The 69,898-nt window shown below is 46.0% G+C and overlaps 3 protein-coding genes and 1 long non-coding RNA gene across 15 annotated transcripts in view; 2 read left to right on the forward strand and 2 right to left on the reverse strand.

Moving 5' to 3' along the window:
• Window positions 1–2,983, reverse strand: part of LOC142893253 (desumoylating isopeptidase 1-like) — a 3,955-nt gene extending 972 nt beyond the window's left edge. Inside the window, exons 1-6 of the mRNA XM_076033649.1 lie at window positions 2,755–2,983; window positions 2,610–2,631; window positions 1,973–2,042; window positions 1,754–1,863; window positions 881–1,003; window positions 1–342 (exon numbers count right to left, since the gene is read on the reverse strand). The exon at window positions 1–342 is cut by the window's left edge and continues 972 nt beyond it. Of these exons, the coding sequence (XP_075889764.1) occupies window positions 261–342; window positions 881–1,003; window positions 1,754–1,863; window positions 1,973–2,042; window positions 2,610–2,631; window positions 2,755–2,842 (495 nt within the window). The 5' untranslated portion in view covers window positions 2,843–2,983 and the 3' untranslated portion in view covers window positions 1–260. The remainder of the gene's footprint in view (window positions 343–880; window positions 1,004–1,753; window positions 1,864–1,972; window positions 2,043–2,609; window positions 2,632–2,754) is intronic.
• A 318-nt stretch (window positions 2,984–3,301) lies between these two features.
• On the forward strand, window positions 3,302–5,237 carry LOC142893254 (uncharacterized). Of its 2 annotated transcripts, none has more exons than XR_012927679.1 (2): window positions 3,302–4,727; window positions 4,805–5,237. It is a non-coding gene; the product is annotated as an uncharacterized LOC142893254 (long non-coding RNA). The 2 variants fall into 2 exon arrangements; XR_012927678.1 differs by having other exon boundaries at window positions 4,824–5,237.
• A 2,474-nt stretch (window positions 5,238–7,711) lies between these two features.
• On the forward strand, window positions 7,712–60,108 carry LOC142893251 (rho GTPase-activating protein 23-like). 9 transcript variants are annotated; one of them, XM_076033644.1, is made up of 25 exons: window positions 41,576–42,978; window positions 46,949–47,140; window positions 47,927–47,957; window positions 48,141–48,236; window positions 48,721–48,799; window positions 49,231–49,291; window positions 49,737–51,285; window positions 52,298–52,462; window positions 53,124–53,232; window positions 53,324–53,363; window positions 53,455–53,592; window positions 53,978–54,286; window positions 54,376–54,437; window positions 54,739–54,845; window positions 55,202–55,314; window positions 55,765–55,917; window positions 56,017–56,095; window positions 56,214–56,287; window positions 56,379–56,468; window positions 56,831–56,956; window positions 57,047–57,091; window positions 57,189–57,282; window positions 58,295–58,319; window positions 58,626–58,657; window positions 58,764–58,901. In XM_076033644.1, the coding sequence occupies exons 1-24, from the start codon at window positions 42,763–42,765 to the stop codon at window positions 58,648–58,650; spliced, it is 3,978 nt and encodes a 1,325-aa protein (XP_075889759.1). In that variant the 5' UTR covers window positions 41,576–42,762; the 3' UTR covers window positions 58,651–58,657; window positions 58,764–58,901. The 9 variants fall into 9 exon arrangements, with proteins under 9 accessions (XP_075889757.1, XP_075889754.1, XP_075889759.1 ...); XM_076033642.1 differs by lacking the exons at window positions 41,576–42,978; window positions 58,295–58,319 and adding an exon at window positions 7,712–8,179 and having other exon boundaries at window positions 58,764–60,108; XM_076033639.1 differs by lacking the exons at window positions 41,576–42,978; window positions 58,295–58,319 and adding an exon at window positions 27,101–27,373 and having other exon boundaries at window positions 58,764–60,108.
• A 2,785-nt stretch (window positions 60,109–62,893) lies between these two features.
• The window catches only part of acbd4 (acyl-CoA binding domain containing 4), a 7,348-nt gene continuing 343 nt past the window's right edge, over window positions 62,894–69,898 (reverse strand). The window contains exons 2-11 of one of the 3 annotated variants that reach the window (XM_076033647.1): window positions 68,918–69,044; window positions 67,878–67,998; window positions 67,667–67,751; window positions 67,405–67,525; window positions 66,708–66,842; window positions 66,491–66,588; window positions 66,196–66,397; window positions 65,176–65,387; window positions 64,509–64,565; window positions 62,894–63,671 (exon numbers count right to left, since the gene is read on the reverse strand). In XM_076033647.1, coding sequence (XP_075889762.1) covers window positions 63,543–63,671; window positions 64,509–64,565; window positions 65,176–65,387; window positions 66,196–66,397; window positions 66,491–66,588; window positions 66,708–66,842; window positions 67,405–67,525; window positions 67,667–67,751; window positions 67,878–67,998; window positions 68,918–69,008 — 1,251 coding nt within the window. In that variant the 5' untranslated portion in view covers window positions 69,009–69,044 and the 3' untranslated portion in view covers window positions 62,894–63,542. Of the gene's footprint in view, window positions 63,672–64,508; window positions 64,566–65,175; window positions 65,388–66,195; window positions 66,398–66,490; window positions 66,589–66,707; window positions 66,843–67,404; window positions 67,526–67,666; window positions 67,752–67,877; window positions 67,999–68,279; window positions 68,530–68,917; window positions 69,045–69,898 lie in introns of those variants that run through there. The other 2 variants (XM_076033646.1, XM_076033648.1) reach the window with 2 other exon arrangements.

The raw sequence follows: 69,898 nt of genomic DNA on the forward strand, positions 1-69,898 counted from the left end.
AGGAGTAGCTGAGAAAAGAAGGATGACTTTGTCATAAAAAGTGAGATTCTTAACTCAGAGTAGAGAGATATGTAACAGCTGAGTCAACACAAACACCCTCCATCCAAAAACAAATAAATCCATAGCTGCTGGTTATCTGGACATGTAACTTATGGCGAAGTTCAAGCCTCACGCACATCTTTTCTACTGCAATCGCTTGTCAGGGTTTGGCGGGCAGGTCTCCGGTGGCTGGCGGCGTCCTACTTTCCCCCGTAACCTTTCTAGCGACGCCCATTTATGTTGCTGCCACCAGGATTTATGGCCATGGATTCCAGTAAGGGGCGGAGAGCCTGGCCAAAAGGCCTAAAGAGGAAATAAACAGTAAACAGTCCAGTCACACAGTGAGGAAGGCCAAACAGCGCAAGAGAAGGGGAGAAGAGGGGGAGGGAAACAACAAAACGAGCTCTTGTTTGAGAAGTGGGGCACGAGTAGTTTCAAGGTCCTATATGGTACATTAAAAGTGTATGAAAATGTCTATCATTAATATATATATACATATAAATATGATGAACTAAGACTTGGCTTATTTCATGCATGAAGTCTCCCCCGAGTCAAAGTCAAATAACAACACCCCTCAAAAAAGGACATCAAGTGAAAACAACAGTCATACCATCCAAGTCTTGTCTACTTCATTCTATTCTTTTTCCACTTCTCATGTTCACCAATACAGACCATAACAATGAACGCCTGGCAACTTGATTTGGTTACTGTTAATTATTTTAACGACGCTCATCACTTCACGTTGTATACTTTGAATTGATTTTTGCAGCAGAGCGAGCGCAGCAGAGCACCGGGAGCCTAGAGAAGAGCCTGAGGACATTTCATAATTGAGCGGACTCACGTGGACAAAATATCAGATGGGAGGTCAGTGATGTACGACGGGATTTTTCTGCCCGTGAGAAACTGAGCCACCTCGTTGCTGAATACGTTGCAGTTGTGCTCGAAGAGGCTGTATTTGTCGCTGCTGTTCACCAAGAGAACAAAGACAGAAGATAAGAGGCAGGCAGAGACCGGGGGGGGGGGGTGGAGAAGAGAAGGTGGGTCGTGATAAAGACCTTCAAACTAGGGATGCAAATTATCGATTCATTCATTAATCGTTAGTCGATTGACCTCACAGATCGATTAACGATTAATTGGTTAGCTGCGATTTTTCCTGAGAACTTAAATTTCACAATGAAAAACTGTGTCAGGAAAACATTATTTAACCCTTAAATAATGTTAAGGGTCCAATGTGACCCACTTTTACATTAGAGGACAGTAGAAACACCCTCAACATTTATCCTCTGACTTTAAGTTGACTTCTAATGGGTCACATTTCAACTTTTAAAGTTGTTTAAAAGTAACTCGTTCTAGGTATACAGGTATACACCATGCCATTTAACAAAAACAAAAAAAACAGTGTAAAAAAAAAATTCAATTAATTGCAACTAATTTAATTTAATTTAATCGACTATATTCTTAATCGACAATTAATCGATAATCAATTAATTGTTAACATCCCTACTTCAAACACAGAGGAACTTGCAAAATGAAGGCTGGGAAAACTTAAATTATAATAATAAATGCATTATTTTTCCTATTTTTCATATGCAAACTCAAAAAATTATGCAAATTCTAAATTTTCCAAGATCTTTACTAACATACTGTTTTTTTGTTGTTTGTTTGTGTTTTTTTAACACATGCTTACACGCGGTGCTTGAGCCTGAGCCTTTACCTGTACGAGCTCTCCCCCAGTGAGCTCAGGTACTCGGTGAAGATCTCCTCTGGCACCTCCGTGAAGCCCAGATCCACGATGGAGTCAGGCTCGCCGATGACAGTGCCAGCCTCGGATAACAACACATACACGTCATTATTTAGGTGACAAATTAGAAGAAAATGTTACGCGTGATATATTCTATGTACTCGGGAAGGTAACGATGACGTGGATGCTTACAGGTGGACAGTTGTTGATGCCTTCACCTGAGAAGAAGAACTCCTTCCCATGGACAACAATACCAGTGTGCCTGTAAACAACAAGAAACATTATTATGCAAGTATTTTTTAGTTTATTAAGTATTTAGTAGTTAAGTAGTTAAGTATATTAAGTATACTTTGCATTTGAATTCCCCATATTGCAAGAATTTTTCTCATCTTTTTTTAATCGCACCATGCAAGAGTAATTATCCAAATTTTTAGAATTCACCCCCTGTTTACAGCCTCCCTTTCAGTTTTAAACTCCTCTTAAAACTGATGCTTTCCACACACTTGGAAGGGGACACAGACAGGATGACAATGACACCAGGCTGATGGTGCATTCACTAACCTGGGAGAGGTGTCAGTGAGGTATTAGTGCCCTTTGTGACATCATGATTTCCAGAACTGCGTGTTTTAGCAAACACTTTCTGAAAGGTGGGGGAAGCAAAGGATGGAATTTTCTCACTTCCGGGGAGTTCTTTGACGTGATAGAAAAACAGTTTGTTTGTTTTTTTCCCTTTACATGATAAGGGACTTTTAAGATTTCGGGGGTGTTTGTCTTTAATAAGAATGAAGACAGTCGGGTTAAAAGACTACAAAAAGTGAATTGGACCTACCATATGCCATCAAGCTGCATGCCTGAAAAGAAAACAAACAAACAAACAAACAAACAAACCATCAGTTAGATTATCAGTCCGGTCCAATTGTACTTAATTATTATTACCCGGAAGGCCGAGCAACAGGTAAACGGTGAAATCTTACCCAACAAGGCGGGACTCAGCTGTCGGGCCATGCCTCTGGACAGGTCGTAGATGTGAACTTTCACCGGGTAGGCATTAGTTTGCTCCATGATGACAGATCCGAGCCAAAAAAACAATAATAATAATAATTACGAGATCCACAACCTACTCACCAACTTTGCAAACTCACCCACTAAGCAGGTCTGGCTAGCACGACCGACAAGCTACGACCAAACTTTGACCAAACAAAAATGAAAATACTTTGGTGAGGAGATAAAAAAAAGTGGAAAGAAACTCGACAAGAGACTACAGGGGGAGTGCAGCCAGAGTAAGGAGAAGAGCCCCTTCGAACTCCCGGCCGGAGTTATCGGCTACGGACAGGCGGTGCTGGGTCACCGTCCCGCCGTACGCAACAGCAACAGTGACGCTGTCAAAAAAAAAAAGCCGTTGCACTGTTGTCACGTGAAAAGATAGGCGGCATTTCTTTTTCTTCGTTTTCTGGCAGGCAGGCTGGAAGCCAGTAGAGCAGTGTCGCCACCCACAGGTTCACGGTTAGCCCGTGAAATGACTTTCTTTTTCAGCAGTGAGTAATCCTCACTTGCTGGATTAAAGTGAAGAACGGGCACGAGCTTTCAGAATCCGAGTTATATTTTGCGTTTACTATCTATTCGAAGTTTATACTAAGCCAGAGAAATTGTATTAGTGCTTCTGGGCAAGATTGCGTATTTCTTTAAAGTGCAAATATCACGAAGACAGGCTCTTGGTGCAAGTTACTATACAGCCTGCTAGCGGTGAAGAATAAACAATTACTTTCTGAAGCGGTCGCGGATGTTTGTGCTGGAAAAACAGATTCCTCAAGTCCTTGGTGAGTGTCGTGGGCCAACATTGATATTTATCGGAAAGAATCTTGATCCCATTTGACCCAAACAAGTTGTACTTCAACCTGAATATGGAAGAAGCAAAGCGTAATGCTACCCAACAAACTTAAACGTAATATTGCACATATGCGAAATCAAACTTTAAACAAAATTAATAATTAAATAAATATAAAATGTCAATTATAATTATATGCCTCTTTTTTAAGTGCAGCCTTCTGATTTCTACAGAAGCGTACAGTCGTACATTCATTAAATATTTTCTACTCGTTAACTCGGCGTGAATAAGCAAAAAACAAAACAACAACAACAAAAAAAACGTATTAATGCTTGACGACTTAGGGCTTCCGTAGTAAGCGGTCGTTCCAGGCTGTCGCGCAACCCGATGTGAGTACCTGCCCGAAGTGAGTCGCGCAAGCGCAGTAGATGCGGAAGTGAAAAGCGTATGCGCGGATGTACGACCTTTTTACGACTGCTTTAAGCTGTTTTCAGACTGTCGCTACCCGATGAGAGTAAATGCGCGACTCGCTTCGGGCATGTACTCACATCGGGTTGCGACAACGTCGACACTCAGATCGGGTAGAGTCTGAAAACAGTCTAAAACAGTCATAAAAAGGTCGTACATCCGCGCATGCGCTTTTCACTTCCGCACCTACTGCCCTTGCGCGACTCACTTCGGGCAGGTACCCACATCGGGTTGCGATGTGCTTATGTATGTATGGCGGTGGTGGTAATGGTCATGATGCAGTGCACATGATGAACCTTAAAAACTATATATGTAGCCTAACAATTGGTTTTGATGATGAGACCATCTCCTTGGGCTCCAGAAGGAATGAGGTATCATGTCAAGCTTGTTGAAGTTCTTTTCAGTCTATAATATTGAGAATTAATGGAAGGACATTCCCATTATTCGAATTTTCCACTGTGCTAGTTCTCATGTGTTCACAGAACTCACAAGTTATCAGACAATTGTATGCCCAGCATCTACAGCGGCAAAAACGAGTCGATTTGGTCATACAATACAAGAAGAGAACGATTGAAGACCTTTTATTAGAGTCTGAAATAAAAAGGAAAACGATAAGAAAACTCGACCTTGAAATAAAAAAAACTTGAACGGGAGGTGAGTCAATTTCAATGCACACTGTATGCTGACTGTAACACAAATTTAATAATTATTGTTCTCCTTTTCTCTCCCAGGTCCAAGAACATGACACAGCTTTAAAAAAAAAAAAAAAAAAAAAAAAAAAAAAGTTCAACTGAATTATGATGGTGTCTGTTTGTTTCGTGTATGCACCTTTCAGCCTACAATGAGATGACTCTAGGAACTCAAATTGTGACAGTTTTTTTTAAAATCTGTAATCCTACCTTAGTGCTATTATTGGTTGTAAAATCAAACACCGGCATCATTCATAAGGTTAGAAGAAAGGCAATTGCTGTATCCTGAAATTCAATTTCTCAGAAATATTAAACACATTGAAACAGTTTAATTAGTTATTCTTTAAGGTAGTAGGTGTCACAATGACATTGAATTGAAAAAAAGGTACCACAATAATAAACCAACCATTTTGCAGTTTGTGAGGCATGATGGTGTAAATAAAAACCTCAATAAAAGAACCTCATGTTACTCTTTGATGTGTATTCATGCATATCCAGGTTTCGTGAAACGGGCCGTGTACCTCACTCTCTTTACCACGTTCTCACATACGGCGGCGTGTATGATGTTGTTATTATCATTATTATTATCATTATTATTATTATTATTATTATTATTATTATTATTATTATTATTATTATTTTTGCTGCCTCCCTTCTAGCTGACAGTGAATGCAAACGGCTAAAGAAGTCGCTAAAATGTTCATACTCCTGAAAACAAAGGGCGAAAATAACGTAAACAAAAATATTACCAATGAATTGTAAATATTTGAATTAAGTATGACATGCTAACTGGTTAAAAGTGTTGTGCAAAATACATTGGTGGCTTAAAGTTCAAATGGAATCTCATGCCTGAAAACGAGTTGTGTGTAAATTGAATATCTGACGCGAGAGACCGTAAAACCGGTTATGACCAACGGAGATCATTTCAAACAAAAACTTTATGTGAGCTGTTTGCTTGAATGTGGTGACTGACTGACGGAACAAGGCGAGGGACATATTTTAAACAGAGGACTGGACCAGAAAATCAGTTTTAATGAACATTGTGAGCTGTGTCTTTGGGTCGAGGGCTTGTCAGTAGTTGCATATACGTATTGTGTGCACCAGATGGCGCACTCTATCGCTTTTTCAATCAGAGACGCGACGAGTTGGAAAAAAAAAAATGAAGAAGAGAGAGGAACCCAGGTGGATTGCCTGGTTTGACAGCGCATCACAGGTTACCTGTAGACCCTCCGTAGCAACAAGACGAGTAAGAACCTTCTTCAAATTCAATATGTGGCAGCGGTGGCTTTCCATCTTTCCTTCCACAAGAATTGTGAGGTTTGGTCCTTGCATCTGGCCCTTCAGAATGAGTGTGTCTAATCCCCTCCTTGTTATTCGGTTCAAACACCGCAGACCAGGTTGGGCCCCACCAACGTAGTCTTCTGAGCCACAAACTGCCTCTAGCCTCTCTAGTGTGCTGCTTTACCTCTGTAGAGCAAACCCCCAACCACTAAAGATGATTATTGCTGCCGTTGATAGAGGAAGAAGTTGGACATTTCTTGCCCTGACAGAGGTGAGCGAGTCAATAAAGATCTTTGTCCGTTGAGTGGACAAAATTCAGCTAAACTGTTTTTGTTACTGTGATTGCGCTGTCGATATTTCCTCGACAAAGCAACAAATAAGCCGATATTGGTGAGTGTCCTGAGTAGATAAATAGAGCCCACGTGTGTGCGAGGAATAAACTACTGTGCAATCAGGGGCAGTGAGAGGGTCTTTGTGAGGCGGCTGTGGCAGCTGATTTGCCCGTTCCTGTTTTTGTGGGGTGGGAGTTTCCAGCTATACAGTCCAGGGGAAACACCACAGGATGTCCTTTTCCTCATTCCTCAAAGATAGAATGACTCTACGTGTGTGTGTGTGTGTGTGTGTGTGTGTGTGTGTGTGTGTGTGTGTGTGTGTGTGTGTGACCAAGGTTCTTGTCATTCTCAAGACTCGCAGAGAACACGTTTGAAGTCACTCGCCGCCTTTTTTTTTTTGATGTGACCTTGTCCTTAGCTTTTATTTCAGCTAAAAGAGAAATGCTTCTGTCACAGCCTGGTACCAGAATCAATCCAGGGTCACCTTCTGCTGCCTGGGACAAGCTCTCTGACTGCTTGGCCATTGAATATTTTACATATAGGTGTCTCCTCTTGAATTGATCAGTGTAAAAAAAAAAAAAAGAAAAATGCGCTGAAAGCAGGCAATGGTTTTGTCTGAATGCTTTTATTAAATATCACCTCGCAGCGATATTTAAAGTGCATACCAGTACTGGAGAAGCCGTTGGCCCCTTGAGTGAAACTTTTTAATTAGTTTTTATTTTTAGTGGGTGGCTGTAAACAGAGGGCTAAATATGCCGTTTTCTAATGTCTGTCAGTCTGAAGAAAAGGAAATATTTTGTGACATCTCATTGCATCAAAAGCCACTAAAAATCCAACGGTTTCTTTTCAACCTCTGTCAACCCTCTCTGCCGGTGCGGTGAAGATCGTGTGAGACGCGCGTGTGCAGAGTTGACACCCGTGGAATCCACACGCTAATGCTAACAATCCCGTGGACGCTCGTCCCCGCCCCATTGACAGCTTACCAACTCTGCCTCTCAATGGAGGCGCGTGGAAGTCACGGCGAGGCAACATAAAGAACTGAGTGGGACAGCTGCTGGGGGAATCCTACTACAGCGCGCTGGGTCACATGGTACACACACAGACACACACTCTATCCCTCTGATCCCCCTCCGCCCTCGCCTCCCCTTCCCTCCCTTCCCCTCTGTCTCTCCCTAATGCTGCGTACAGTGAGGGAAAAGGCAGGAGGGTTTAAGTGGAAAGAGAAGGAGGAGGGGGGGAGCAGCTGAGAGAGAGAGAGAGAGAGAGAGAGAGAGAGAGAGAGAGAGAGAGAGAGAGAGAGAGAGAGAGAGAGAGAGCACGGCAAAAAAGGAGCAGGAGGAGAAGGAGGAGGAGGAGGAGGGAAAAGGAGAGGTAGCAGGCGGCGTGAGCCCAGATTACAACCCCGGCTACGACAGGAGCAGGGGGAAGACAGCAGCGTGGAGGATAGGCAGGAGAAAACAGCCGAGGGAGTCGCGCACAGGTCGCGTCAGGAAGGAGGGGGAGGACAGTGTTGGGAGCAGAGGAAGAGGAGCGTTTGAAAAGCGAGCGCTTCAGAGGGGCCGTGCTGTCACAGGAGGAAGAAGAGGGGGAGGCGGAGGAGGAGGTGCGCTCGCCGTGTGTGGCTTGACAACACGGCGGTGACAGCAGAGCGACGGCGGCCGAGCTGCATGTGTGAAGTGAACTCCCACCGCGCCCCTGCACCGCCGCTAAAACCTCAACACCATCAAACCGAGAGGAGACCCCGCCGAGCCATGCTGAGGGCCTGGAGCCAGCCCAAGTCCTGCTGCTGAACACCATGTCTCAGGTGAGGGCGAGCGGACACACACACACACACACACACACACACACACACACACACACGCACACAACCCTGAAGTTTTTGCCACCATGAACATTCTTCTTGTCCTTTCACTGCTTCGCACCCCTGTTGCTTCCTGTCACACTTTCTACCAACACTTGGCTGCAGGACACAATTGGAGACACTCAAAAGTGCTCCAAGATTCCCCATCTTCAGCCCAAACACTTGTAGAAAACAGCCCTATGTGATGTCACAAAGGGCTTTAACGTTTCTCCGAGAGTTGGTGACCCGACCCAAGCCAGATGTTTATTCCACCGTCTGTGAACGCCTCACGGCTGCCTTGTTTTGTCTCTCTCCAAACATGTGGAAGCATCTGTTGAAGCGTAAAGTTAAAACTGCTTTTCCCCGCTAGAGGCTGTAAACAGAGGGCTAAATAAGCTGTTTTCTAGAGATCTACAGAAGTTTGGAGATAACTGATTTTTAGATTCCTTCTGGGGTCTAAAAGAAAAAATAGTGTTTATAATTCAAGGACCTTTGACTCCATCTCCTGTGTGTGTTCCACTTACAAGGGAGGCGAACTACCATCAAGTCGGTGCTCTGACCTGAAAGTCAAGGCTTTTACATTTCCAAGAGTTTGAGGGACGGCAGCGCTCAGAAAACAAACAAAAAAAAAACATTATGTAACACAGCACACGTGCATGATCTGCCAGCATGGTGTTGCAGAAAACATACATACATTTGCTCGCAGGTAATCACTCACTGAGGCTCTCGGTGAAGCCGAGCACCAAGTGCAGCCCAGGCCATTGAAATGTGAAGGGGAGTATTTTGGGCAGGGCTCTCCGAGGGAGAGGGCATCTCTCTCACAGAGAAGCGAGGTTGTGTATTTTTAGCCAGTACGGCTCAAGCGATGCTGTTTATTCTGTTTGTGTGTGTGTGTGTGTGTGTGTGTGTGTGTGTGTGTGTGTGTGTGTGTGTGTGTGACCGAGTGTACGGGCCGCTTTCAGCGGGTGACAAAAAGAAAGAGGAGAATTGGACGTCTGCGGGGTCTTTGTGGTGTTAAGGACATAAGGCACAGTCAGTCTTTTCAGGCAGAGCAGGCAGTCCTTAGCGCAGCAGAATAATGGCTAATGGAGAGAGCCAGGGTGTGAAAGGTGCATTGTTTTATTTTTTTTTGTTGTTGTCGCACATTTGTTGGTGAGGAAAAAGTCAGGATATCCTGCTCTTGCTCTCGTGGACACCGAGTGGTACATATGAGGCAGCTTGCTGACAAGAGGGTTAACTTTCCACAACTATTTAAAACTTTTATTATGGACTTCTTCCAGTCAGTGTGACTCATTAAGGGGCTGTTGGCAAATCAAATATTTATTACTGTGACGGCCTCCACCTTAGCCGCAATTAAAGCGTCTGCATGGGATTTCACAAGACTAGTTTGCCAGTTTACTTTCAGAAAATCCCACCATCATCTTGCCATGCTGAATATTTCTGCCGGAGTAAAACTGTGTTGTTGTTTTTTCATTGCTGCCTACAAGTTTATGCCCACGTTTTCCGTATACATTGTGCTCACAAAAAGGCTAAAAATAGGTTCCAACAATTTTAAATTCCAAGGTTAACATCGGAAACATAGCAGATGTGTCTTTGTTTCCAGCTGAGACTATTGTCAGTTGCAAGAGTGGTAAATGTGCTTCGCAGGAATCATCTAAATATATCAACAAAAGGCACCAATTAAAAAAAAAAAAAAAAATGGAATTCCCCCTTTTATCTCAATATAGATGTAAATATAACCTGACCATGGCAACGGCAACAAAAGGGCTCGGAGAGGTTCAGTTAACACACGTGGGATTCGACTGAAGCGACTCAGACTGAGCGGACTGAGACCGGCGTGCCCCCTCAGGCCCCTCCGATGACTTCCATGCACTCTCGATTACACTGCGCTGGCCACTCGCCCTCTTAATGGCCACTGCGTCGTCCTCACGTGCAGATTTCACTGGGTGCGCTAGTCTGACACGCTCATCCAGCCGATGTACAATCAGAGGGGAAGAGGAGAGAGGGACACTGAGGCGATGGAAAATATCGTTAGCCTGATAGCGTAGTTGCCAAAGTCATATTTGAATGTTTTTGGAAAACATGAAAAAACACAAAAATAAAGGACTTCGACAATTATGCTATTAGGCTAACGATATATATCATAAGCCAGTCATGGGCAAATGTTGATTATTTTACGAGGTTGTTTCTGTAAAAATTCCATGCAGAGTGTTTCCACTCTACCCGGCTGTATCTCTTAACAGAGAACTCGCATCTCTTAAACACGGTTCCATTAAATAACCACATAAAGAAACCAACCGGATCAGTGTTTTACATTAAGAAATACACAGTCAGCTTGAAGGTCTGTCATTAGTGGCTTTCAAATCGCTGGCAGCGCACGGCGTAATGAAGCCCAGCAGCGACTGCTCTCTCCGACTTCAGTGCTCTGGAGATTAGGACCGAAAACAACGCGTTAAGGTTGTTTAGGTAACAAGGTCATGGTTAAAATGTGTCACATGTTTGGTAATGCAACATGGTTTATATTGAGAGCGGGCTGTCGGCAGCTGCTTCTTGGGTGTCTGCAAGATGTGTGCAGACATAGCTCGGGCATACGCGGGCGTACGGCATGCGGCAACGCAATACACTGTGATTTCTCAGCCTCAAAGGAGGCTGAGCGAAATAGTAACGCTGCCGGCAACAGACTAGCTTTAGAACTGACGGGGAGGAGTTTCCATTTCCATCCTGCTTCCACTCATTCCTGTCATTTTACCTTTTTTTTTTTTTTTTTTTTTTTTTGGTCTGCCACTGTCGTCACCGCACAATTCTGCAAGGAGTAAATTCTTAAAATGTGAATTTTTTTTTTGCCGGTAGATTTTATTTCCTCTCTTTATTTCCTGTTTCAGTTGGTGTACAGACCTAAAATCTTCAGGGTTACATTCAAAGTTAATCCTCTGGAGTTAATACATGTCTGTGTTTTCAGTACATGGTAGCATTTCACACTTCACGCCGACACCACAGGACGTCATGTAATTAGACAGTGTACATGTGAAAAACAAAGCATGAAAGCAACCACTTCGGGGTTTCACAAAGAGGAGATTGCTCGCACGCAATTTTGATAAGTGCGCCGTAAACGGTCTGGCAGTTGTGTGTAGAACTTAACTCTTATTTTGGGTCGGCGCCGCCAAACAAAAACGGTCAAAGTTTTCTTCGAAGAAATGGAAATGCAAGTGCGCAGGTTCTGCAGCAAAACACACCTTCGTGAATGTCTTTTTTTTTTTTTTTTTTTTTAATCTCAGAAGGACTGTAAATAAGCAGCAATCACGCAACAACGCCCAACATTTATGGTTGTTTTGATTTTAAGGAACCTTGAATGTGCTCAGGTTTTTTTTTTTTTTTTTTAAAGCACACAAGCACTCTAGAGACTCAAAAAGCAAGCAATCGGCATCCCAGCGGCGGCGCTGACTGTTATCAGCGCTCACCAGAGGAGATGGGGAGGAGTGGAGGAAGGAGGGGAAGGGGCCCGGGCGGCACGAGCAGGCCCGTCACTAGTGAGAAAATTAAAATAACAATTGGCCATTATTGCATGCCTCTCAAACGCGCTCATGTCACTGTAAGATCCATTTGATCCCATTAAGTTCAGAACCCATTTGGCCGGAGAGGCTTCAGGCTCTTTGCGGAGCGGCGCGGCGCGATGACGAGGTGATGAAGATAAGATGGAAAAATGTGTGATTTGGTCCTGCATTTTCTTATCTTAAGCCAAAGCGTGTTGAACGGGCCTCCGCATCTCCACAGACCAAAAGCTCGTGAATCACAAACATCATTTCAACCGCTACACAGGTCGGACTTCCTCTCTAAAGTGGTGGTCCATTATTGCCACGTATTCAGGGGAATTGACTGCTAATTAGCGGCCATAGACTTTGATGCTCTCCCTAGATGACAATTTAGCTAAGGCCTATATCTGCCCTAAATCAGCAGGTTAGCATTGCCCCTTGATTTTCCCCAAGACCTTTCAGCAGGTCAATTATCGAGAAGCCAATTAGTCAACACGATGACACATTAATATGGATGTACCATATACATGAAAACAGATGAAAATATGTTTCATGTAGACTGTTAGGTCTCTTTTTTTTTTTTTTTTTGTTAAAGCAATACTACACGGTTTTTCCACATCTGACACTTCACATCAGGATCACCAGTAACAGGGAGAAAGACTCTCCGGACATTGACACAGTGAACCTGACAGTTCTGCACCAGGATAGTGCACTGTCACTCAGTGAATGATAAGATTGGAACATAATCGGAACCTTTGCTTTGACAAATCAAAAAAGTTCTGTGATATTTCAGTGTTTAGTTGTTTGAAAATGACTTGCGGCACTGAAAAATCTTGAGAGAGTAATTTTACTTCAACTTTCCCAACTTGAGTAAAGGTGGTGCAGGTGTTTTGATGACTTAACTGACTAACTGAAACATTTTACTATACTAGATTCATCCTAGAGTTGAAACACTATATAGCATCACCCATTAAAAACCAGCTGTTCTGATAAATTTTTTTTTTACCCCCTGTCCTTAAAAACCTCTGCTTCATAAAAAGCAAACATGCTGGACGGCTGTAATCCGATCCAAGACACTGGTCCACAGTAGTTACCACTGTTCACTTTCATTTTCCAAAATAGAATGCTTGGCACCATCTTATACGGCCCCAGCTGCTTTGTGTTTCATAGCCGCTTGACTGCAGATCGCTCCTTCTAATTAGAGGCGTGCGGTTTGAACTTCTCCAAACTTGAAATGCACCAAGAGGGACGATGTGGGCCCAAGTCTTTTTTCAATTAAACGCTGCGTACGCAGAAACACAAACACGGCGTCTCTCGAGTGAATGAGCTGGGAATGGACTTGGCCGCGTCAATGTTCTCTGTGGAAATACAAATGCTGGGAGCAAAGCTCAGAATAGACTCCGAGTCCTGACCAACGAACAAAGACTGCTGGGTGATGCTCATTAGCCTCTCATTAGCATCGGCTCAACATATGTTTAATCTAAAGAGCAGCTGTCAAAACATGGCTGTGTGTGTGTGTGTGTGTGTGTGTGTGTGTGTGTGTGTGTGTGTGTGTGTGTGTGTGTGTGTGTGTGTGTGCTCCTGCAAGTTTAGCATTGTGGGAGGACGTTTCTTCCAGACATTTTATTTTTATTTCATTTTATTTTATCTGAGTTTCGCTTTTCACCACCACTTTATCATTACATTTGGTCATGACAGGTTGGACTAAGGTTGTCAGTCCGTCTATGGAAAAGAATGAAAAACAAACGGAAGTCAACCCAAGCCCTCTCAAAGATAGGGAGAAAAGCGCGCGTGGGGGTGTGCGTACTTATTTGTGCTGGTTTCCTCCCTTTATGAATGGAAGCGGGATTATGTAATGTTCGGTATGTAGCTGCAGCTACGATCCTTCTGTGTCTGCTCTGCAACCACTAGTGTGGAGAACACACTCCCACTTCCACACACACACACACGCACACTCAAAGACGTACAGGTGAAAACTCTTTGTTTCTAAACTAATAACAACATCTGTAATAAACTACAGAGGCTGAAATAACATTTGCATAACCCCCTCCCAATGGAGACCTCAGTGTGTGTGTGTGTGTGTGTGTGTGTGTGTGTGTGTGTGTGTGTGTGTGTGTGTCCCACCGCACAGATGGTACTCTCAGTGGCTTTAGGTGCGAGCCGTGCAGAACGCTGCACACTGATGTTTTCTCATGTGTGCCCAGCAGTGCAAAGATGATGTCAGTGGTTCAGGGTTAGAACAGTGTGATTACTTCGAGTCCCTACACAACAGCGTGTTAAGTGAGAACAGAATCATGAGCACCACACATTGTCCCGTGACTTCCTCACTTTTGCGGAGTGATTTGAGCGAGGCCTGAGAAACAGTGGGTCACCGCATGGCACCACACCCGTGCAACAGCTATGTTTAGAGATGTGTTGCATGCATCAACATCGTCCCCCCCACATGTGAAAGTGCAGAGAACACCGCGCTGCAGCATTGTTTATTTGCTTCACTGAAACTTCACTAAAATCATATTCTCTCTCCCACTAAACTTCATGTCATTGATTAAATGCTAATTTCTCCGTCCATCCATCTTGTAGCAACGCTCACCGAGTTCCCATCGGGATGTGCTGCAGTCTATCCCGGCCATGCAGGCAGGAAACACCCTGGACAGGTTTCAAGTTCACGACAGGGCTGACAATAGGACTGAGTGTTGCACCGTCAGACTCACCGGCTCCCTTAATTTTCATGTCTTTGGACTCTATGTTGGAGGAAGCAGCAGAACCTGGGAAGAACCCCTTCAGGCATACAGGGAGAACATGCGGAAAATCAAACTCCACTATAGTCTAGTTGAATGATAATTCACTAGACTAATGTCACTTACGCTAGCTGCGTTTCCATTACCCCTAGAATCGCGCCAAACCTAAATATCGCAAAAAAAAAAAAAAAAAAAAAAAAAACGGTGATGGAAACGCCTAAAATTTGAAAAACCTCTCAAATATGGCTAAAAGGTTTTTATGCTCTCATGAAGTGGTTTTTCAGACATATCCATATTGCAAAAGTGTCACGGAAACACTTTTTCCGCATTTCCACCCCATCAGGCGTGACGTACGGGGTCACGTGACCAGTTCACTTCGAGTGAAAACGGCGCATTATGTTTGGACGGAGGAGGAAACGGAATATTTTTGTCTCCTGATGATAACAGCGGCAACAGCAGGAGTGACAACTGAAATAGCTGCTCCAAAAACCCAAATGTTGTGTACCTCCACCTTCCCCAAAGTCGGCTCTGGCCGGACGACATTTTCTGAGAATTACGGCTTCGCACCATTCAATGGAAACACCTGCAAATTGCAATTGTACTTTGTCGAAATTTTTTGAAATATGGCTTTTATTTTGCGAAAAACTGTAATGGAAACGCAGCTACTTTGTGACTTACACATGGACTATATGGGACAGTTACACACATGTGGGCAGTCATCGTAGATCAGAGGCTGTTTCTGCTTCATGTTACCTCTTACTGCAATATTCTTGATGGCAGCTGATTATGAGGCAGGACATAAACCACTTATTGTGGTCGGTGAAGGCTCGCAGTGTACTGTGGGTTTCACGATGTGTCCGAATAGACAAGTCACTGGTGGACAATGAGGAGCAGCTTCCAAATAACAAGCTCCCTCTCTGTATGAGCGAGTGTGTGTGTGTGAGTGTGTGAGTGTGTGTGTGTGTGTGTGTGTGTGTGTGTGTGTGTGTGTCTGTGTGTGTTTGTTTTTCTGTGTGTGAATTTGCGCTCTGCTCTATTTCATTCAGCTGCGTCAGGGCTGGAAATAGAACGATGAAAGCCTTTTTTTCTGCGAGGTGTGTGTGTGTGTGTGTGTGTGTGTGTGTGTGTGTGTGTGTGTGTGTGTGTGTGTGTGTGTGTGTGTGTGTGTGTATCTCCAGCATTCCCCCCCGGAGGGTCCTTTACAGAGAAATTACTTGGCATGTGTGAGTGTGTGTCCTCAACCTCTAGTTGTTCTTGGAGCTCCCTGGCCAACACTGAAATCCAGTCCTTTTGTCTGTCGGCACCGAGGCCTTAATGCGATAAAATATGGCTCACATGTAAAATTAATACGTGCTGCTTCTACCAGAGTTCTTTAAAATGCAAGTGCTTCTGCGCTCGCGCAGCCATCTCTTCATTATTTTTTTGGCTTATTTACAACTTAAAAGACAGACTCCCTTAAATAAAGAGCGTTCAAAGTGGCCACTGACTCAGATGACTCCCTCCTTTACGTACATGCCAACTGTCAACTAAAGTCATAATGGGGGCGTTCTCCCTTTTTAACAAACTGTCACAATATTCTATTAATATATTCTCCTGAAATATTCCACTTGCATCAACGTGTTCCCCTTTTTTCCACCAACGATTTGAAACAGCTCAGCAAAAGAGAGCAGTGCATGTTTCTTAATATATAAATCAGCGTTGTGTTTTTGAGTTTATTAATCTGCCGGCACAGAATGCAAGAGGCTGATCCCTGTTGGCAACAAGAGTCCAGCTCTGACAAAAACAGCAGCAGTCTGATGGACATGACCTCTCGCTGTGTGTTTCTGAAAACTTGACATCAGACTTACAGCAGTACATGATTTAATCCTGGAAACTGATTTATCTTTTTTTTTTTTTTATCTGTCTTTCATTGTAAAGGTTGAGGCTGTGCAGGCAGTAGGAAAAAAGTTTTGAGAAAATAAAGCCTGATAGCGGAATTTCTTTAGTGCCCTTCTTCATGTTACGGCGTATTCTGCATGTCTTCACTTCCCCCTGCAATTATATATTAACGGATTCAAGAATCTCTGGCAGTAAGCATTTAATAACGCATACCCAGAAATGCTCAATATTTTGTATTTTCGGTCAATCCAATCTTTGTCGTATTTGCGTTCGCAAAGCCCGGCTACTGATTACATCTGGTAATATTCCACGTGCAGATGTTGCAGATTATTGGTTCAATTAATGGCATCTTTTTCTTTCGTGACAGATGGAAGTGTGAATGTGTGTTCAGTTGACGCACACGTTGAAGTCATTTATGGCCAAAAATAGAGCGGCAGCCCATGTTTCAGGCTGCGTTTGACCTCATTTGTTGGTCAGTAGAACATATGTGATGTGACTTATCATGTCTCTGCTTTGCCTTGAAATGGAATGACTTCACGACTTGATGCTTGGTGACAGTAACGGCCCCCGAGGTTTCAGGCCATACCACCAACTCGATTCATTAATTTCTTTTTAATGGAGAGTGGAGAACAATTGTACGGCTGTCGAAATGTTAGGTTTGATACACAAAGCGTTCTCATTTTTTTATTTCTTATCCAGTACCGGTGTTTGTGACACAGGCTTTAGAAGGGATGCGCTGCTACCAGCCAGTTGTGAAATATTTTTAAAGGTCCAGTGTACAAGATCCAGTAGCAACAGTGTGAATGTTCCACTTCACCTTACAAACTCATACCAAACTGTGAAATCATAAATTCCTGAGCATTGATGGTGCAGTATGACCTCCATACAAGTTCATTATGTAAATACAATGTGTGGTACAAGCTCATAAAAACACAATGATTATATTTTAATTATTGCGTCGCACCATGAGCACACACGTAGATGCTCCATTCATGTTTCGTGCCCTTGAAGTGTTTCACACTTAATGGACTGGGATGTACAAGCTCATCAAGGGCTGCTTATAAGGAAAAAAAAATAAATAAAAAATGTCACCGACACTCAAAACGACAGCTTTGTATTCATTGTGGAGTGGAGTGTGCGAGAGCATGACATAAATGGTGCAACCAATCCTCGAACGAGTCGTCAGTCAATCTGTCCGTTAAGCTTGAGTGTAAGCATGAGTAGCAGCATTCCTTATGTACAGTGTGGTAAATGTCCTGTCTTTGGACAGCCAATAAAACCCACGAATGCCAGCGTCGCGGGGAAGTGCGAGATCTTGGTCTTTCTCTGATAAACTGCGAAGGAGATATTGGCTTCGTGTGAAATCCGCTCAGGGTATTGAACTTGGCTAAAGGTTCACCTCGGTATTGAACTTAGCTGCAGGTTTACCTCAGGTTACTAAGCCAAGTTGGCAGCAAGAGTCCAAACAACGGCATGGAAAGTGGATGAATCTCCCGACCACTCACTGTCTTGGCAGCGTCAAGCAGTGAGTGATTTTAATGTGCTTGGATGGTGATGCGAATGCATCAGTGCTCCCACTTTAAAAAAAAAAAAAAGAAAAAAAGAAGAAGACATATCAACAGTCGGTCAATCTTTTTCCTGCTTGTTTTTTTTAAACACTGTATCAACAAACATGATAAATGTAACATCAGGCTGTATTAACATTGTGATATATTTCTTTGTTCTTCCATTCATTTCTTTTGTGTGTTATTCACACTTTTGCTGTAGTCTGAGGTGATGCTAACTGATGATACTTTATCATCTCTTTGTTTTTTTTGGTTTTTGTGTCTTTACAGACATTAAACAAGACACAAAGCAGGCCCGAACAGCCGCATTTGTGTGTGTGTGTGTGTGTGTGTGTGTGTGTGTGTGTGCATGCGCATTTGTGTGTGTGTGTACGCGGTGGGGGGGATATAAGAAGATGCATATGCGGGTGTGTGCTGGCGACACCGTGTGTGGTGGTGGGGTTTAAATCCACCGAGATTAAGGCTGTTGTGTAATGCGTGTGCCCCTGTGCTCTGAGAGATTGACATGCGCTCTCTGAGATTGGGATTTTGAGTGCGTATGAAAATGGTTGGGGGGAGGGGACGGTCAGAGGCCGATGCAGCCCTTTCAAAATTCATTCCTCCTAATACCCTTCTTCCACCGCTAATATAATAAATAAACCAGGCCAAAAGGCTTCATGATTTTGCCATGTGAGTGGATTCAAGACAAAGCAAATCAAAAATGGTTGCAGCTGTGCACTGCTTATACTCTTTGTTTTCTTTTGTTCAGACAAGGCAATAGCTTAAACAGATGTTACCTGTGCACCGCCTGTTTTAATATCAGTACCACTGTGTCGCCGTAGTTCAGCGCTCAAACTCACCATTTGCTTGTTTTAACTTGCACCTCGCCGCCATTTAGCTTTCAGTAAAGGAAACGGTGTGGGACACAGGTTTATGCCACAGAAATGTTATTAGTGGAGCATTTTATTAAAATAACTCTGTGCTCTGAGCTCGCAGTGCATTACACATGGAACATGGCTCTGTTTGAAGTGTGTTAAAACTAACACAATTTGTGTTTCTTTGGAGTTTTTGAAATTTCACCAACTGGGACGTGCATCATGTCACAAACAAAATGATTTGATAGATTCAGCAGATGTTAGTGTTTAAATCGAATCGATTCAGATGTGGTCAGCGGTGACTTTCCTCTGTTCTTTCTTCCTTTGGGAAAAGATGAGCTGGCAGGGGACACTAAATTTGGATACTTTGACAAAAAAGTGACACCTGAGGAAACTTTGCCAAACTCCGTTTCTTACTGCTCCGAAAGTGGAGGAGGAAAACGCTGAGATGTGAAAAGGTCCGGCTACGGCTGCAAGGCCTGTGACATTGATGCGAGGTGATGGTTCTCTAAAGCGGAGCCTCTCACTGAAGCCACTGGGCTATAATTCAATCAGCGATGTGCATGTGATCGGGACGGGACGGCCCGTTCCTGCAGAGATCCTCTGACATGACTGGACCAGCGATGATGATCGAGAGGTCAAGAGTTGGACACAAAACTCTCTCTCTCCTTCATTCTTTTCCCTCCTGCATTCATCCTCCCCGCAGGAGTGAAGTGGAGTGTCTCGCGGACGTGGACAGGAAACGGTTAGCTTGCCCCCTAGTGATCAGCTGCTACAGCTGCACGTTCTATCCATAGCTTCAGTAGTGAGGATTAGATGGATTAGATATTTAGCGAAATCTCCCCGTGCTGCTGTAAATAGACAGATGGGTGTGTCCCTCCCTTCCCCCATGGCGCAAGCGCACACACACACACACACACACACACACACACACACACACACACACACACACACACACACACACACACTAGTATCTCTGTTGACATACCATAGACAGATGTTGTTTGTAATTCCGCTACATCGACAAAAACAGATTGAAAAAGCATTTTTACGGCCTATTTAACAAAAAACAAAAAAGCTATCACACCGGCTATGCTTTTGTTCATGCAAGGCAATAACAAAGTTACATTTAATTGAATTGGAGTTGTGTTCGAAACAGATCAAACAAAAAAACTGAGCACCTGTGTTTTCGTGAACGCTCAACACTTAAATGCTACAGTTGTGAGAAGAGCTTTTACACCCCAAATGACCTCAATGTTTCACAATGACGCATCTTGCGAGACTGTAATATTTATTTCTCGGCAGTTTTTTCTACACATACGACGCACTGTGAAACAAACAAACGTCGCCTCCGCCATCGAGTCTACATATTTAAAGCAGCTTTTTGCTTTTTGACAGTTAATTCTCAAAAAGAAAAAGTGTCTCTAGTTCTACACAATGCAGCACATTTAGTCCTTGCAGATTACTGCCGAGTGTCTCCCTATCTGAAGGTGTTTGGGGGTTAAGGACAGAAGGTTATCTGGGGGAGGGGCCAGAGGAGGTCACAGGGTGCAGGAGAGGATCGACGTGGGTTGTCGGGGGGACGTGGATGTTGTGTCTTTGCAGGCCCCCCGCAGTGTGCATGGAACTCTTTTCAAAACGGGGCCAGATTAGGGCCTCCATGGCATGTTCCCTGCGCACGTACACACACACACACACACACACACACACACGGGACCAACAAGCATCACTTTCCAACAACACAATGTGTCTAGATTAAATCCTTTTTTTTAAATTGGAGCACAAGGGTGTTAAAATCAAGCTCATAAGCTGTTGTCCTGATTGATTCCTGGCAAGGAAACGTTTTGTATTTTGTTTTGGGATGTTCTGGCTTCAATTAATGGCAACAGTTTGTTACTACAGAGGAGCCAAACCAAGTGAGTCCAAATACTCACCAATTGTTTTGGCTATATTTGGATGATTAAATCAAATTTGATGGGGAAAAAAAAAAGAAGAAGCAGAAAACATGGTGTTGTAGAGCAGCTGATTGAGTGCAGAGGAAATCTATTGTTTAGAAAAATGGAGAAAAAAAAAATACATTTTGCTTCAAGCTAATTGTTGGTCTTAACATGTTTTATTGATTTGTTGAAGGAAGGTTAACAACTATCTGGGTACTCCGCCTGTTTTTTCCTCTCAAACATATATATAAAAACTACACATAGAGCAAGGGTCTTACTCCTAGTTAGCTGCCATCTTGTGCCGTCATTTTGTATGGAAGCCCGCCTGACACTGCGCTAAATAAGGGCTACCTTAAATACCAGGCTTCCTTAAAAATGCTTACACACTGGATCTTTAAGAGCCATCAGTGACTCTAGAGACTCATACATTTTACACATTTTTGTCCCAGTGTCCTTTCAAATTTAAGCTTAGGTGTATTGACACTGCCATGGCCTCAACAACCCAACAGTTGCACATGTGAGTTGAAAAGTTCCAAGTAATCCACTAATTCCCGAAGCGTTTAAAAACACAGAACTAAACGTAAGCAGGCCCCCAAAAACTGAGAGGGTCCAAAATCCCAGTCTGACGTCACGATGTCAAATGATGTTGGCAGATGTGAAGTGGACCAGGGCTTACATAACGGAATTTAACCTCCACTCTGGGGTCCTAGCGTCAAAAGTGATGTAAGAGAGCAAAAGGGAAATGATAAATTATTTAACTAACACGCAAGGGCTCATTTTTCTCTCTCTCTCTCTCTCTCTCTGGGTCGATCATCAAACTCACAGCGAACGGTTCGTCCAAGTGGTTTCGGGGCGAGGCTGCCGGGAGGTTGACCGAGCTCTGGGCTGGTGTAGGTGGGGTCGGGCCGATGCGTGTCAAGCGCACTCAGGAGAAGGTCACGGCTGCAGACGGGGAAACATCCTCCCGGTGCAGGCAGAAAGTGTGTGAGGCACAGAGTGTGTGAGGCAGAGTGTGTGTGAGGCAGAGAGTGTGTGAGGCAGAGAGTGTGTGAGGCAGAGTGTGTGTGAGGCAGAGTGTGTGTGAGGCAGAGTGTGTGTGAGGCAGAGAGGCTGTGTCTCAATTCAGGTTCTGCGCCCTTGAGACCGAGTGTCCTCCGTCTGAAGGAAGCGTTCTTAGACTTCCCAGCCTAGAAGGACGGACCAAACCCCGCCTCCCCGGTAACCACCCGGGACGGTCTAGCCTTCGGCGTATTTCCTCGTTTCGTCACCGCCGTTCCCTCCTGCTGGCCAACCCCGGAAGTGACGTTTTTATAGTATCAAGCTAACCATTGGTTTGCCATCTAACAATGGCGTTGGATGATCAAATAAATAAAATCCTATGTTAAAAACTGGATACTTTATGTGAAACTTCAATATTTAGATTTATATGTCGTGTCTTAACCAGTATATGCCGCTAATTTCAGCTGACTTCCCAGGATCCCACGATGCTTTCCAGAGTGTGTGAGGCAGAGTGTGTGAGGCAGATCCGGGTCTGGCCAGTAGAGGGAGAATTAGGACGGTCTGCACTGCCCCCTTCGGCCTTGCCTCTCTCCCCACCCACCGTCATTCTTTGCCCTACTATTACGTAATGACTCACACTGTGTATTTGTGTGTGTGTGTGTGTGTGTGTGTGTGTGTGTGTGTGTGTGTGTGTGTGTATATAAATATATATGTGCATGGCTGCACATGCTCCCTGCTCTGTCCCCGGGGGCTCTGTCGACCAACATCAGCATCGGGGCTGTGGCTCTCGCTTCAGTGAGTCATCAGTGCCGCGCTCACGCACGCACACACACACACACACACACACACACACACACACACACACACACACACACACACACACACAGGCAGGCAGGCGGTGGACAAACACACACAAGTTTCTTCAGGCAGGTCACAAAATTCAGGAACCGGCCCATGCGAGCGCACACACACACACACGCACACACGCACTCACACACTCTCTCTGACACACACACACACACACACAACAACAGAGTGACATGCTGATGCGTTTGTTAGGTTACCTCCATTTTTTTTACTTTTTTTTAATGTGTAAAAGATTTCACATTATTTTGTAGTGAGTAAATGTGTGTGAGCAAGTGCTGAGTGACTCATTTTAAAAGCTTTTCACTACTACGAACCATTGCAGATCTGTTCTGTGGCCCTTTTGTCTCTATAGTTGCTATCTTGAAACTGTACATGTCTGCACAGTAGGTGGATGTGAACAGGTGGCTAAATATGCTGTTTGGTTATACATTTTTTTCTATTTATTTATTTTTAACAAGGGTACTCTACTGCTGTCTGGGTTCAGAAAATTTACCAATTTGGATAATAGGTACTTTAAGATGCGATGCATTTTTTTTTGGAGGGGGGGATTTAAATGCACCAAATATGACTAAGCCTACATTCGAGGTATTGTAGATGTTTAGCAGATGTTTTCTCTGTAATACACTCTCACCATTCTATTGGAGCTATTCATTCAGAGGGATTCAAAGTGCTTATTTTGTTCACCTCTTTAATTTCATTTCCTATAATTCACTTCTTGTGATGCGGTGTGACGTTTCTGGTCATGGGTCTCATACAAAGATATGAAAGCAACTTTTTGTTTTATTTATTTGTTTTATAACAATGACGCTGTATTTTCATTTCCCTCTGGTATAATTGGGCTCCACCTCAACAGTCGTCTCTTTGACTCGACTCCAGTGCACCAGATTCTGATTCCACTTGACCTGCAAATCTTTTTTTTTATTTTTTTTTTACTGTCTCTAAACTGAAAAGGTTTGTGAGCTTAAAGAACAGAAATATTGTAATACTCCCTTCAACAATAGCAGAGCCAAGGTATTCTTGTAAACCATGTTGACTGTAAGATAGTATCATGTTTTATGTAGGACACTTAGCATAACAGCCTCACCTCTGCCTCCAGCATCACTTGTCATATTTTAAAATACAGCGCAGTTTACACCTACTGCTGGGTGGCCATGTGTCCTGCAGTCAGCTGATCTATTATCACCCTGGGCACAGTCTCCCGACATGACAACTGTAAATGGCTGCTGCTCAGCAACGACTATCTTTAAACGTGTACTACTACCAGACTCTACTACAGTCTGGGGCTAAAGAGGTCGTGTCTGGTCCCAGTTTGGTAACTTGCCATCTCCAGACTGAGAGGACAAATGAGCTGACCCCGCTTTCCTTTCGGTGCCTCTCCCAGCTGATCAGCTGCACCAAAGAAATTTGTCACAGGGCGCCCGCACTGAAACTAGGGACACTTAAAGCAGACCATCCAAGTGCAGTCTTTGTCGTCAACATATCGTATATATAGAGCTTAGCACTTTATTTATTAATGATGATGGCTGCTGGTGTAGCTTCTGCTAGTGCTGCATCAAGAGGTTGATGGATTTGTTTGCTTTCTTTTTTCCCCCCAGTGGCAAGTCCATGGCTGGTTTGTTTCAATGGGACAACTAACAACAAATCAAGAGCATTTAGTGTCCACACTTTGGAATTGCTTTTTATTATTCCAGCTGGACATTGCTGGTTTAGTGGTTTGGCTTATGACAAATAACTGAGTGAGGGGAAAAAAGCAAAAAACTAAAACTCACCTGGATGATATTTGTGATCTAAATGTATCTACAGGGCTGTCAGTCATGAGAACAAAAGCACTCTGAAAACTAAATGTTAAGCTCTTTAGAATTTTGAAAGGTTGTTCGAATATTTTTTCTTTGATTCAGTTTCCATTCAGTCTTTGCAAAAGTTCAACTTGCTACATCGTCAGATAATCTGAAGGATGCACACTGACTTTTTTTTTTTTTACTTGTTCAACTGAAAAAAAGATATTCTGCCCAAAGAGCCTCTTGCTGCATCTCCAGATAGATAACTCAGACAGCAACTGTATAGTTGACATTTCAGTTGGAAATCTTACACAGTCAACTTCTCGTAAAAAATGTTTCTAATTGTTCTGAAATGTCAGCAAGAACCTGTTCAGTGTTCGCTAAAAGCAGGAAAGAACTTGTGCAAACTTGAAACACACTGAAGAGAACAAAGAATAAGAACAGGAAGTGACAGCAAGACTAGCTGCTGCTAAAGGGATTAGCATTTTTACATTTAAAGCAACAGCTCTTCTTGATTTAATTAAAAAAAAAAAAAAGAAAAGAAACCTCATATGTTGTCTTATTACGTGTGGTTTTCTGTTGGCATTCTTGTTCAACACTGCAGTGCACTGCAACTGACCACAGGGTGGTGACAGACATCTCATGTCACTCCTTGTATTCACAGGCACCTTGAGCTGTTTCAACTGGCAGTAAAATATCTGCTTGCTTCACATAGAATGAGATAGACAATCTGCTTTTTGTTTATTTGTTCTATTGGCTGCTTAACAGATGGATGGGAGAAAAAAAAAAACACAACTGTCCTTTAGGTTAAATTCCTGCACTCTGGCACATGATCCATGCAACAATACAATTAGTTGCAAGACATAATTTAAAAGTAAGTAAATAACCCCCTTAAGGTAATGCATGTGGTTGTGGTTCCAACTGTAACAGTACAGAAAATGAACACACACCATAAAACAAGAGAGCATGCTCAGGCAATGTACAACAACAGTGAAACTCATTGATGTGTCTGAGCAGAGCAGAACCTGGTAAACAGTTTTGTTTGGTATGTTCCCTCTTAATGGGCGGCAGCCTGTGGGCTGATTGGGAACTTAATGGCAGTGGTTAGAGGCAACCTTTATTTTTTATCTTCCCACGTAATCATCTTTTGAGCTGTAATTCCGATGCATCTCTCATCTCTGGACACCCTCGGCTTGTTTACACACAGTCACAATGATGCCTCTCGCACGTTACAAATCACAGCTGGAAACACCCCCGGCCTCCTGCTGCTCAATTTACAGTGATTTCACTTCATTGCAGTGACAGTGTTTGATTCCTAGGCCCAAGTCTTTGCTACACAGAGTCTGGATGCTCTCTGTGTTTCTGAGTAGGTTTTTTTTTTTTTCTTTTCCTTTGGTTTCCTCCCACACACCAAAGACATGGACATTAAGCTAAGGGGCAACCCTAAATTGCCTGTAGGTACAAATGGTGTTTGTCTCTCGATGTTGACCTTGCAATGAGTTGGCGACTTGTCCAGGATGTAACCCTGCCTTCACCCCGAGACAGCTGAAAATAGGCTCGGGCACTCTGTGGCCTTCAATGACAGAAAATGAATGCATGGATGGATGGATGGATGGATGGATGGATTTTGCATTTCCATAATTGGGAGGTGAAACGTTCCCAGATCTCACACTTTTCTTAATTGACATCTGACATTGACATATTTCATTTTTGAAAACAAGTCAAGACAAGTGTTTGCCCTCTAAATGCCACTTCATTTGCTCCCTGAAATGTGTTTGTTTAATCAACATACTGTTGTCTATTTTTTTTTTCCCACTTTTTGGTTCTAGTTTGAGCTTCAGATTTCTGTTTTAACAGTAACTTTAAAGTGAATGTTTCACATAATCAAATGGTTTCCATAACCTTTGTTTTTCAGCACTTTGTTGCTTTTAATTTTGATCTAAATTATGGAATTAAAAAGTTAAAGTTAATAGTCAATCACTGCGCTGACAGCCAGCCTAGTAAACTTTTAGAGCAATGCTTTAAGTAAGGTTTCAAATCACAACAATTACAACATTGTCCACTATAATCACACACTTTCTCAAAACCCTCCTCCCTAAAATTAGTCATTAGGCTCTGAAAAACTGTTGTTAATTAAGGTCGGGAATTATAACTACTTCCCTGGAAGATCATTAGGTTAAATAAAGAAGCAAGTCGTTTTTACTGCACCAAGAGCAACACGAAAAGCATCAGTGGTGAGATAATTGAAACAGTGCCCTATTTATTGGCACCAGTGTATTATCCATCAAGAGGCTTTCTGATTGGGTGGTGGAGCCTGACCCACGTAGCCCCGCCCACCACTGCTATGCTGCACTGCATGCCTGAAATGCTTGTAAACTCACTGAGCGAATATAGCCGAGTGTAATAATGCGCTCTATTTATGAAATCAGGCACGAAAGAATTTTTTGCTAAAGTAGAATTTAAAATAGCGTTTAGTCATCGTTAATTCTATACATCCATTGTGTACTAATAGAACAATACCAACAATTATATGCACTTGCTACAAGTAGCTTACGCTCAATAGTCCGTCATATACCGTAAGCATATATTTATTAGCTAACTCATCACCCAGAATGGTTTTCAGTCTGCTTTATTACACAAAACATCCCTTCATATTTGTTTTTCAAAGCTGAAGCGAGACAATTAGCGCCTTCATTGTCTGGAGCGTTGCTTGAAATCTCGCCTTTATTTTGAAGTTACGGCGGCCCCATTTCCGGCGCTATTGTGTGAAACGAGGACGCGCCGCTGCCCCGTAGCGGGACTGTTTATGTTGTAGTGCCGAGGACAGAGGAGGGAGGCGGACCGCGCTGCCCCGGTGAGAAGAACAAGAAGCCGCTCCCTGCCACGGGATTGTGATACGATGCAGTCCGCAGAGTAGTTTCGGAAACACTTTGTTGGTTCCACACGCTGGCAAAGCCAATGAATGGAGTTGCTTTTTGCCTTGTTGGGATTCCACCTCACTCAGACACAGAAGTAAGTCCGAGCCGAAACTGTCCACACTACAACCGTGTCGCTGTGTTGTTCAAGTGCGCTCTTTTCATGCTGTCCCCCCCCCCTGCAATTTATTTCCTCTGAATTGCTTTAATAATCACAGTACAGGTGCCTAGGAGTCCAAGTGGCACAGGTCTGGCATGCTAATATTTCCTTAGCTTTACACTTGTAAATGGCTGTAAACTATAGGCTAAGATGATAATTCATTATTAAAATCGTCTTATAACGTTTAATTCGTTGTTTATGTACTTAAAAAAAAAAAAGAAAAAAAAAAAAGACCCCAACATGTATTTGCTCCCCCTATCAAGTTTGAAGTGTCATTATTATAAGTTCAAGCTGGAGAGCTGAGGCGCATGCACAGCTTTTTGTCTCTGGTTTCATGGATGGCTCCTCTGCACTTGTGCTGTTCTTCTGCAGCAGCTTGTCAAATTGATCTGGATGAAAAAAGGAGGGGGGGTGGCAGTCCAGCAGCCACGGAGCATCATCCTGAGTGAAGTCCCATAAATAAGTGATGGCTCCAAGTGCACAGTTTTGTCTTGAGAAGTAGCAAAGGCGCTCGGGCGCCACATTTAGCTTCAGAAATCTCTTCCCGATGGCTCGTCGTCCGTTCACATGCCTCCTCTGTAATTTCAAGGAATGCGGCGCATTATTTTACCGTGACACCCCTCCTCCACCGACACACCACCGCCACTGTTGCAGTGATGGGAAGTACGGGTGGGTGGGCAGCGAGACAATAAGAAATTGGGTCTGGAATGCATGTATTTCCATACGGCAGCCCACATATGTGCCGTCACTGACAGAAGGCACATTGTGGCTGCCGCTCTTCTCTCAGCGCAGAGGAATCCATGGAAAGAGGGCAAACACTTCTGGATGTGTCTACCTACTCCTCGGCCCTAACACTGCACGCTTTTTATTTTATTTTATTTTTTTCAATTTTTAATCAGGGCTGTTGCTAATTTTCATTCTGACAACGTTTCTCCCCCCCCCCCCCCCCCCCAGACTTTGATCGCTCTCGTCACACGGGTGTATTGTTCTCCCCCGCCCGCTCGCAGCATCTGAGCTAATTTGCACCACTTCAAATGTTGTTTTTTTTTTCTCTCATGTCATTCCGAGCCTGTTACTGTGGAACTGTGTGTTATGGCCCAGTTGGCATCAGGGTCATGGGTCATTGCTCCAGTGGTAATGTTCAGATTGAACGTAGACTCTCAGCGTATCGTCAACGATTAAGTTAAAGGTGCCATGTTATCCTGGTATCAGCAGAGCAGCCTCACACAGTTGATCATATACACACACACAGAGTCGGCCACAACAACGCACACACAAAATAGGAAAAGAAAAACTTGCATAAATATTTAATATTTATATCCACTTCGAGGACCTCTTGCTATTTTAGAGGCCAAAGGTAACTTGCATTCATCTCGTGATGTTTGAATAACTCGATATTGAAATATTTATGCAGGTTTTTTCTTTTCCTGATTGTGTGTATACATTATTTTGGCGGACTCTGTGTATGTTATAGCTTTGAATAGAAGAGAGCAGTAAACCAGAGAATACAGATGTTTGGCTTTGTTCGGTTGGGTTCTGGTGCCTCACCTGGGTGGCAGGCAGGGAGAAAGCACTTCTGCTCTTTCATTTTCCTGTTTTCATGTTGACCTTTAGGCAAGTCCCTCAGTTTGACAGTAGATTGAACGTGGTTTCGCTTGTTTGCAACAGGGATTTGGCTAATGTGATCTATAATCAAAGACTTTGGGAATTTTCTCTTCACAGAACTTTTTTTTTTGTAGTACTACCACGTCTACTTCTACCACTACTTCGACTCACACGTTAAAACCACTTCTTCTAATTGATCAGACTGACCCCTCCTCCTCTCACTTACACTACAAAAAAGAAGGCCGTCTCATCCCGAAGGCCGATGTCAAAATGAAGCCGATTCTTCTTCTTCCCCTTCATCGTCGTCACTGTTAGCCGCGCTGCTCGCAACCTCGCTCCCAGATTCTGTGTGTTCAGTCATGCAGCTCTTCAAGCCTTATATGTCTTCCCGTTCTGCTGCCAAGTTTTGCCCTCAGCTGAGGCAGTTTAGTTAGTTTGTGCCTCACATGACAACGGCAGCATCTGCTGCTTCCCGGTCGGCCTTTTCTCTTGATTTGATTTAGTCGGCGTTATTAACACAGGAAGACACTGTCGGGCCTCAAAAAGATGCCCCGCCCTACCCTGACCACAGCGCTCTCGGCTCAGTGTCGTCAGCCACCGTGGCACTTAATAGATGTGTGATTGATTATTGGCGCGTAATGCAATGCGGGATACTGGGTCGTTGCCGTGCAGGGTGTGTAAGCTTCTGTGCCGGAATCCATAATGCATGGGGCCTGATTAGCGCTTTAAAGGCACTCCTTTGATTTATAATGTTTGAAATGGCAGGAGGGGAAATGCTGACGCTGAGCCAGGACCGCGTAATTGCTTACGTGGCTTTTTTTTTGGAGGTGCAAGAAAGAAAGTGGACAGGCAAATGGAAACTGTGCCCGGTGTAGTTCCAGTGTTCTTTGACTATCAAACTCTCGGGTATCAGTTAAAAAGCACTGGAGCAATTTAACTGCCCTTTTCTGGTTATAATTACGGACCTTAAAGGTCCCAGAGTGGACCTGATTCTCTGACTTTCATCCTGGACTGGAATGGAGCGACACCTAAGTGGAGCAAAAACTACTCCAGATCTCCAGATAACAACATATTTAGCCCTCTGTTTGCAGCCTTCCAGCCAAAAGCTTGGCTTAATCCTCGTGCTCAAACTCGCGCGTTGTCGAAATTTCCACACGTTCGGAAGGAGGAATTAACAAGGCGGAATTGCCTGGCAGTGTTGGCAGTAACCAGGGAGAATTGCCAGTAGGGCATCTGCCTCCTTTGTGACATCACAAAGGGTTCATTTCCAGAACAAGCGCGGACTGTTGTTAGTAAACATTGCAACAGAGAATCTCAAAATCTTTTCCAAAAGCTCTAAAAAGCCGAATTCCAACTTCTCTTCCGCTGTTCTCCCGACCCATTCAATCAGATCATTAATTCTATACTGCTGAGTAGGAGCGAGACACAGATGAACCTTTTTCTAATGACCAACCAACTGCTCTGCCCAGCCACTGCACTGCAGAGAGGAGCGACAACATAGAGCCTCCACGCAATGATGTCATGCATTTGTTAATAAAGTAAAAGCATCTCAGAAGCATTTCATTTTTTCTTCTTCATTAAATTTCTAGTTCCCCAATCACAGGCGTTGGCTTCGGGAATGACCTGTGTCCTCTGTCCTAGAGGGAAACGGTTCAGGAGACCCGGGCGGCGTGCGTGTGACGCGCCACACAGCCCTCACCTTCATCCATCTCATGTCAGGCGCCCAATCAACTTAATGGTGCTGTGCTGTTGCTTTAATTTTCTAATTGATGGGCTCGAGGCGGAGGTGCGCCGAGGGCCTCTGCATCCTCCGTCGATGCCAAGGCTCCGTGTGGCTGCGAGGTAGAGAGTCGTGACACAAACAGGGGTGTGGGTTTTTGTTGTTTTTTTATTTCCCCTCTCCTCTCCTGTACATACAGAAGTGAAGCCTGGCATCAATTTGCACAAGCAAAGCCGATGTGTATATACCAGGGGGGAGGGGCTGGGCAGAGAGTGACAGCGAGCAAATTGCCCGCTGCAGATGGGACCAGTCATTGTGTGTGTGTGTGTGTGTGTGTGTGTGTGTGTGTTTTATTAGACTGGGACACTGTGTGTGTACCACATGACAAAGTGGGGGCTACTCATTTGGTGGGGGGGTGTTTGTGCGTGGGGTGGAGGGACATAGACAGGCTTAGACTCGCTGTGAAATGTATGACAATGGAGCACTGTTGTGCTGTGTGTGCTACAAAGTGTGCGTGCGTGTGTGTGTGTGTGTGTGAGCGTGAGACAGAGGAATGATGTGGGCAGCTGCGGTGCGGGTCAAGGTTTAAATGTTGGGAGTTTGGGCCAGTGCAGCCTTCCCCTGGCGGAAAAGGTGCATGTGTGTATGTGTGTGTGTGTGTGTGTGTGTGTGTGTGTGTGTACATGACTGAGGCCATGTGTGTGATTGTGTGTATGTGTCAGATCGAGAGGGAGAGAGAGAGAGAGAGAGAGGATACTGTGTGGCCTACACTGAACCATTCTTTATTCAACAGGTGGGCTACTCAGGAATGTGTGTGTGTGTGTGTGTGTGTGTGTGTGTGTGTGTGTGTGTGTGTGTGTGTGTGTGTGTGTGTGTGTGTGTGTGTGTGTGTGTGTGTGTGATTACTGTGTAGAAATGGAATGATGCACAGTATGTGTGCATGGCGGTCACAGAGGGAGGGCGGAAAACGCAGTGCCGGGGTAAAAAGGGAAGAAACACGGGAAAAGTTTGGCCAGAGGAAAGCTTCAGTCCAGCTGAAGGCAGCGGGAACGTCGGAGAACTGGATAATAAAAAAAATATACGAGGAAGCTCAGGAGGGATCAGGTGCAGCCTACTGCTGCTGCTTTTTCCTAATGTGTTGGTGTGTGTGTGGATGTGTGGTCGTACCCACGATCCCCCCCCCCCCTCCCCCTCAGATCCAGAGAGCTCCAGCTGGATCTCTCTCGGGGAGTCCTGGACCCATCTGGGTGTCCAGCTGCTGCCCTCCACTCTTGGAATCAGACCCGGGAATTCACAGCCTGATACGCTGAGGCAGATCAGTGTACCTCTGATGTTTGTTTGTTTGTTTGTTTGTTTGTTTTGGCTGAATTTGCACCAATTTTCCTTATTTGTTTGCATGTATTAATGACATCATGACTGGAAGTATCGGAAAGGGAGACGAGACGGGATGATTGGGTTCCACGGAGCGAAGCTCCCATCCAATCGGTTGCTAACCATGATTAGTGATCAATGACCAACTGGGTGGTCTCCAGTGGAGGCAGGAGGGACAATCACATGACTTAGCTAAAAACTTTACCTCATTATTGGGCCCATGATTTATTTGATCTTGTTGTAAAAGCCACGCATGACTTGTGTGTCACTTGCTGGCTCGCTGATGAAGTCGGTATTTAAGGAAGCAAATCGCTGATTTTTTTGTGAACAGAACTTCCCGACGGCTGTCAGCGAATTGGTAGACACAGCTTCCCTTGATGTTGATTGGTGGTTGGCCCCAGTGCTGATTGGACCATCTATAGTGCTGAAAGCGAACTAAAATAAACTTGGTTTATTTCCTGTCTTGGCCCATTCGGAGCAGCGCCATCTATTGAGAAAGGCCGTGTGATTCTGCAGCAGCTGGTTGCTCCACCATGTTTACCGGCCTACCAAGCCAGCCAGTCTGGCTAGAGTCTGTAGATCATTGATACTGACTCACCCATGATTGGCCATTGCACTGAAATGTACATTAATGGTAGCCAATCTTTACTGCTTTGCAAGTTATGTCCCTTGTTAAAGCAATTGTAGTAAGATGGTGTGTAAAGTATTCAATGATTTACTCCTTGTTTTAATCCCTCATTGAGAACACTGACATTCGCAAATAATATTTTAGCATCTGAAAATATGGCTGGAACAGATGTGCTAAGCTGAGATGCTGTGAAACTGTGTTCCTCCTGTTCTTTGCATCTACTGCTGCCTCTTCCAGTCAGTTCACGTCACATTATGGATTTGTTTTTTGTTTTTTTTAATTTTTTTCTTTTGGTAACGGGCAACATCAAAGACAAACGCTTTGACTGCCAACTACTAATTCAATCATTTCCACATGCTGCTGAGCAAAACACAGCTCCCAAAATAGACTTAGCAAAGTTGTGGCTTCAGTGGGGGGCAGATTGTTTATCCAGCTAAACCAGACCATAATCACAGAACGTCAGGCGGCTACATTGGTCATATTAAATGCAATTGTTGTGTTTTTCAGTACCTTCATGCTGCACAAAGCCTCAGTAAAAAAAAAAAAAAGTGTTTTTAGTTTTTCCAACCTCTCCGTTGTGTAATGGGGTGATAATCCAAGATCAAAGATCCACTTTGTGGCTTCGAGAGCTTTGTGCTGGAAGTGAAGAATGCCGTTGGGCATCAGGTGAAGATAACGTCCGTCTCCAAACCAAAATAGCTGGCGGTCTCGGATGTAAATATAGTCCTTCTTCAAGCCCACCACTGGCTGTTCGGCGATGACCTTTGACCTCGCCCCCCGTGGATGAGGCCGATGAGAGACAGCTGATGACTCGCTCTGCCTGGCGTCCACTCTTCCCTGCGTCGCACTGACGTCCCGGGTCGAGACCGAGTGGAGTTCCACTTGGACTTCACGCAGCTGGCCGGCGTCTCGTGTTTCTCAAAGCTCTGTGACGGGAACTCCGCTCGCAGGGAGCATCAATACGGGAAGGCCTGAGTGTGGCGTCTGCTTTGAAAACATTTACGGTAATCTCCCAAATGCACATTCTGAGCCGAGGCAAACATCAACGAGAATGCCAGGCTCGGTGCTTCCAAAAGAGGTCCACTAGTGAATTCCTGGATATTCTTTTGCACAAAAAACAGTGCAGATGTATTTTGAGATTTTATATAAATGATTCTCTCTAATTGTCTGGGTACATGTTGATCTAAATATCAATAAAACACACCCAAAAATACACATAGTTTGTGCACAAAATTTCAAACTTTCATTTTGGAGAAGCTAAAATACCCATTTTAATATACCCACTGCCGAATGGGCAAAACTCTTTGCTTTAGGTCCTGTGGTGTTCTCGCTGGATAAAACGATTGAAACATTCTGTGTTGTGGTCAAAAACTTGTGTTAACGGCACGTCAGACCGGAGGTTACACAACTGATCAACACTGAGGTCTTGTCTGCGTGGCGTCCCCTGCTGTTTCTTTCCTTCCTTTCTCGCACCTTTTGTAATCTTTGCAGCACAATCACCAAACTGTTGCCTTCACTGGCCGTTTCACACACACGGAGCCTCTGTCTGCCGTGGAACAATGCTTCCTTTGCATCCACTGGCCCGCCGCAGTGAAGATGGCGCCTGCTGCTGGCGAAGTTGACGCAGCTGATTTCAGATCAGGTCCAGCCTCCAGGTACAACAGTTAGAAAAAAAACAACAACAAGAAAAACAACCCTATTGAGGTCTGTGCTCACAGAACTACCTGGGAAAATGTTGTTGTCGATAGGTCACCTTTCAAGATGTGCGTTTGTTCTTCCTGTCACCAGATATCCAGATTTATACTGACGTTCAAAAGTTTGTGCGACTCATTTCTGCATTGAACTCCTTTCTAAAAAAGCTTCATGAAATAATCTACTGGAGAGCTCTAAGAACATTACTAGTGCACGCAGAGTGTGATTGAATCTGATTTTGGACAATGAACATCAAGTGTGAAATATTGTGCTTGCATTTCAGAAGTTCAATTCTTTAAAAATTTCAAAATAAAAATGTTTTTAAACATTTCTAAAACAAATATTTGTATTTTAATCACACTTTGTTGTTTGCAAAACCATAGAAAAATAACCAAAGCATTATGGTTTATATGTTTAGGCTCTTAAAGACTGCCTGCTTTTAGTGATTACACAGAATTTTGCACACATGGAATTCTCTCAATCACTTTTAGACAGTGGAAATGATTTTTATTCAAGCACTAAAATGTTCCCATACTTGTTGAGCAAATCATGACTGATATCTGTGCCACCAACATTCAAGACCATTATTTCATAAAAGTAGTTACAATGGAGTACAATGCAGAAATGTAGAAATCAGTGTGATTGTCTAATAGAAAGATTGGTTTTTAGAAACATTTGTAAAAAAACATTTTGTTTTTTTGCAATTTTAAAGAATTGAACTTCTGTAATGAAGGCCATATATTGCACACTTGATATTCATTGTCCAAAATCACATTCAATTAGACACTCAAGGTAACAACTCTCAAAGCCATCCCATATGTGTTCAGCACGTCCTGACTCTTTTCCGTGCACTAGCAGTGTCCTTAGAGCTTTCCAGTAGATTATTTATTATAAAGCTTTTTATAAGGAGTTCAATGCAGCAATGAGTCGGTGACCCCAAGCCTTTTTAATGGTAGTATATATTGGTGCTGTTGAAATCCAGAGTCTAAACACCACTTGGCACTAACCAGCGGTTGAGGTCAAATGGACGGTGACCATAACTGCTGCCACGGCCCATTTTAATGAGCCTCAATCAAGATTCATACTTCATGCCTCAACCAACGAGTCCTCACCATCCTGGTTCCTCACAACCCGTCATTCTACTACAGTTTAAACACATTATCCCAAGGAGGACCAGTACGCCGCAGGAGCAGCTTGGCAAAGCACAGTGTTTATGGACATTTGATTGTGGGTGGCGGCATAGACATGGACAGCGGTGCCGATCAGACTCAAGTCAAAAGGAAACGGCCGGATCAACTCCAGCTGTGTTTTCTGAGCAGGCCCGAGTTTCCTATCTCGACTTTTTCTTATCTTAAGTCATTTTTATGTGTCTGTTTGCAGAGTGTGTTTATGGCTGGAATCTCTTGTCCTGTAAAATCCTCCGTGTCAGGTTTGCATTTCTTTCCCTCCTCTTCCGATTCCAAGTTCGCTCGCCGAGCATCAATTCACTGCACGCTGGCAATTTGCTGGTTGCACGTCGGCGTTTCACTGGCTGTTTCCTCACAGGGGTGGCACAGGCGGCGGCTGCGTCTCAAGTGCAAACAATGGAGAGAAACGCAGAAAAAATGAACCTATTTTTAGCTCGGAATGATTTTCACAGTTGACTAAAAATAGGTCAATTAGTGACTTTACGCTGCCGTCCTCCGAGTGCGTGCGCAGTCCTCCTTTTATCCACGCCTCCGATCCGATCTGCCGTCATTCATATTTCGGTCAGTAGGCTTCACATGCGTTTCCTCAGTTTTCAGGTCAGTGTAGCACATGCTGTCACTCAGTGCAGCAGTCGCACCGCTGGGGCGATGTACGTGCAACTCTGCCTTTTTTCACTGATTGCTGATTGACGTGCGGAGTCGCCTGTGGAGCGACACAGCATTTTGGTGTATTTGTATGAAAAGATGGTTGTGGTTTGTGCTTGAATACACTGTCTTTTTTTTTTTTTTTTAGCTTTGCTGAGTAGAGGCACTGAGGGAAGCGCAGCACTAATTATTTCACACTGATTGTGTGATGGGGTGTTTGAACTGCACCCCGGCAGCTGTCGCTCTCTGTTATGCAGTGCTGCCCACTTGTGGCAGGGAAATGTGTGTATGTGTGTGAAATGTGTTTCTACATTTCAAGTAGAATTCACTGCCTCTAAATAAACCAATAAAATACGCACATGTCTGAACTGAAAAGCAGGATTGCTTCAATAGAAAATCTGATCCAAATGCCCAACTTTAAAAGTTTCCTTCTGACAGCGAGAAGGAATTAAAGTTTAGATTTTAGTTTTTTAGATGGTGCACAAAGAATAATGTAGTGAAAATGTTTACATTTAATCTTGCGTGTTTATTCTAACCTTGCCGTCTCGAAGTTGTTTTATTTGTTTGTCAGTTTCATTTCTCACGTTGTATCGTTGAGTGGTGTGAAAATAGCGCTTCCCAGTATATCAAAAATGATAGCCGTCACAGTGAAGACACACAAACCATGTCGCCACACGTGGCAGAGAACTGCTTGAACTGCAGTGAGTTGCACTCAGCGTACCATCTGTTCACGCGTTACATGACTATGTGTTTGGCCAATCAGACGGAACCTCTCTGCCCTGGAGATGCTGCTGGCTGACGTCAGTCGCTAGCGACTTTAAACACAAGGCGGCGAGGGTGCAGATTTTTTTATTTTTTATTTTTTTTTAAGAAAGTCAAAGTGGTGGTTAAAAAGAAGAAGAAGAGAAGACACTGTCTTAGGGGCCATTACAATGTTCACAGTGCTATTGTGTTGCAGTGATCGAGAACATGCTGTTTATTTCCGTCCAACTGACGTTGATCACTCGTAATGTCTCGGCAGTCACGTGCTCGTTTCTTTCTTCAACAAAACAACATTGTAGCCGGACTGAAAGCAAATGTTATTATTATTGTTTTCTGTTTTTCTCTATAGTTAACAAATTCTCCAGGGTCTAAGTTAGCAACTAACCCAAAGCAGAAAGGCGCCAGTGCTGTACTACTTAGTATTTTTGCATTTAGCTGGAGTCACAATGATCAATGTGCCTGTCAACCGCTTGTCTTAATTATTGTCCTAATAAAAAGAATGAAAACAGTGGTTTTACAGTCATTAGATATCTGCTGCTGATTGACATGCCCTCCAAATATGGGCACCGGTGTCGGTCGGCATCGTCTGATGAGTGTAGCAGTTCACTTCGTCACCAGGGTTACCTCGGAACCAGTGAATTTAGTAAAGTGCGGTACTTGTACCCACTGTTGTCTGTAAAACTGTCAAAGTGTGTGTGTGTGTGTGTGTGTGTGTGTGTGTGTGTGTGTGTGTGTGTGTGTGTGTGTGTGTGTGTGTGTGTGTGTGTGTGTGCAGCAGCAGCAGCACGTGTGTGTTGTGTGCTCAGAGGACTGATCTGTCCCACGTGTGGTATTGTTCGGCGCTGCCGCGTCCCTATTCAGCGTCCTCTGCTGCTGTGTTTGAGTTTAGTCCTGTCATCAGCTCCAGCCTCCTCTTTATCCCTCTATTCATCCCCTCCCTTTTTTGTCCACACCCCCCCCAAACCCCTTATTCTCTGTCACCCTCTCCTAAATACACTGGCCGCTTTCAACTCGCATCAGCTTTCTTGGACTAAACAAGGAAGAACAGAATCAAGTACTAAATACTCAGCATTTTCAAAGTGCAAGTGCACAACGTACGTTGTACAGATAACGTATAATCTTCCCACTCATTAATAGTCCAAAATAATTTTGCAAGGCTGCCCTACTACACCACATATGTGTCCCAGTGAAAGTCTAATAACTGCGTTAGCATGCTATTTGACATTAGCCTCTGATAGCTAGCATTTTAATCAGGCATTAACAATGTGGTGTAGATGTGTTTGTTTTCTGTAATAAATTGTTGCCATTTCCTGTTTACAATTCACTTAACATTGTCGTAGATAAAGATGAAGAAAATGCCTTTTTATTATTATCATTATTGTAAAATCAAGGTCGCTGTTGGTAAGTGCAAATTGGCACCACACAATTTGAATCAACCCATATTGACAGTAGCGTGCCACAAGGTAGGTGTACTGCGTTGAAGTGCTTCATACCAGTGCAAGTATGCTTAAATTGTTGCAGCTACATCACGTTAACTGTGGTTGAGGTCTCACAGCCCTGACATTGTTCAGTGTGTGGCAATGTACCTTGGACACTTTCAGTCCCAAAAGCTTCAGTTGCCAGGCTTCTGTCTGTTGTGTTTGTCTCAGTCCATTTCTCTTTGTAATGTTTTTATTTTATCCCCCCCCGCTCAGCTGTAGTGGAAGTGACGTGACTTTGTCTTCACTCGGTCTCCCGCTGGGATCATTTCTTTGTGTCTGTGTTGCTCTTGGTGGAACTATTTGCTGTCTAGCTCCACTGTTTCTCTCTGTGCTTGGAACGGGGATTGTGTGTGACAGCCCTTCACCTTGCTCGCTGCTGTGCTCTTCCCACTCCTCCTCTTGTTCTCTCCATTGTGCTTTATCCTTTCTAAATTGAATCACTTGCCCGGCTTCAACTGCAGACTAAAGTTACAAGTTCACAAGTAACTTAACCGAAGTGGTCGAGGGCGTTGTTATAAATGGATGAATGGAGGTGCAGTCAGCGGATTTCTAATCGTTATCTTGATAAGTGCAAATTGATTTTTTTTTTTTCCTTTTGAAATTGTGTCAGTTATCCATACAGTGGATGAACTAGAGGGCTGTGTTATCTAGAGCCCAACTCTTACTTTATGTCTGTCTTTTTTCTTCTGAAAGCTGTAGATTATGAAACTATCCAGCAGATTTTGCTTATCCATCTATCCATCCATCCATCCATCCATCCATCCATCCATCCATCCATCCATCCATCCATGCATCCCCAACACAGGGATTGAGTCCATGACCTTCTTGTTGTGAGAAGGTTCATTCACACTAATCACTGAACTGTTGGCCACCGCCATGATTTTTTTTTTGGGGGGGGGGGTTTGGACAGTTCCCTCACAATTTCTTTTCCAGCCTGCACAACAGAGCATGTTTGTTTTGGGAGTTCCTCAGCTAACTCCATCAAACTGAATATGTCTGCATAAAAAAAACAAAAAACAAAATCAAATCGCACTCTTCTCTTGCAAGGCCATGTGGAAAAGTTACTCCAGGAGACAAGAGGCTCTTATGAGACTGGAGATGGTCTCTGTTTGCACTGGCTCAAATTCTGTCAGCTAATACTTTGCCATATTTTACCCACTTCTTCTCTTGTCAAAGGCACAGGAGACACGTCAACACTACTACTACAAAAAAAAAATAACATTTATTATTACTGTGATCACTGCATCCTGCCAAACGGAACAACTGAAGGTTTGAATGTCATCGCTGTTATCGGCGCGTTGTGTAACGGATTTAACAGAGGACAGAGTGTTGACTGCATTTCTCCTCTCACCCATCATGAGGTCAGTCACCCTCTTCCAAGTGGCGTTTGCCTGGAGCTCTGGTGGAGCCCTAGCAGAGCCAAAGCATAAAGAATCAGGGCAGAACAGATGAATGTTCTCCTGTGACTCACACATCACATTATGTTATTTTTGCCCGGGCTTCAGTCCTCCATGACGATGAGCAGTTGCAGTCAAAGTCGTGTTTGACAATACTTTTACCGAAAGCGGCGTCCCGCCGAAAATGGGAAAGGCACAGGCGTCGGTCGGTGACAAAAAAAGCCTTCCGCTGGGTTCCGCGGCAGCGCGGCTGTGGCTGGGGGGCGTCGAGTTTGCGGCAGCGATGGGAGGAAATCAAGGAAATAGAAATAATGGCGAGGCAAAAGAGAGAGGGGGAGTTTAGAGGGGACGATTAAGTTCGGGAGGCTGAATCGGACGCAATGAAAAAGGGGACAAGAGTCTGAGGCTGCTGAATGATGTTTGCAAGGACGTCAGCCCCTTTTATCGTCTTCACATCTCACTTCTCCCGCTTTATCTCCACTCCCTCTTTCTCGCACTGTCTGTCGTCTCAGTCGCTCTCAGGTGTCAGTGAAATGAGAACTGAGGCTGACAGCTCTGTGAGAGCGCGCGCGCGCACACTCACACACACATACACACACACACACACATACACACAAACCTACACGCACACTCACATAGTTGGGGGTTCACTTGTATAGTTATTATGGAGGCACAAACATTTACACTGGATGACAGTTTATTCTGAGACGCACAAACTCATGTAGTCTTATATCTTGGGGACAGTAGCGATCAAATTATTTACAATATCATCTTTTGTGATAAGGAATAATTTAATTTTGCTCATATTTTAAGTCCATGACCTAAATATTTGCACCAACACGTCGTTTGGAGTTCTGCCAAGGAACACAAAGAAGAAACCTTACTCATGTGACATGAATCGGTCAACATTTGTCTGTGCAGTATCGGCCTTTATAACAACACAGAGTGACCAAAGTACTTACTATAAAACTTTGAGAGCAACATAAAAACAAAACAGTGAACATCAATCAATGGCTACATGAAAAACAGGAACAAAAGTTTGTAAAAATGAGGTTTAGGTTTGTGTTCAATAATATAGGGCATATTTTTCTAAGCAAACAGTTTGATGGAGAAGGAAGCTTATGAAAAAAATAAACCAGACAATCCTTAAACATAAACTGAAAGCCCACAACATAAGATTGTGTTCCTGTGTGCCTGAATATGCCAAACACAGACATATATTTTAAAGTAATGTGTCATTAATAACCAGCAGGCCATGAATAAATCACTGATTTGCTCTCTCTTGTTCTTCTGTCAACTACATGTTTAAAGGAAGCCTTTTCTACACACTGCACACTAACAGCCTCTGGACACATTATTTACTCGTGGCGCCATACATGAATGCACAATACACCATCGTTGGTGACAAAAAAACAAAAAAAACAAAAAAAAAACACGTGTAGTCGCGTCCCCAAAGCCCTAAGGTGACGCTACTGAATGCATGCAAAAATTTATCACGCAACTTCATGTAAGAGAAAGAATTAAAATGATAATCATATCAGAAAAATGTTTTTCAAGACCAAAATGGTGATTTGAAATATTTATTTTGAAGTGAAAAATTTTCTATTTTAATATCCACAACAAACCTACTTATTTTAGAAAATAGCCTCACCACTGCCCTCACACCAACAATCCCTTAGCAATTAAAAAAAAAAAAAAAGGTTTACTAAAATCTTTAGACCACACAGTCTAATGTGCACTCGAGATACACGCAGCAGCATCGTGTGAGCCTTAAAGGAGGAGACAGGGAGACCCGACGCCGAGCGAGAGCGCGCAGCATTGCTTTGTGCTGTGTGGATGGGCTCTGCACAGTGTTGCAAAAGGATGTGAGGAATGTGACTGAAAGAGTGGGGATGTCAGCAAATACACCCAAGGGAAAGAGAGAGAGAGAGGGAGGGAGAGAGAGGGAGAGGCATGGCAGGGTTGCGAGGAGAGAGGACTATACTTAGACAACCACAGCCAACGCTCCACTACGCTGCCAGCTCGGAGGAGGACACACTGGATCTCGAAGAAGCGGTTGAAGGGTTCGGATTCACCACTATGACCTGGTGGTGGGACTGGTATCGACTAGTGCAAGAACCAAACTGGGCTTGAGTGATTTTGCTCCCAGAATGAACAGAGGAATGGTTCGTCTGTAGCATCAACTGTCCAGGACCTCAGTGGGATGACTCCTCCAGTGCACTCTGGAGGGAACTCTGCTCGGTAAGCTCTAGGGAGACGGATTTCAATCCTGACGGGCTTCTCACTGGAGAGTAGAATCTGTTCGCGATGCTGTCTCAAATTTGAAATGCGAGGATGCTACCAAGGCGGAAGAATCTCTCAACTTAAACTTTACCTGGGACTAAAATGAGAAGGATAAGGCTAAAAGAGTTGGAAGGAGAGTTCATTTTTTTACAGATACTTTCCCCAGTTCTGAAGACAAGGATCAAGACCAGCTCACCCTAGAGTTGTGGACTTTCATCTGCCATCATGGTGCAAAAGTGTGGAAAATATTCCATCTTTGGACTTTGGACGGATTCCTGATTGCCTGACTGCCCATCACTGAGATACCCCAAGCATGTTCCGTAAAAAAGACGGTTCAAACATCCTGCGCTGTGGATTTGTTGGGCTAATTGTGGTCCGCTATGTGTTCCATTTTATCCCTCTCTGTCACTGGTCGTGATTGATGGAGCAGAGATTTCGTGAAGGTGATCACTCATCTCAGTCCTGTGGTCGAAAGATTTGAGATCTCTGTGTGTTCGCGCGTGTGTGCGTGCTCGCCGCACGGACAGTGCGTGTGCTTACGAATGTGGAGGTGCTATGCTGAAAGTGTCAGGTGCCGCACCAGCTCCATCTGGCCACGAGTGGAGATTTCACTGCTCCGTCGGGGTGGACTGCAGCGACGCTGAACCTCGTTGCATTTGGCTGGCGGTTTTAAGGGGCATCTCACCTCGCGCCTCGCCACGACCCACCCCTATCACATCGCCAAGGAGAAGGGGCTCCCGCAGGCTCATACAGCGTCACCGCTTGTCTTGGGTAAGAGACACTTGTCTTGGTTTGCCGCTTGAGGTGTTGGCTGAGGTCAGGATGACCCGACTAAAGTGCCATGAATCGTGCTTTGGATGATCATTTGACCAGAACTCCAGACTCGAGTGTTCAAGGTAGATTGAGGAGATATCTTAAATCTAGAATTGACGTACTTTAAGTACATACATAGAGACTCAGACAATAGGAAGGTATTCATTTCCCTGTGGAGAATGCAACAGCGAATCATGTGCCTCCACCTATTATCTGCATCATCGTCTCTTGCACCAGCTAAATTGGGGTAATGTGAATGAAATTAGCCAGGTAATTTCTATGTTAGTAATCTACCAAAAATAATGGCTGCAACCAAAACCATCAAATTTATGTCTGAAAAAAAAACTCCTTTATTAATTTCTTTCCAGGACTGTACTCTTATATTTTTTGCTGCCTCTGTCTACATTCAGCAAATGTTCATTCTTATACCAAATGAATTTGGGTGTATTGAATCAAAGGCTAGAGAAGACAAAAGCATTTTTTCCATTTTGGTATAAAGTCATCAGTGATGCCTCACAATGACAGGACGAAGGGGAGGACCTCATGTTGACCACGTATTGTGGTCCATTTCCGGCTTAGCAACCACTCGGTCATCATTCAGCATTTGGTGTCTGAAGTTCTGAAGCCACTGTTCTATTCTGCATCTTAGCACATCTTCTGAAAGTTAAGGAAGATGATTTCCGAAAAGCCAGCGATGATGCAGCAACAGCTAAAATGCTTTAGGTCAGAAGACTAATGGAAGTGCAGAGGTTGCAAACGGCGCACCTGCACTCGCACCCTCTCATATTTAATACTGCATTTCTCAACATAGAAATACTGTACTGTACTGTACTCTACTATTATATGACACAACTTACAGGAACAGGCGGGACTTTTTCCTCCAGGAGGTAACGCTGCTTACATTTACATTACATTACATTTTTTCCGAGGAAAGACAGTTTTCCGGCGGTCCATCCCTTCCGTGTAGTAGATCAACTGCAGCTCTAAAATGAGCTGTGTCAATTTTGAGGAGGGTTCACGTCCCATCTGATCTGATGACTGTGGACAGGTGTGCTCCCTCTGGGTTCTCCTTCGGCCTTCTTCTTTAACCTTTCCTGTCTGCTCTTATCAGTGCAAAAGGAAACTGTGGGTCCACTGTCCCGACGCTACCGTGCCATGAGAGCATTGACACAGAGCCACTGTGAATGTCATAGCTCTAAACTTCAGCAGTGGTAATAACCTGTGTCAGGGCAGGTGTTACACCGTGAAGTCGAGGCCGATTCCATTATTCACTTCACAGGAAGATTTAGCCTGTGTGGAAATGCTTCACTATGTGTGTCTGTTATGACCTTTAGCGCCTCTTTAATGAGTTACGTAATACAGCACTGAAGGCGGCTGTTGACTTGCAATAGGGAAGAGTTGGGATGATGCGGATGCCCTCGCCATGCACAGAAATCAGAATGTGGCTTTATATAACAGGTGGGTGGACGTGTTATGGAGCAAGTATCCATACAGCCGTTTCTCAACCCAGTCCGCAGAAGTTTTGTTTGAATGTCGACCGAAGTGACCGTTATCCATCCAAGTAATAAGCTGTGTTTGTGCGCGCGCACGTACGTGTATGTGTGCGTGCGCGTTGCATGAGCTCCTCCAAAAAGTGACTGTCACTTTCCATCATTTGATCTGCATACACTGTTTGTCTTTTTGTGGTGTGTCACTCTGCATCTGAGTAAAGCTAATTCCGCTGCAGTCTAAATGTCAGATGAGCTAAATCATGCATTCGTCATTCATTGTCCAACAGCAAAGCGACTGCAGCGAAAATGCGAAATCCAAGTGGGCCACATAAATTAACCAATGTTCTCAGGGAACAAGCACAGTGAGTGAGTGGACTGTATTAATGATGAGCTATATTGTGTCAGCACTAGGCACTCTAGTTCCTAAAGAAGCCCATAACTGGGATGGGTATAAAATAAAGAGCTATAAATCAAAAGCTTAGCGGCTAGATTGCTCAGATTTCAAGCGTGAAATGTTGTTCATCTATCTCGGCGACCTTCAACAGACAGCTATTCTTAAAACTTGAGACTTGAGCACCAGGAAGGAACAACTGTTAGTTGAAATTATGTCCACTACTGGCTTTGGCCAGTATGGGTCATATGGTAGTATGGGTTTTGTTGAACACAAAACAGAAATATTTGTTGCTCCACTCGAATGTGCAAGACAGTATTTTTATGATGCTTTTATGTGAAGGTACCCTTTCAATCAGGAACATGGGCTTGGCTACAAGTTTTTTTTTTTTTTTTTTTTTCATAATTTAGTAGCTTCTAGCAGTAGCCACTCCAACTCAAAACTGTAAAATTAAAGCCACACTAATATAATTTTATTCTTATATTTTTGTATACTTAGATTTACACAGATGTCATCTTTTAAGGTTTATTTTGACCCTTCTGTTTTTGTTGTTTTGCTTTTTTGTTCTTTGTATGTCTTCTGTCCAAAGCACTGTAGTTCCATCTTAACATATCAAAGTGACTCATACGACACAGCACATAATCTCCGGGGTAAGTTGTTAAAAACAGTAGGACATTGTCCTGTTACAGCATAACAGTCGCACGCAGACGGTCACATTCCACACTCGGCTGGCAAGGAATGACTGAGCGTGACTTAGTCAGCCAGAGTTGGTTGGGACACATGCAGTGTCCTAAATCCTGTCACAGCATCATTGCAAGCTGACATGTGTGACACGATGAGGGATCTGACGCAGCAAACAGTTCGCCCTGCTTGCCTCTCAAGCGCGTGCATGTGCACTATGACTTATTCTAGCAAAAACATTCAATTCTTACACTCAGATACTGTTCCTTGTTTGTTTTTTTTTGTATGCTGGAGGCCTCATAAAGAGCATGCTGTACCATGTGTGTGTGTGTGTATCATCAAGTAAGGTCCCATCAGGTTATTGTCTTGACTTGTTGAACCAAATAGTGGCACAAATACAAGTAATTGGCTCCCCACTGTGGAAAGCGTGTGTCTCTTCCCCTCTCTCCTTGAAACTATTCTTGGAGGCGCAGCGTTCCCCAAAACACACCTATGAATGGCTCGGCCATCTACTTCCTGTCTTAAGAAACAGATTTCCTGTTGTTTTTGTAACTGGCTGAATTTGGTATGAATGTCCTTGCGTGTGTGTGCGTGCGTGCGTGTGTGTGTTCGTGTGCAGTGTGTGTAGTTGTGTTTGCTTATAATGACCATTTGTGTGCTGATGACAATAGTGCACATAACTTCAGTCATGTTACCTCCAGGGGTTTAGTCTTGACTGTGCATTAAATGCTCCGCCAAAAAAAAAAAGAGCAACCCCTTGCAAAGGTGTAACACAACAAAACAGTGCTAAAAGACGATCGCGGTTCGCACTCATCTGGATCTATAGCAAACACAAACTGTTGTCCCTTTTTGCCGCTCAGCTGCTAAGTTGCTAAGTTCTCACCTCCGCCATCGCATTGGAATATGAGTGGAGGGTTGGAATCACACTCTTCTGTGAAGCTGCCTTTGTCCATTGTTCTTCCATTTTCCAGATTTATGTTTATGAGCCCTAATAATTTCCTGTTGTTCCGCGACAACATTTATAGACTATATATTTTTAACTCTGCCATTGTTGGCTGGAGGTAATAAATGTGATTATACGTGCAGCAGTTGGTGAAAAAGACGGCTTCCCTTTCAGAGGGAGAGGAAGCCTTGGATACATTTCTGGCATTGGTGGAATTCAGTCCTGGCTGCCGGATATGGGCAGAGTTGTCAGTGAATGAACTGCAGACACCCACATCCACCCTCAGACATTTCCCTTACCCGCAATGGACGGGATCTTACACACACACCAGCCCCATTACCGCAAGTGAAAATGGTTCTTAAAATACATGAATTGAACCATTTCCTATTCTGCTCCCCCCCCCCCCCCCCCCCCCCCAAACAGGCTAAAGGGCGGAGAGATGGCATGGTGTCGTCTATTGAGAACAGGCGCCGGCCTCTGTCCTCGGGAGAGGTGGAGGGTATGTCCTGGCAAGGCCCGCGAACCATTTACCTCCAGAAGAACTCGCAGGGATTCGGCTTCACCCTGCGCCACTTCATCGTCTACCCGCCAGAGTCGTCCCTCCACAGCCTCAAGGTTAGCCCACCGCTAGGAGCTCGCGCTCAAGCGATTGCTTTGAAAATCGCAGACTATTTGGAAAAACAACCCAAGTTCAATAAGTTCTAGTGGACCTGGCGAATTAGAAATGGTGAGGTTTGAGCTCACCATTAGCTATCAGTGCAGAATGGCATCCTCAGACACTTGAGACAGCAGCTTTGCCAGTCACACGGACAGACAGACTCAGAGAGACAGACGGACAGAATGATAGACAGTGTGAGACAGTTCCTAGAACCGACAGGCAGTGAGTTACCAAGTCAGACACCGACAGCCAGCTGAAATCAGCCTCACTACAAAGCACAGAGATGAGCTCAGGAGTATCCACAAAAGTTCTTGTGCGTCGTCCACACACTCTGAATACTCAGATCTTCAAAATCCAGCCCCAAAGCGATCAAATCTCCAAATTGCCACATTGCATATCCACGTTCACAACCCGTAGCGATGCAATAATGATGCCAAAGCCCCCTGCAAACCCTGCCAGCAACAACACTGGATTAGTGTTGGGTTTCTTCTTGCTGCTGCTGCACGCTAACGTCTCCTTTCTTGCTTGCAATTATATGCATATTTGTTGCATCTTCTTTTTGCATTGGCTTAAATCCCCGGAGTTGAATGCACTTTTTCTATATGGCGTTTTCAGTGGTTTTATGTTGAGTTGACAAATAGTTCTTGATCCAAGGAAAAAGGTTGCTGTCTTATGCAGGTGTGGTCATGGTGTAGTCGTCAAGCCTAGTGACAACACCTCTCTCTGACTTTACTTTTTCACAGGATGAAGAAAATGGAAACACAACTGGGAAAGGTGAGCGTGTTTGGTTGTGTAATGGTTAAGACTGTCAATGCGTAGGAGGGTCTTTGTGTCGGCGGAGCTGAGTCAACGTTGTGGGTTTTTGATATTTTTAGACCTTTACTTTAAATTACCTGTATGTTTACACAGAGTCGTTCCTCTTTGTGTGTGTTTGTGTGTGTGTTGCGCGTGCTGAAGATGGTTTCCAGCGGCCTCGGCTGGAGCCAATGGATACCATCTTTGTGAAGAGCGTGAAAGAAAATGGCCCTGCCCAACAAGCTGGACTATGTACAGGTGCGTAGATACACTCTGAGGGCATCACACTCAATGGTTGCAGTAGCAGGAACACGAAAAGGGACAAAAATTATTATTTAGTTGGCTGATTATAGAAAATGTAGATAGAATCTTCTTTTATTTATTTAACTTTTTATTTTGTTTATTTTGTTTACCGGCTGCCTGTAATTTCAAGGAACCTTTGGTGTTAGTACAGTCATTATTTTATTTATTTAATCATTTAAATAAATAAATGTTCATGTTCCCCAAGCTTTTACTTTTCCTGCACTGGGCTTTTTGTGCCACTTGGGCAAGTCAGACAGTTTTGTTTCAAAAATGAGACAAGCGTGATTTAAACACTCAATAAATACAATGCACAAACAATGCAAAATGCAGCATTTATATTATGCATTATGCCAGTTTGGTCTAAAGTCAGAAGGACAATGAATTATTATTGTTATTATCTTACATGTGTTTATGTGTGGCTGTCTATGTGTACATACAGGGGACAGACTGGTGAAGGTGAATGGGGAGACTGTTCTGGGGAAAACATACTCACAAGTCATCGCTCTGATCCAGAACAGGTGAGACGCCTGCCTGATTTTCTTTTCTGAGGCCTTGTCCACGCGTGTCAGAATGTTTTAAAATGTGACTTTTTCCTAAAAGTCCAAATCAGAATTCACATTATGTCACAACCAATGGGATTCCTCATGAAAAGGCTTCCCAAGTCGTAGTTTGCAAAACAAAATCCATTTCAGTCCAGTGGAAAAAGTGACATCACTGCTCAGATTCTACGTGTCCACTGTTGCCTCTTTGTGTGACTGAGCAGCGACTCAGCCTCACTGTCTGACCCAACAAATGAATCACTTTTTATTTTCAGGTTTGCTGCAGCTTGTTTTCCAAAAGAGTTATAGATTTCAGCCAGCCGCTAACGCACAAAACAAACCCAAACTCATTATTTTAGTTTCAAACCCCGTGCTTTTGCCCATAAATGTCTTTCTTTTCTTTTTTGCAGCGAAAACATCTTGGAGCTCTCTATTATGCCGAAAAACGAGGATGTGTTGCAGTTGGTAAGTGTGAGTATTGTCCTCTTTCTATTTTCTCCTCTCTCCTTTCTCTCTCCTTGTTGCATTGTGTTGCCACAGCTGCAGGCTGGGCTGTTCCCACCATAGCAAGGATTACGTGTTCAATGAGTTTGCCTTTGATTTTACACTTTATTTTTTCCGGATTAGCAAGAAGATCTGTCTATAAATGTGTTTTGAAAGCATTCAGTGATTTGCAGTGAGGCCAGAATAGAGCGCCAGAGTGCTGTCGATACGGCAAGATTGCAAATGTTTGCGGTAAATTGCAACAAACTTTTAACAAACACGAGCTAGCGTCTGCGTAGGGCAAAGCCAGGAATGCTGTTTGCATGGTGCACGGTGCGTCTGCCTGACTCAGCCCTCCAGCTCTCCCTGCAGCCTCTCAGCGCTCTGTCCATGGTTGTGTTCACGCTGGTGTCCCTGACCCTCTGGCCCTCAGGCGTACTCCCAGGATGCCTACCTGAAAGGCAACGAGCCATATTCGGGCGAAGCCCAGAACCTCCCTGAGCCGCCGCCGCTCTGCTACCCCGCCAACAAGACCGGCTCCTCCGCTGGGCCTCCGCCGCAGCTGCCGGGCCACGGCCTCCACAGCCCCCTGGACAACTGGCAGTGCAGACCGAGCCCCGCCGCCACCGCCGCCACCGCCTCCTCCCCGCTGGACAACCGCCAAGCTGCCGCTGCCGCCGCCGCCGCCGCCGCCGCCGCCTCCACCCCGACCTCCGGCTGGCCCGGCGGTCCGGAGGACTCCGGCAGCCGCCTGGGGCGCCACCGCGGCCGCTCCTCCTCCGCCGCCAACGCGTTGGACTTCCACTTCGCCAACCACAACGCCGCCATCGCCTCGGCCACCCTGCCGCCGCCGCGCAGGAGCGCTGTGGCGCCGCAGCCGCCGACTCGCACGCACGCCGACGCCCTCTGCCACCAGGCGCTGGCCGACTGGTACTACAGCCAGGCGGAGTCTGCCGAGCGCATGTCGCCGCGACACCGCAGCGTGTCGCAGGACCGGCTGGCGGAGCTCGGACTGGGGCTAGCGCTCGGGCCCGCGCCGGCGTACGCCGCCGTTAGCGAACATCGCAGGAGGGAAACCCTGCTGTTCCACCACCAGCAGGCGGCAGCCGCCGCCGCCGCCTCCACCGTCGCCTCCCGCGACTCCTTCTGGCTGGGAGGCTGGGCCGGCGGAGCACCAGTACCGGCGGCCCCGCTGGCGGCCAGCAAGTCGTGTTCGGAGAGTCTGCTGGCGGCGTACGCCGAGTACGAGCACAACTACGGCCGCTCGGTGGAAACACTGGCCAGAGCCGCCGCGCTGGTGCCGCCGCAGCGCTACGACTCCCCCTCTCCCTTCTCCCCCCACGCCGCCCAGCCCGGCGAGGCCAAAGCGTCCGCGGGGTATCGCCACCAACAGATGGCTGCCGCCGCCGCCTCCACCACGACGCCCCCTGGTGGCGGCAGGCAGTCGGGCCAGCAGGTGGCCGAGCCCCAGACGAGGCGGATGAAGGAGGAGGAGCTGGCGGTCTACAGCAGGAGCTACAGCCCCCCACCACCACCGCCCTCCTCCTCATCCCCCTCCTCCGCCGCCACCTCCTCCTCTCGGAAGGCCGGCCCCCTCCTGCAGCAGGCCCACTCCTTCAGAGAGCCCGCCCACAGGGGGGGCGTGGCCCTCAGGCCCCAGTCCACTCCGGCCCTGTCCGAGTCGGTGGAGGACCAAAGGCCCCCGACGGCGGCGGCGGCGGTGATGCTGGGCGACAGCAGGGAGGTGGCGTCCCCCATCTCCCTCAGCCAGGAAGTGGTCCTGAGGCAGAAGCCCCCGCCGGGCCGCCGGACGCCCATCCAGGCCCTCAGACACTCCCACTACTGCACGCCCGTGGAGTCGCCCGAGCCGCCCGAGCCGGAGACCCCGTCGCCCGTGGCCGCAGGGCCCGGCTCCCACCGCGGGGCCAACGGTAGCCTGGCAAAGCATGCGTTCAACTCCCTGTCCTCTATCCCCTTCATAGGTCAGTGACGCTCTCTCTGTAGCAACGGACCCGGTGGGATGCAGGGGGGGGGGTGATGTAAAAAAAAAAGGAAAGATTCATTTCGAGTGTCTAGCGTCCGTTGCTACAGAGCATTTCAATATTTCACTGTTCTTTGTATTTCCACACGTTTTAATCCTTTACTACATTTTCCGTGCATTTGCTCGTTTGTGTGCCGTGCTCCATCTCCAGTGTGTCACTCGTGTAGGAAAACTGAATGTTAAATGTTGTTTGGTGTCTTCTGAATGTTTACGGTGTACCTTTACAAAAGTAGAATGACTCCCCCCCCCACCCCCCCTCGGCTTTAGGTCGTATCTTATGTTCTGTAAACATATTACAAAGCATCGGAGGAAACATTTTTAGTTCTTCCATTTGAACTAAGCAGATCAGATCAGATCACAAGCGTTTATTTTGACACTTGCAGTCTCTTCTTGGTGATGTTGTGACGCAAAATACAGATGCAAGGCAGTGAGGTTTGTTTATTTGTTTACTTATTTATTTGAAATTGGTGGTGAAATTGGGTGGGAAAATATCCGCCCATTTCTGAACTAATGAGCTGCTTCAGTCGTCAGAAGAACAGAGCTGCTGTATTACCTCCATAAGCGAGCTGCACCTGTTTCATGAGGCATATATTTGTGCCTGGTGCTGTTTTCGCCTCGGTGCTTTGGACATATGCAGCGATTTTCTTTCCGAACCGTCTCCCTTTAATTGCATCTGTGCCAGCGCGACAGCAGTGGAGACTGTCCTGCAGTCCTGGCCGTAGCTGCCCTTCACTTCCTGCCCCGCGTTTGAGTTTTGCGTCATCAGACACAATCAGTTGACTGAGACCAAACCATTTATTCCCCCCCCACACATTATTCCACAGGCCAAGAGTGGTTGTAGATGCGGCTCAGTCACACTAACATGCCCTCTGGGCATAGTTTCCTTCCTTGTCGCCTGACTGTCTTGAAGCACTTGTGGCCTTTTGTGGTAAACCTGTGCTGATGACTTGCAGATGAAGCCACCAGTCCTAATAGTGACCTTAAGGCCTGCTATGTGCCAGCGTGCTCTGTGGTGTCCAGCTCCCAGGCCTCCCCCGCGGCCGCCCTCACCTCCACCTCTGTCTCCCCCACTCTGTCTTCCATCTCCCCCCCTGTCCGACTCCGCTCTCGGGACTGCAGTGAGTCTCACTCGCCCACTCAAACCACTCAAAGGGACAAACTAATACAGTGCGCAGTATCATTTTAGTGTCTTCAGAGCTAAAATTAAAAAAAAAAAAAAAAGTCAGTCATTTAGTCTCATTGTACAAAAATGCACATTTCAATAAAAATGACCTCGTCTGGTCACTTTTCTTGGCTCACTAAAGGGAATGAAGCGCAGCAAATGCAGACATTTAATGGTTTTATTGCAGTACGTTATCAACATCTTGAATGATTTTTGAATAAAAAATCTTAATAGTTTCCCAACTTGCTGACAATTGATTATAAGATGGAGCTTCTCCTGGCTCATCAGTTGGCAGAATTAGTCGATCCTGCTGTCTTTCAAATTGAAGAGATTTCAGAATCGAGTCTGCCCCTAGTGTGCATTAGGTGCATGGGCTAAACTGTAATCAATTTGCTCATTTTTCATTAGCAGCTGGCACAAATACTAACCCCCGCCCCTCACTCCTCCACCTGTCTGTCGTCACACTGAAAATTCTAATCACGACTCATTCATCACTAATTGTCAGTTTTTACATGTTGACCATTTCATGCATATATTTTATTTACATTTTTTTTTCACTTCAGTTGTTTCCCACTCTCTCCTCTGCTGCTCCACTGACTTGGCCTTTCCCTCCACAGGCAGCATCAAAGGCCGGCGCTCGTCTTACCTGCTGGCCATCACCACTGAGAGGTCCAAGTCCTGTGACGAGGGTCTCAACACCTTCAGGGACGAAGGCCGCGTGTTTTCGTGAGTCTGATGTTTCGGGAGTCTCCCACGAGCTGCGAAACTTTCCAACGCTTTGACCTCATGCACTTGTGTTTCTCTCTCTGCTCTACAGCAAACTTCCAAAAAGAGTGAAAAGCTTCTTCACTGATGGGGTGAGTCCTCACGCACTCATGCTTCTCCTTCCGCCTCTCCTGCAGCGGTCAGAGAATTCACCCTTTGCTCCCTTCAAACCTGTGCTTGCAGTCCCTGGAGAGCCTGCGGGCCCAGGAAGAGGCCCGGTCCAAGCGCCACTCCACCTCCGAACTGGGAACCATCACCTTCAGCGACGTACGCAAGGAGGGCTGGCTGCACTATAAGCAGATCCTCACGGAGAAGGGAAAGGTACGACGCTGCAGAGAACATGTTCTGTACATGGACGTCGATGAGTCATGGTCACGGAGGCGGATGATTCGCTGTGGTGACCCCTGAGGGGAAGAGCCAGAGGGACAGGAAGTGGCGGAGAGAGGGGAGCAGAGAAAACAACAACATCAGCTGTGATCTGTCACTGTTTGTTAAGTCAGGCCGCGTCACTCGATATGAATGTCTGACATCAGCTTTTCAAATGCAGAACATTAATAGTAAGAAAGGAAACAGGGTCCTGGGTGGCGCCTTTCTCCGACACACCTGTTCCTTTGGAAGTGCTGAGATTCCTTCATGAGTTTTGGAAAATCTTTAAAAAAAAAAAAAAATTTAAATGCTTTCTCATTTGTTTTTTCGCCCGCTGCAGAAAGTGGGCGGCGGCATCCGACCGTGGAAGCGCGTCTTCTCCGTGCTGCGCTCCCACTCCCTCTTCCTCTACAAGGACAAGCGGGAGGCGGTGCTGCACGGCGCCGGCGCCGGCCCCGGCCAGGACGAGCATCCTCCCATCAGCATCCGAGGCTGCCTCATCGACATCGCCTACAGCGAGACCAAGCGCAAGCACACGCTGCGGCTGACCACGCAGGACTTCTGCGAGTACCTGCTGCAGGCCGAGAGCAGGGACGACATGCTGGCCTGGATCAAGGTCATCCGGGAGAACAGCAAGATCGACAACGAGGTCAGAGTGGCGGACCAGGGCGGGCGGGCGGGCGGGCGGGCACGTACGGACGTGCGCTGATCCGATGCGAAATGTCCGTCTCTCTGCAGGAGATCGGCTTCTCCAGACAGGCGCTCATCAACAAGAAGCTGAACGACTACAGGAAGCACAGGTCGGCCCAGGGCGGGTATATTTAGCCAGCCTGGCGCTTAATGACAAGCGTCTCCTGGCCTTCAGTGTAATTGGGACTAACTCGGCCCTCTGGGCTTCCAGCCTGTCACAAACCATATCCTAAAATGCACGTTCCCAAAACAAAGACAAAAAAAAAAAAAAAAAGAGCATCTGTTTCTTATGACCTCAAATTGAGTTCACCAGAAGCCCTCCCAAAAGCCTTCAGAATGACCATCCTGCTGAAGGCACCGCGTGACCATCCTTACATCCCCGTGAAGTTGTCTCTCTCTCTCTTCGGACAGTCTGACGGGAAACAAGCCCGAGACGTCGCCCCGAGCCCATCGCATGATGCCTCCCTTCCTCCTGGCCAAGACCGACAACCTGTCGGTCAACCGAACCTCCAGAAGCGGTGGGTACAAATTCTAGTCTAGTGGTTAAAAACAAAACACAACAGTGGGATGATTTCAGTATGGTTGAAACACTGGGCTCCCCATCCTCACCCGCCATTCACTCTCTCCCCTTTGGGAAATAACCAGCCTAATAGGCGGTGACCAATGACTGTATGTGATGATGTCGCAAAGTATGTATATACACGTGAACATGCGTGTACGTACAGAGTACTACTCATTTATACTATTCATTGTAAGTACTGCTGTTTTTTGGAGAGACGCTGCAACAAAATGTTGTGCTGTGTGCACTTTGTATATCTGTATCTGAACTCTTCTGATAGAAATGCTTTTTGTTTGTGTGTGTGTGTGTCCTCAGACGACAACAAGGCGCTGTGGGGCATCAACATCATGAAGAAGGCCAAGAAGCCCGGCAGTCCCAAGGCGTTCGGTGTGCGTCTGGAGGACTGTCAGCCTGCCCTCAACCACAAAGTGAGACCCCTCTGTGTTTTCATGATTTCATTTTTTTTTCTGCATTCATCAGCAGAGTGATTCATTCACACGGTGAAACCCTCTCTCTCTCTCTCAAGAAAAAAAAAAAAAAAAAAACCCTACTTCTGTCTGAAAGACTCAGATCTGTTGGTCCGGTTGGTTTTCTTCCCACCGTCGAAATAACACATCAGACACTTTTGGTCAGTTTGACCCGAAGTGACTCGGGACTAACCATCCATTCTGATCCTGCAATTTCATTGTACATAATGTCATGTAATGACAGTAAAGCCGCTTCAACTTCGCTCTCGACCGAACTCTGACTTTATAATTTTCCACTTTTTTCCCCCCGCGCTCTTCCGCTCTTCCTTCTGTCTCCTTTGATGCCTCTCTCCTTCCTCTCTGACCGGTTGCCACTCTTCCAACGTGCCTTGTCCTGCCGCTTCCCCGCAGTTTGTCCCTCTGATCGTGGAGATGTGCTGCGGCGTGGTCGAAGCCACCGGCTTGGAGTACACGGGCATCTACCGCGTGCCGGGCAACAACGCCATGGTGTCCAACCTGCAGGAGCATCTCAACAAGGGCCTGGACATCAACGCGGCCGAGGAGGTGCGACATAAAATAAAAAACAAAACAAAAAAAACCCTTCTTTAAGAGTCTGTTGACTTGGATTTGTAGCGATAACGTCACCTCTCTGTGCCTGCGCAGAGGTGGCAGGACCTGAACGTCATCAGCAGCCTGCTGAAATCCTTCTTCCGGAAGCTGCCCGAGCCGCTCTTCACCGACGGTGAGACCAAATATCGCTGGTTTCCTGTGCAGAGCCGCCCGCATGAAGGGCTAACGGCTGGAGTCGCGACAAATCTGGCGAGATGTTGTTTTTGACTTTGTGCCTGCCGCGTTCACAGATAAATACAACGATTTCATCGACGCCAACCGGATAGAGGACGCAGAAGATCGACTGAAGACCATGAAGAAACTGGTACTGAGTCGAGAAGCAGGCAGAACTCCGGGTTTGTCGTGCAGGCTGTTTTGTATCCCATCGGAATTCTTTACACCCTTTTGTTTTACAGCTTCATGACCTCCCAGATCACTATTTCCACACGATGAAGTTCTTGGTCGGCCACCTGAAGAAAGTGGCAGACAACTCTGAAAAGAATAAGGTACACAAAACACCAAAGGCTGCGTTCAGACTGCAGGCGAATCTGATTCAAATCAGATTCATTCTCAAATCCGATTGTAGGGCTGACTTGTCCACACTGTTTTCACCAAGTGTCCAAATGGGATCAGGCTCTGTTCAAACTGGGTCACATTACTGACCGAATGCGATTTGAAACCACCTCCCGAAGGTGGTTTCAAATGGTTTCATGTGAGCTGTGACTGTTCAGACTTACGAAGGAGCCATCCGGTTTCAACCTGGATGGGCTGAAAATCGGATTTTGGCTGGGCAGTCTGAACGCGGCCAAAGTGCAGAACAAAGGTGAAGATTTTTTTCTGGCTCACAGTCTTCGTATTTGTCCCCCAGATGGAGCCGAGAAACTTGGCCCTGGTGTTCGGTCCCACTCTGGTCCGGACGTCGGAGGACAACATGACCGACATGGTCACCCACATGCCCGACCGATATAAAATAGTGGAGACGCTCATCCTGCACGTGAGGACTGACGTTGGCGCTGGTGAATGTTGGTGTGTGTGTGTTGCCCTCGACATCAGGCAGTGACGCTGTGTCCTCTCGCTCCAACAGCACGACTGGTTCTTCGGCCAGGGACAGCTGGACAAGGAAGAGAAGGTACGGCGGGGAGCGGCCGCGATCTGGCAAGAAACATTAAATATTTTCATTTTCCTCACGTCTCTTACTTGCATTTTTTTTTTTTTTTTGTTCCCAGGCCCCCGAGGACAAACGGGACATGCAGCCCGTTCCCAACATTGATCATCTCCTGTCCAACATTGGCAGGGCAGGCATGCCTGGAGAGGCATCAGGTGAGAGCTGTGCTCTAATGTCAGCGGCAACTTGACCTTCAGTGACACAAACCAGAGGCAGAGAAGCTCAACTTGGGACATTATGTTATATGAGTTCATCAGTATACAGGGGTGTCCCAAAAACTTTGACATCATTTTAAAAGCAATTATCTTGAAAACTCTAGCTCAATGCCTCGCTCAATGCAATTGAACAGTTGAGGTGTTGAACGTCATAAGTCAACTGGCTGTGCCGTGTCACCACTGGGTGACTGTGTGCAAGCATATATTTCAAATGCGTAAAATGACTTCTCTGTTGAGGTGATCGGCATGGCTCAACCTGAAAACCGAACAAAAATAAAATATTAAGTATAACATAATACATAATATAACATAACATAATACCTTGATCTGTTTCTATACATTCCGGGAAAATTTTATGTCAAGAATTGCCAAAATTATTGGCCTGCGAAATTATGTCAAATTTTTTGGACACCCTGTATGTTTAAATTTTGTGATAATATATGTTAATAAGATAAAATATGTTAATAATATATTTTATAAGTTAATCAATAAGTTGACCTGTCACTTCACCAACCTTTTATGACAATGATTTGTGTCTCTATCCTTTCATGGAACTCCGCAAAAAAGCTTGACAGTGTGTTAAAACAAAACGTTCTGGAGGGCTGACCCTTTGTGATGTCACAAGGGGAATATATGTATATATATATATATATATATATTTCTATATATATAGATGATGATCTGCATGGTAACTTGGAGAAAACATATGTTAAAGTATTGTGTTTGTGACACCCCGACAAGCTAACCCGCTAACGTTAGCATGCTAACAAGCTAGTTCTGACACCCCACACACACACATAACAATCTGGACTCTTAATTTTAATGCCGCCGTCCTGTGGCCATGGTCTCTTTGCTTTCTATTAATTTCCTTTGCACAAACCCGCTCTAATGTTTCTGACTCTGAATCTCTCTTTTCTCCCTCTCCTGGACTTTCCTGCACCTCCCTCTTTAGCTGAGACACTGGATCAGCCTCTTCGGTAGGACCGGGTCTCCCTCCGTGTTTTGCGTTTTTTTGCCGTGCTCGTCGTCCCCACCCGTGTCCATGCTCATTATCACCACCTGTTGCCGCCATCTCGCCGGTTCACCGTCCGTCCCCCCCGTCACACCCACCCTCCCTCAGAGAGAGAGACTCTCCATGGTGTGAATGGCTAGAATCCATTACCACGGTTGTGTGCATGAGCGTGTGCCGTGTCCTGCCAGCCGTCGCACTGCTCTACCTGCTCTTACCTGCTTCCTCCTACCCCCCCCTGCCCCCCCCTCGCCCCCCCTTCTGTTCTGTTCAGATTCCACCACCAGCGATTCTCTTAAGTCAAAGGTAAGTCAGCCACCAATCACTTTCCACGTCCAGGTCGTGGCCAACGATTGACTTTATTCAAGTCTGTCCTTTTTTTTATTTAATTTTTTTTAAACATTTTTTCAAGATTTCTTCCGCCTCCAAGAAAGAGCTGAACGCCAGGGACTTCCTCCCCATGTCCATCATCTCGGCCGTGACCCGCAAACGGAAAAAATGCCTCAGCGTCCACCTGCCGGGCAGCAGCGCCGAGGAGGACTCGGAACACGAACCGGTGAAGACCAGCAACTGCAGAGGGGGGGGAGGAGGGGGGGAGGTGAACCAACAGCAGCAGGAGGAAGAAGAGCGAGGAGGGGACGAAGGCCAGGCGGCCGATGAAGAGCACAAGACTCCGAGAAAAGAAAGAAAGGGTGGAAAGGAGGCGGGTCCGAGCGAGGAGGGGAAGACGGACGTCAGGAACGGAGCGGCGCCCCCCCCGCGGGTCCGGACCGGCACCCTGGCCGGCACTCTGCCGGTCCGGACCCGGCGGGACGGGCCCGTCTGGATCCGCCCGGCCCAGCGGCCCCCCGCCCAGCGGGCCGACTGGAGCCAGCCGGTGCCGCTCCGCCACAGGAAGCCTCGGGGGGGCCGCACCAGGGCCGTGTCCATGACCCTGGAGCTGGAGGTGGGCCGGAGCGAAGCCGAGCTGGTCCCCGAGGGGGGAGGGATCCCTTCAGGTCGGCGCGGACGTGCCGCCGCCGCCGCCACCACCCCCCGTCGGATGGCGGGTTCCCTCCCGCGGTTGGCTCACGGAGCTCCGCCCCCATCTTCCTCCTCCTCTTCCTCATCCTCCCCTACCCGCCCCCCCTCGGCATGGATGGGTGCGGGGATCCAGGGCCCCTCCTCCTCCTCCTCCTCCGCTGTGGTGCTGAGGAGGTCGACGACCCTGGACCCCCGGGACAAGACTAAAGCCTGGCGTCGGCACACCATCATAGTCTGAGCAGCAGGGGTCTGTCGCGATGCTTTTAGGCCTCGTCGACGCACATGTGGGTGTTTTTTATTCGTTTTTTTCCTCCCCCCCTCAACATATGTAGCTTCTGTTCTACGCAGTTTGGCCTTTTTCGTACAGACAAAAAATGAGTTTGCTAAAAACTGGGCTGGGGGAAAAGCCTCTCAAGGCTACTGGACTTTATTGCTTGAATACAGAAAAGGCAATTGTTGTTTTTTTGTTTTTTTTGCCCATTTTTGTTTGATGTTGCAGTCTGTGTGTGTGAACTTGTTTCATGCCACCTCCTCTCCTCGGCAACACCCAACAAAAAACCTCGCTAACCTTTCCAGCAAGATATACGTACATATATGTATGTGTATATATGTATACATACTGTATATGTATGCGTATATATGTGTGTGTATATACATATATATACATATATACACACACGCGCGCACGCACACACACACACACACACACACACACACACACACACACACACACACACACACACACACACACACACACACACACACACACATCCAGTGAATTGTAAAGCTACTGAGCTGGTAGATTGAGGAACTGAGGCGTCTCGTGGCGCTTTGCTTCCCCTCGGTCTTCCAGTGTCAAGTTCAGAAGTGGCTCCGCGCCACTGTCACTCTGTGCAGACGGCTCCCCCTGGTGTTGGGCCGTTGTTTTCGGGAGGCGATGATCTGCCGATCGATGTGGTTTGTGCTTGGTGTTTTGTGACAGCCTGCACATGCGGTGCTACGTCGGTGAGATGATTGAGGAATGCAAAAAAAAAAATGTGTTTCTAAACGTACCCATGTACGTGTGGACGAGGGCGGCCGCAACATGACCTCTCTGGAAGTGAGTCCCCCCTCACATTGTTTGTTAGCACTTGAAGGGTTACGTTCCAAAATGAGAATGACCCAGTTTCTCCCCAAGAGATTTTTTTTTTTTTTTTTTTAGGATAAAATTGATGTTCTGTATTTCTATTTCTATTTTTGGGGGTGGGGGGTGGGGGGGGAATAATTGTGGTTATGAATAGCCAGTGTTCTAAACAGAGCCAAGCGTCCAACTGCATTAATGCTGGACACAATTTGAAGGTGAGAAGGAACTTTTTGATGGGAAATTTCAGTGAACTTTTCTGACCGCTCCCATTTTATGGCCACTTTGACCATTTTATTTCTACGACTATAACATTATCAACTTTTTTTTTTTTTTTCAATGTCCCACACTGTTTTTCCAGTTTTACACTTCTTAAGATTTCTTTTTGTTGTATTCACTTCAAAATTGATTGATTTTACTGAAAAAGTGTCGCCACTTTTAAATGCTGCTCTGACCGGCCGTCTCCGGGCCAAAGTCAAGATGCTTCTTTTACAAAGATTTTGTTCATTGGCTTCTTTAATTTTTTTTTTTTTTTCTTTAACTCTTTAAATTGTACTATAAAGCACCCTTGAATTGTTTTTTTTTTTAATACCCCAACCCACTTTACTGTGAGAGGGACTCAGCCTTCCGAAGAATTGATTTAGTTGTTGAAAGCGAATTTCACCACTTGGTGGAGCAAAGATCTTGGGCTCTTTTGGATTCTTGGGTCTGGGTGAGATTGACGCATCTTTCAAAAATCATTTTGTGATGAAACCCTTCGGTCTGGTTGGCGTCCAGCAGCGAGCGTTCAAAGCCATATCGGACGTTTAAAATTCCGTTTCGCAACTGAGCGTCGGTGGCCGTGGCTTCCCGTCAACCTGGACTCACACGGGGGGGGGGGCCTTGAAATCTGCACACTCATCTGTCCACAGTAAAGCCTTCGGGTTCGGTCCTATCTGCCCCTGATGCGCCAGAGTCTCCCAACGGATCAACAGGGAATGTTGACATTCCAGTGGAGTTGGGATGAAAACAAAAGAAAAAAAAAATCCTCCTCTTTATCTGCGGGTGATGTCATGTGGGCATGATGCCAAAGCTTCCATGGACTAAGTGCATGTGTGGAGTCAAGTGACATATAAAAATATGCAAACCCCCCCACCACCACCACCACCACCACCACCCCCAATGTGTTTAACACAAGCCTTCTGTCCTTCCCCTGTGTGTGTGTGTGTGTGTGTGTGTGTGTGTGTGTGTGTGTGTGTGTGTGTGTGTGTGTGTGTGTGTGTGTGTGTGTGTGAAGGACCAGACTTCCCAGGTTGGCTTTTGTCAGAGGAGCAAAGTGTTCAAGGCAGCTATTTCAATTCATGCCAAACTTTGAGCAGCGTGGAGCCCAGACAGCCTCACGGGGAAGGTGAGCGCCAGCGAGGCTCCACTCTTTAGACCAGAGCAGCAGTGTTACGGAGGGTTTGGACACGAGAACAGCTGATCACCTCCTGAAATCCAAAAACCACTGAGTCTTAGTCTTTCTTTTCCTTTACATGTTTGTCAGTATTTATTTTATTTTATTTTATTTTTTTGCTTTGAACTTCTTTGGACATTTTCTTAAGTCCCGTCTCGGAGAAATCGATCTGTGTCGCAGGTGTTCGTTCCATTTGTCCCGATCCACAGGAGGCTCCGCCCCCTCTGCTCTCTGCCCCGCCTTGTCCTTGTGCATGTTCCTGACGGTATGTTCGTGGTGGGTGACTGTGCGTGGACCAATTTTGTAACAGTTGTACAAAGCCTTTTTAAGTTAACCTGTGTATATAAATATTATACATAATATATTAAATTATTTGTTTTGGAAATGAGGTTGTATTGAGTTTTTTTTTTTTTCTTCCCGTAACCATAAAGTACACTTTCCAACAATGGTACACAGACCATGATGGTATCTGGTTTACTATCACAATCCATCCTTTCTTTGTTGTGTTTGCTAAGCTGTTCAGAAGGTGTTAAAACAAAACAAAAAGGTTCTTTGTGATGTCACAAAGGGTTCTGATATGAAGAAAGTAAAAAATGGTTTAATGCTCCTACAATCAATATCATATCTTTTTTTTTTGTTGCCCATTTTAAACTTATAGAACACATGTACATGTGTTCTATATCCAGGAGCGACAAGCCAAGTCAGGGGCCTCTATTAACTCGCTGTAAAGGCTCATGTCGCCCCCTAGTGTTGGGGAGGAGGACACGTTCCCGTCAGTAATTCAACTTTCTCAGTTACACGTAAACTCTTGACAGCAACAGAAGTCTAAACAGATGGCAAAACTGAATTTCGAGCATAGCTTAATTAAGCTGCGCGTGTGAACGTACTCATTATTTTACCCTGCCGGGAACCTGTTGAACAGTGCGATGGATGAGGGTGAAGAAAGAAAGACGTGACACATCTCTCTACTCAATGTCTTCTTTTATTTGAGGCCATGCTCTCAGTGGTTAACGACCGTTTCTGTCATTAAGTCCTTTGATGCCAACAGCTACAACTGCTCCTCACTGGGCTGAAGCCACTGACAGCAGCCAGTCAGTGTTTAGGCGGCTGAACAACGATGTAGTGTGTCAGGTGTGGGTCCGTGAAAAACGACAAAGGTTTCAGAGTGCTAAACAGAAATGGTTTTGGAGAAGAGACTTGTGTTCCATTAAAGTGACATTATTAGGTGTACATGACTTCATCAGTGTGGCGAATCCTTCCACCACAGAGCGGAAACATCCCGTTTGTGGCACAGATGGTGGTCTGTGCATTCATAATCAAATATATTAAAATGAACCCGCGTACACGACTATGAGTTGAGCTGAGATCAATACTTAATTCCCGTCATAACACAGTCTTTATGATTTGGGTCCCGCTGCTCCATCCGAGATGCATGATTTCAATAAAGTGAGACGGCTCTTGCCCACATTCCAGGCCACGGCAAGCGCTTCACCTTCTCTCCTGCCGCCGGAGGAGGAAGCCGTGCGTCCGTCTGGACTCGGTCCAGCCTGCGGTTGAAGCTGAACTCGGCCCCGGCAGACCCACACGGGGTTGAACGTCGCCGGCGGCTCCTCTCATGACACGATGCGGTTTCTCTTGTGGGCTTTCCTCAGCAGGTAGACCAGACCCTGAGCCACGAAGGGCCACAGCAGGAAGAGCAGGACGGTCTGGCCGGACACGTCGAAGGGCCACCACCTCTCCTCCTGAAAGACAACGTGGTAGTTGATCACCTGGTGCACGGCTGGAACTCCTGGCTGTTCACGCAGCCGTTTAAAGGCTCCGCACAAATTCACTTTGTATCGGTGTTTTCAGTCTCTGGCCTGTCGGTGAACTTCCCAGGATTGTGTCTTTAAGCGCTGATCCCTCACCCTCAGTGAGAACTCTCCTGGCCAGGTGTCCGTCCCACCCCCTGACATGGACTCATTGCTACTTTCACAAGGGACAGTGAGGCATGTACTTGCTGGAGTCGGGCTTGAAAACCTGAGACCTGACAATGAGTGTAATGTGGGAGCTTTACAGCTAGGGGGCGCTCCGTGGCTTAACAACCCAGTACTTCAAACCAGTCAGGATTTCGTGCCAAAGGTTTTGGAGCGCTGTTGTGCCCTCTAGTGGCTCCGCCTGCTTTACACAAACATCAGTATGTCCTGATACCCAGGAGTGTGGTCTATGTGATACGCAGGTATATGCTGTATAACCACTGGAAAAGGGGGGATCAGCATCCCGACTCGAATAAACTACCGTAGACTCCACTGCTGCTGATGCCTGATCCTTATGGCCATTTTGATCATATTACAGAGGGGCCTCAACATTCATATCCATGGATACCTGACCTGTATTAGCATCCGGGTTATCTGATTATTGGATCTTGTGCCACGCAGGCGTCTGTTACGTTTGATGTCTTACAATACAAACAGAAGTAATTCTAAAATCGACGACAGGTGAGACCAGCGTGCATCATTGCAGTCCAAGCAACAATAATAAGGGCTTGATTCCAGTTTGTCTGGATGCGTTTTTGCTGGATGCGTGGGAAATCCTCTCACCTGTTGTGAAGCTGCGGCCGCACACTGCAGACAAGGCCTCCAGTCTGACGCTTGGCTCTGTCGCACAGAAAGCAGCAGTGAGCGACGCAACACGGAGGACAACTCGCACACTGTGTGCACTTTCGGAGGAGTCGACAATAGAGGCACTGTTTACGGTTGCCGGCAAACCTTCTCCTCTGGTGGCAGAGTTTTCTTAATAAACTGTGATGAGGAGTTGGTGCCGAGACGTCTTATCAATCAAGCTATGTCTAAATATTGTCTCTTTTGGGTATATAAAGACTAAATATTGAAAGCAACGTTAGTTTTAAAGTTGCTTTGTTAAAATCGGCTTCCTTGATATTTTCTCTGAAGTCCTTCCTATGGTTTAAAAGTTAATATTAAGTCACCAAGCATGCTTTAAAAGCAGTGACCCTCATTTATTCTGCAAAAATGAAAACTTTCCATCATGTCTAGCAAATCAACTTTTGAAATTATTGAACAGAATTGTGCAATCTTGCAAAATAAACGCCCAACATTTTCTCGAGAAAATATACACATTTTAAAATGCTTTTTTTGTTGAAGGAAAAAAAGGGGAAACTGCCCACAGAGCAGCGACCCCAAAAGTGGGCCGCGACCCACCCGTTGAGAACCGCCGCTGTAAACGAGGCCGATCGGCACGCGCACTCACGTGTGTGGCGGCGAGCCTCTCCACCGCCTCCAGCCGCTCCATCACGCTCCTCATGTCCTCTCGGAGGCGCCGCAGAGCAAAGACAATCTGCTGCTGGAGCTGAGCATCGTGCAGCCGCTCAGCTCCGCCCTCCGAACCGTCCCCGCCCCCCCGGCCAGACCCCCCTCCCCCACCCATGGCCCCTCTTCTTGGGCTGCCCTGAGGAACGCCACCTGAAAGAAAAAAGATGAAAAGATTGATTGAATCTAAAAGACTGATTTAACTTAACAAGCTATTTCACTGTATTATTTACACAGGAAATGCTCTGCACTCCAGGCATTTGATTTCTGGCTGGCGCCCTCTTGGTATTTTGGGGGTACTGCACGTCCTTCTGAAGCAGGAAGTGGGGGACGTAGGAGGGGATAAAGCACCTGCGGGCCTCAGGCCTCAGTGTGTTGCAGCCACACATGTGCTGTGTCTCAATTCAGGTTCTGCGTCCTTGAAGTGCGCATTTTGAAAGGAAGTTGCGTCATCGCGCTGCGCGACCCAATTCCCAAGGGTGCTTAGGACGCTCAAAATGCGCACTCGGAAATACGCATTCTTTTTAGCCGATTCCAAGGATGCACCGCTACTATCCTTCGCATACTTGGGTATACCATGATGCTTTGCGTGCTGTTCCAAAGCATCCTGGGATCCTGGGAAGTCAGCTGAAATTAGCAGCATGTACTGGCAAAGACACAACATATAAATTTAAATATTGAAGTTTCACATAAAGTATCCAGTTTTTAACGTAGGATTTTACTTATTTGATCATCCAACGCCATCGTTAGATGGCGAACCAATGGTTAGCTTGATACTATAAAAACGTCACTTCCAGGGTTGGCCAGCCCTGGAAGCCGGCCGTAAAAATATGAATTCTTGCTTGCTAGTTAAATACTCATTGTGTCTGGGTGAAAATGAAGCTCGACTTGTCTTGATGACATCACAAGGAACACACTTCCCAGTGAAAGTGACACAATGTGGGGCTGCACTTTTACTCACGATCTCTCCAGTTGTGGTGGGAGCCGTCCCGCCCTGCGTCTCGACCCCTCCGCCCAGGACCCTTCCCGTCCTCGGCGCCCTCTCCACCCTGACCCGCTCCGACCTGCCGGAACTTGCCGTGGCCGTCCAGCGGAGTGACCTCGCACGGAGGCGACTCCACGGCGTGGCCGTTGTGAAAGCCGTTGGATCGGACGGCCTGGTGCTGCGGACAGAAATCGTTGGGCCAGCGGTGTAAAACGCTGAGCCTGGTACACCGGCGGCGCGAGCGACCCTCCCCGTCGACCGGAGGCTTCACCTTGACGCTGACGAGCTGCTCCACCGAGTCCAAAGAGTCACAGAAGGTCTCGCTCTCGGAGTCGCTGGTCAAAACCAAACCCTCGGACACGCCGGAGTCTGTGGCAGCAAAGCAACATTTTTGATACAATATGAATATGCAATATTGTGTTAAAGAGAGCAGGGCTACAATATTACATTAGCGTGACAGTGTAGCGAGGCTGCGTTAGCATTCCTACCGTTAGGGACGGTGTTGGCCGTCAGGTCCGCAGCCTCAGACAAGCTGAGGTCGTGGTCCTGACTTGGACTGGGCTCTCCAGTGGGGGCGCTCTGCTCCTCCGCCGGCCTGTCAGCAGGCTCGCCGCCTTTCAGACCTGCAGCAGCAAACCGGTTCTCACATGAAAGGCAGCAAGGAAATGGAAACTGACGCAGATGAGCAACATTGTCGGTAAAAACACTTTGCTTTTTCACTGTCACCACAATAAACACTCACACACTGTTTGCTAGTTGAATTATTTAAGACAAAGCCAATGTTTCGTCAAAGACGCTGGTTTCCTTTCTGGCTGCAGCACAGAAGAAGCCGAGCACGAAGCTGGGATCTGTGCATTTGATTCAACAGGCTATAATACTGTCTGTCGGTTCACTGCTTTGATTCACTGGCTTCAATATGCCCCGTGGTCCTATTTAGCCACATCTGTTTACCGAGTAAACATATTGGGTACAGCTCTAAATGCCAGCGCCACTGTATTTGATTGGCCTGTTCGCATGACTTCCTTTCTTCAGGAGGACCACTGCGGAATCATGCGAGAATCGAAATGATCTGCCGTTGGCATCACTTGCTGACTCATTACAAACCGTCGGCAGCGGTTATAAAAAGGTTTCTCTCCCATTCTACCGAGATCCAGCCCGAGCTGCCGGCCGAGCTCGATCACTGACCTTCTCTCAGCATTAGCAGCGACCCCGGGGGTCGCGGCATGTCGTCAATCACTTGGTAGAGAGGCTCGAAGTGGTGAAAGAGGGCGGCCGTATTTTCATTCATGGGCATGGTGTCAATGACCTGCAGAGTCAGTGGAAAACTTTATTGACCGGCGGGATGCTGACAACAGAGCACTGCGCCAGTCTGGTCGGCTACGCAACCACCGGGAGACGTTCCAACCATCGGATCTTCCAACGTTGGCCAGAGAAGTTTCAACAATACCTCCTGAGCTACTTTCTTCATCTCGTGCACATACGCTGCCATGGCACTCTCCTTGCTCATCCCTCCAAGGCTGCTCCAGGCATCCCTAACGCACCAAGAAGAAAAGTCTATCAGGGAAAAAAAAACAACGACAAACCAACAACAGGTCTGATGGAGAAGCAGCAGCTGTAGATGCTAACACCATGTTAATAACTTGGCTTGGCAGACAGACCATTTGTAGCGACCCACGGGGTCCCAGAAGCTGGGCCGGGACACCGCGCACGGTCCGCACATGGCCTGCTTGTACAGGCCATAGAAACGCAGCATCATCTCGTAGGAGGGCCGGTAGGAACCTGCAAGACAACGCAGAGTGTCCAGAACCTGTCTGTGAATAGTAGAACACCAGTCCGGCAATCAATGTCAACTGTTTTACAAATGTTGCAGTTCTGTCCGCAGCAGACAGTGACAGGTGACAGTCGCCATCGCTACTATAGTGACAGTTGACTTGAATAAAAACATGGTCAAACAAATTATTCAGTCCCTTTTTTTTTTTTGTTTACACCACTTTTTTTCTGTTCTTCTTCTTCTAATTGGGGGCGACACGGTGGCGCTGTGGTTAAAGCTGACGCCTCACAGCAAGAAGGTTGTGGGTTCGATTCCGGGGCCTTTCTGTGTGGAGTTTGCATGTTCTCCCCGTGCCCGCGTGGTTTCTCTCCGGCTTCCTCCCACAGTCCAAACACATGCATGTGAGGTGAACTGGGAACTCTTAACTTGTCCGTAGGCGTGCGTGTGAATGGCTGTTTGTCTCTACGCGGCCCTGCCACAAACTGGCCACTTGTCCAACATCTCCTCCAGGCTCCAGCAGACCCCCGCAACCATGGGTGCGCGAGGAAGCCGGAGTGAAGGATGGCTTTTAGGGCAACACTCCTCATGCAGCTGCCACAATAGAAGAGGACTGCGTCTACATCCGACATCATCGCTCCAATTTTAAAATCAAGGCAGCTTTCCAAACAAAAACCCTCACAGTGCAAAGCGGCACCACCGCGGCCCCGTGTACACGGAGCGTGCACTGAACCGGTGTGACCGCGAAGCACCGCACCGGCCGCCTTATTGACGATGAGAAACTGCTGCCGACTGCTTGGGCGACAGTTTGCCCGAGCCACAGGTTCCAGACGACGCAGTGAACGAGAGAGGTCCGAGTCCAAACAGCGACGGAAAACTCTGTCACTCTGAGCGCACGAGAGGAAGTAACGGGCGCGGAGACCTACTTACCATTTCTGGGGAGGTTCTGGATGACGTCCACAGCCGCCTGAAAGCGTTTCTGATGATCAACGACAGGCTCGGCCATCGCTGGGACAGGCATGGCAACTCTCTTGTTTTGGTCTTGCTGGAGGGATGACTGGTGATGTGGAGAGAGGTCTGTTTTCAGTTTTTCCCCAGAGCAAGATCATAAAATCCTTCTTCTTCTTTTTTTTTTTTTTTTTTTTTTTTAACAGATGTCACACAAGGGTTGAAGTGACCAGCCAGTACAAACAAGAACCGTAACAAATGTTATGTAGTAGGGCAATAGCTTGAACCTCGTAAATACTGCAGCACTCACTGTAGCGTCATAAAATAATAAAAGCATGCAGCAGAAGGTTAACAAGCTCTCCCACAAAGTGAAACCGCTGAAACAAATAACAGAGGGAGAAAAGCAGCAAACTGACGTTTGCCTTATTGCGTCACAGATAGATTTTAAAGACCGTTATTAATGTTCACATGGTGGAGCTCCTTCAATCTTAATGCTTCGCATACTGCTAATAACTAGCTTGAGCCCGGCAAAGTTTTCTTGCAATGACACGAAAGCGTCGTTGTAATGTCGTGCTGCTGACAGCGAAGTGCAGCATCTCTTCCAGAGGAAATGCCTCCTCCAGCCCTCAGCTGCTCCACGACACCGTACCACGTCCCGTCAACCTCGCCTAGGAGCTTTAAAAAGGTCCAGCGCAGCCTTTTCAAAATAAGGTTGGAGAAAAACCAATGCTCTTTTCTTTGCCCCTCGCGCACATCGGCATCTATGACGACCAGATGCGAGCAGATTCACCCCGAACCCGCTACTTGATTTGGAGAAAAGTAAGATGAAGAGTGGAGGTTGATGGAAGCCTTTGTGACCCAATAGGAAGTACAGAGTGTACTAAACATCCAGTATTTTTAGACCGAAGCGGTGCCCCGAAACCTCATACGGCGCAAGAGAGAGTTCCGTTGCACTGTGCATCT

Source organism: Nelusetta ayraudi, unplaced genomic scaffold (assembly GCF_046127955.1).
Source record: "Nelusetta ayraudi isolate G7.1 ecotype Tasmania unplaced genomic scaffold, CSIRO-AGI_Nayr_v1 ptg000042l, whole genome shotgun sequence".
NCBI classification, from domain to species: Eukaryota; Metazoa; Chordata; class Actinopteri; order Tetraodontiformes; family Monacanthidae; genus Nelusetta; species Nelusetta ayraudi.

What these genes read in the sequence shown, in the direction of transcription:
- LOC142893251 (XM_076033636.1), top strand. Translation starts at nt 42,763, where the DNA reads ATGCTGAAAGTGTCAGGTGCCGCACCAGCTCCATCTGGCCACGAGTGG. An exon ending in GTCCTCTATCCCCTTCATAG is followed by an intron (nt 51,286 to 52,297) that starts GTCAGTGACGCT and finishes GATGACTTGCAG; the next exon opens with ATGAAGCCACCAGTCCTAAT. An exon ending in TGAAGACCATGAAGAAACTG is followed by an intron (nt 56,288 to 56,378) that starts GTACTGAGTCGA and finishes TTTGTTTTACAG; the next exon opens with CTTCATGACCTCCCAGATCA.